The following is a 72089-nucleotide window of genomic DNA, read 5'->3' as shown; positions in this document are numbered from 1 at the left end:
AAAAAATGATATGTTGCTATAAACTTGTTTTATGGCAAAAAATGACATGTTGCTACAAATTTTCTTTTGTGGTGAAAAGTGATATGTTGCCACAAATTTTGTTGTAGAAAAATTATTTATTATTGCTATAAAATTAAGTTTTATGGTTAAAAATAATTGCTCATAGATTTATAGCAACAAACTTGCAACAATAATTTTTTATAGAAAAAAATATTCTATTACAAAAAAATTCTCTTTTAACCATAAATTAATTTATGGAAAAACCCCTTATTTGTTGTAGTGTTCCTACACTATTCATAGTTGTTGAAATTCCTTCATAATTGTGGATGGTTACTATTTGAGTCACATTATGAATCTCCACTTGGATCATGGTGCAAATCTCTATTTGTGGATTTATCATTGCTTATATTTGGTTGGGCTTGAAGCAATCGGGCTTGAGGCATGAAAAGGGCATCAAATTAAAGCATAAATTTAAGGTTCTACAAGACTCATCATATGAGGACCATCAAATTTGAGATTAAGAGCTGAGTACTAGCAACAAAACTGCTAGTACTCAGGTTAAAAATATTTTTGTCAAAATCAATCCCAAACCCTAAATAAGTATAAACCCCAAGAATTATAAAAGTTAGAATCCATACCTTGCATGGAGTTCAAATTTTGTTTGATGTGTTTTTGCTTAGACTCTACAAGCTAGAGTCATCAACCATGAAATAGACAAATTGTGAAATTTATATTCAATATTGCTTATGATATCTTCAGACTTGATAGTGATACTAACATATTAAATTTAAACTATTTAGAGTTTTAACAATTCAGTTATATTTAAAATTTTTACTCACAAGATGAGGAGATAGGGTAAAAGAATAATAGTATGTATATTTGATGATATTAATGGAATAGTAATAATTTGCAAATAGAGCTTGTCAAATGAAAACTATATGTCAGGAAGAATTGAATTCTATTCATATATGAGACTGTAAATTGTAAAATAATTCAAAAATTATTTGATACATTAGAGGATAAATTATAAAATAATTTTACATGGTTAACAAATGATATTTTGAATTGAAGATGTTTGTATGAAAAAAACAATTTAACACTCCCCTCAAATTTACAAGTTTTTTTCTAAATTGTTATTGTGCTATACCTTATGGTATCTTGACTCCAACTATAAAGTCTCCAACCAAAATTTGTCGGTTCAATAAACTACTAGGCAGCAAACAAGGGTGGAACGTGAACATAGAGAAACATAGATTTGATCTAGCTACTACATTGAGACTATTGCTTGGCATTAAAGACATGACCATATGTAGAAGAGAAAAGAAAAAGAAAAGACACATGACTTTGGCACCCTCTATGGGGAAGATGCAACCATGTCAAATATATAATTATACTCTTAATTGCAGGCCTTAGTGTGAAAAGATCCATATGAACACTTCACAACTAAAACAAAGGCAAATATATATAGACTTAAAAGATATGAAACGACACTCAAATTTTTGTCCACCATACAAGTAAAAAGGATTAGTATCCCCTACCTTTAACATCAACCAATAATTTTTATATTTATATATTATTTAGAATGTATACTAAAATTTTAATAAAAGTATCTACAAATATAGAGATAGAACCGTAATCAAACAAAATTTTACATGTTTATAAACATAATGTTTCCCAGGGATGCCCATTGTTTGATTGATCCAATTCCGACTATTTTATAAACCAAAGCAATACAGCCACTTTAGTTAAACTTAAAAGAGGAAATTGATTGATTGGTTTTAGTTCCGACCAAACAAATGCATGCATGTAGGTAAAACTAGTGATCCATACATGCATGCATAATGAGTGGTCCATAACCATTAAAGGCTAGACTTATCTATAGAATGAGCCATCCATAACACCCAGAGACTAGACTTATCTAGATACAACGAGGTGCACATAAATGCAATCCATAGAATGAGTGATCCATAGCACCTAGAGGCTAGACTTATCTATAGAATGAGCCATCCATAACACCCAGAGACTTGACTTATCTATATACATCAAGGTGCACATAAATGCAGTCCATAGAATGAATGAGTGATCCATAGCACTGAGAGGCTAGACTTATCTATAGAACAAGGTACATAGGAACTCATTACGACTAGGTACATATAAATTATTTTATTTCATTTTTAGATGCATCTTTATTTTTAAAAATAGATACTTCCATATTAAAAATCAATTTTTTTTTAAAAAAAAATAGATTTATCTTATATTCTTGAAAATCACTTTCAAATTTTAAATTTTGAAATAATAAAAAAAATTTATTTCTTAATTTTTTAATCAAATTTTAAAAATCATTACATTTTCAATATAAATCTTTAAAAAATGGATGCAAACGGATACTAATTTATCACTTTTATTCTTTTTTAATTTTAACATAATAATAATTGGATTACGTGGTATTAAGCAATTGATAAGACTTATCTAAATATTTTATTAAATATAATTAATTAATAGATATTAATCACATCAACCCCACATTTTCGTTGTAAGGTCGACCACATGTATGAGGACACCCGCTCTACTCAGGAGTCAGAACACACGCTTGGTTTAGTTTATTTTTGCTTCTAAATATTCACCGCCCAACCATACACTTCATTTTTGTTACCGCCAACATGAAAGATCCACCAATAATTCAAACTTAAATTCGGGGGGCCCAAAATTATTTTATCGCTTAGGACTGATATTGAAATCAATTAAAAGCGACTTTAATGCTTGAAAGCACATTCCTGCCAAAAAAGTACATATTTGATAAATTATTAAACATTTCTTTAAAATCTAAAGAATCACTTAAAAATAATTTTGAACAATTATTTAAGTGATAATTCTTTCAAAAATCATTTATTTTATTTTATAATACACGATAAAAAATATTATCATAACAATTTTTTATTTATATTTAAATATTAAGGTGTAGTTTGAAAACTATTCCTGAAAACAATTTTTTAATTCAAAAACACATATTTGATAAACTTTTGATAAAAAATAATTTTTTGAGAATTTCTTTAAAAATAAGTTGTTTTTTAGAATAGATTTTAGATATTTTTAATTGCTTTGTAGAATGCTCGTGGCAATAATTCATAATATTAAAAATATTTTTGAAAATATTTGTATTATACATAAACAAGATGGGAAAATTTCATTTTTCATATTTGAGTTTCGAAATATAATTTTATTTTTGAAAAAAATTTAGAACTATTTCTAAAAATCATTCTTAAAAATTATAGTAATGTTTGATAACTGTTTTTTTTTAAATAGTTTTAAAAAATGATTTTTGAAAACCATTTTTTAATGATTTGTAGAATAAAAGTTTGTTTGGAACTATAAATGTTTTTAACTTATTTTTAATATTTTTGAATATATTTTTAAAATAGAGCTCTATTTTTAATTATTTTATATATTTATATAATTATTTTTTAAAATAACTGTCAAAAAATAAATGAAAACAACTAATACATCTTATTTATTTTTTATTCTTAAGTAGGCGGGTGACAGGCTGTCAATGGGTGGGATCAAGATAGTTTGAAAATGACATGACATGTGATTGTAAAGTTTCACCTCTTTCATCACAGTTTTCAACTCAAAATTTATTGGTCTGATTTTTGGGAGAATATTGCATTACATCACCTTGGGCAAAAGGTCCTTCAAATATCCATTATTGATTACAAGATATAGGATATGTGTGGAATAGACAAAAACACCCCTTTAACTTCTACCCATTATTTTTGTTTTTATACCCCTCTTTTTTATGCCACTTTTATAAAATTCTCCCTTATTTAATTATTTTTTATTATTTTTTAAACTCTTTGAAAAATAATTGAAAATTTGGCATTATTTTTTATTTTTAAATTATAAATAAACAAAAATTATATTAATGATTTAAAAACTAGTTTAAAAAATACTTTTGAAAAAAATATATTAATTTAAATGAATAAAAATTATATTTTATATTTTAGCATAAAAATGTTTCTAGCATAAAAAGTGTTTTTGAAATAAATAAATAAATAAATATTTTTCAAAATTTTGGAAACACTTTTAAAAAATTAAAAAAATCATTTATAATATTAAAAAAAATCACTTATAATATTTTTTAAAGAAATATTTAATAAGTTATTCTTGTAAAAACACTTCTATAAAAACATTTCAAATTAAAATATTATCAAACACACTCTAATACACTTTTGGAAAACCAATAAAAAATATTTTTAATATTTGATTTTAACATAAAAAAATGTAATAGAAAAATAAATACAATTAAAATTTATTAAAAACTAATATATTTTAGAATTATTTAATTGTTATATAAAAAGTTAAAATTCAATTACACATGTGTGAAATAATATATAAAAATAATTATTATTTTTTATTTATTCCTATTTTTACTCTTTATTTCTTTCCTTTAAAATTTTCACGAATAGAAAAAACCTAAAAATTAATAAACTTTAAAAAATTTAATAAAACGTAACAAGTATAAAATGGTGTCCTCATAATTTTCTATAGATTGTGTCACTTAAGGATTTCTAAAAAATTTGTTAACTTATCTATTTAGTAGTTTATTTATTTAATATGAAAATTACTTACAAAAGTACAACAAACATTTATGATGTTTACGATAAGATAATCATTTTTCAGAGTAAAATAAAGTATATAATTATATCTTAGCTTAATTATATAATTAAATTTTAATTTTAATTATATGATATTACGTTTTAATTTTAATTATATCTTAGCTTATTCCTACGCAGGGATAGATGATATTACGTTTAAATTTTAATTTAAATTAATGACATTAGTTTGTCCTTAAGTGATAAAACAAAGTAGAGTTGAACCTGGTAATTCAAGACATTGGATGGGAACCATTCCCCTAAGTGATTACATGTCACAAACAAAAACTAGAAAAATGATTCTCTTAAAATTTTATAATAATAAATATGTAAATAATATGAATAAAATAATGTAATTTTTTTAAATTATAGAATTAGGATATACAACCTCTAATACATAGTCAAAATTAAATAATAATTTTTTATTTTCACATTTACATATTATATAAATTTTATTTAATAAATTATAAATATTAATATATTTATAATTATGTGTGATTTAATTTAATAATATAAAAATAAATTTATTAATTTAAATTTGTTTATATATTATATAAATTTTAGCTTCCTATAATTATTTTTAGCTTTAATAATATATAAATTAAATGGATAACTGTTTGGTTTGATTGAAAAAAACTGATTTATTCTCTCATCCTCACTGTACCTTAATGTCGGATGCTGGGGTCAGAGTTTTCACCATGGAGGGGTTGCCTCGTTTCGGGGTTATCTTGTTGAATTTCCGTTGAATCGTATATAACTGATTGTCTAAGTTTCGGGTTTAGCCCATGATTGGCATAAGGGTCTATTCCTAGGACTCTTTCTCGTGGGAATATTCATGTGGAGATTCCAATCATTCCATTGGGTGGATGAGAAAAGGAGACAGCCTCACATTGGATTTTGTCGTATTGAAACTATTCAAACTCGAAAACTTCCACGTGTGTTTTGAGGGTCTGGAAATTCATCAGGCGGTCGACACAAAAGGAGAGTTGACACGTGGATCGTTTATGAGAGTGGATTTCCATTTCTTTAATTTTATAATTAATTGTGGGTGACTTGGCGGATAGAGCTGCCAACCACCATCAGAATTTGGTGAAGTAATTATTAAGGAAATGAGACCTCAATTATAGGAAACACCAAGCTCAGGTCACATGGTTGATGGGAGTAGCGTGAGTGTGAATAGTTTCAATACGACAAAATCCAATGTGAGGATGTCTCCTTTTCTCATCCACCCAATGGAATGATTGGAATCTCCACACGAATATTCCCACTTAGACCTCATAAATCTTTGTCCCATATTTCAACTTGGCCTCCTATTTCTTTATCCACGAGGGACCACTATAATTCCAGGCTATTTCCTAAAAACTTAATATTTATTATTTAATCACTTTACCTAACTTTAAATTAATCTATACTTAAAATATTGGTTTAAATTTTTTTTTTCTTAATTTTTACTTTTAAGTATTAAAATTTTTTTATAAAATTAATTTAAAATTTATTTTAAATCATTAAATTAATATTTTTATTTTCATAAATTATAATCAAAATAAATTATAACCTATACTTAATATCTGCACTATAAAAGCCCACTTGAAGTGGACAAAGAAAAAAAAGAGATGACATTTCAAAAATTATATTTTTTTAAAGGCATAAAATATTTTCAGAAACGGTTCTTTTCGTTATTATTATTTTTTAATTGGATTAGGTCTGGTCAACCTACTTGAATACCCAAACTTATTTCCAATTAAAAATATAATAAATAAAATGACAACTTTTAAAATATATATAAATATACAATATTTTTATTAAAAAATTAAGTTAAAAAACCATTTTTTTTATAATTAAGGTCATAAACAGAATTTTATTCTTTAAAACAATTAAAATTTTAAAAACATTATCAAAGAGTACTAATCTTTCATCTTGAAGTCCAGGGATTGACAATTATTAGCATAACCATCAAAATATGAAAGAAAGTCTCCCATGGCCTGCTTGGTACATTACACGTCTTCTTTATTTTTAAGAATAGAAACTTCCATATTAAAAATAAAGTTTCTTATAAAAAAAATAAAAATAAAAAGAAAGAAAGAAAACTAGATTTATCTTATATTCTTAAAAATCACTTTGAAATTTTAAAATTTGAAATAATAAAAAATTATTTCTTAATTTTTTTAATCATATTTTAAAAATCATTACATTTTCAATATAAATCTTTACAAAATGGATGCAAACAAATACTAATTTTTCACTTTTATTATTTTTTACTTGTTTTTAATATATTTTTAAAATAGAACTTTATTTTTAGTCATTTTATATGCTTGTATGATTATTTTTTTAAACAATTGTCCAAAAATAAATGAAAACAATAGAAAACAATTACAAGATGTTATCCAAAAATATTTTATTTTTTATTCTTAAGAAGGTAAAATAGAAAATAATTTTTAATTATCAAATGTATTTTTTTGTTGTTTTTTTTTTTATAATAGAAAATTGTTTTTGAAAACAATTATCAAATAAATGTTATATTTAACATTTGTTTTTGAAAATATTGTCAAAATAACAATGTATTTGAGATTGATTTAAGAAAGTATTTCTAATTTTTTCATGTTAGAAAAATGAAATTATTCAAATACTAAAAATATTATAAACACTTTCTAAAATTACTACCATATTCAAATCATATATTTAATAGTGATTATCATAAAAGTACTTTTAATTTATAGTGTTTTTATCGGTAACACTTTTACAAGATTAGTGAAAGTGATTTTGATAGTATTTTTTATAATACATCATATAACATAAAAACGTTTTTAATATTAATAAATTATTAAGAAAAACATAAAAATTCATTGTAAAAGGGATAAATTATGATAAACCGATACTTTTTCCAAAAAAAAAATAGATAGACATTTATGATAAAATGATATATAAATATTTATATGATTAGAAAAATAAAAATATAATAATTTTGATTACTACAAGAAAATTTTGAAAATTACTTACAAAAAGTACAAAAAACATTTATTATAAGATAATAATTATTCAAAGCAAAAAAAGTATATATAAAAAAAAATAGAACCGGCTCGACATAAAGCTCTCAGCAAGTATACAACTAGGCTCGAAACAGTAAAGATTCCTTGTCCTTGACCTGAATAAAAAAAATAAAATAGAAAAAGGAAGTAAGACGAACAACCATTCAAAATGGGAGGCAACAGGCTGTCAATAGGTGGTGGGATCAAGATAGTTTGAAAATGACATGACATGTGATTGTAAAGTTTCACCTCTTTCTTCCTAGTTTTCAACTCAAAATTGAAGTAGACGGAAAACAATTCAAAATAGGAGGCGACAGGCTGTCAATGGGTCTGATTTTTTTTTGGAGAATTGTGCATTATATCGCACTTGATAATTGATAAAAAGTACTCCAAATAAAAAGGATTTGAGGTAGGAATGGACAAAAATATCCCTGACTTAAACCCATTATTTTTATACCATCATTCTTCACACCCACTTTTATAAAATTCTCTTTTATTTAATTTTTTTTTATTTTTCAATATTTTTTTAAACTCTTTTTAAAATAATTAAAAAATCGACATTATTTTCTATTTTTAAATTATAAATAAACAAAAATTATATTAATAATTCAAAAACTATTTTAAAAAATACTTTTGAAAAAAATATTAATTTAAATGAATAAAAATTATCTTTTAAATTTTATAAGTAAATAATTTAATGATTAAAATACTATTTAAAATAAATATATTTACTACTTTTTTTTCTTTTATACTAAAAAATATTTTAAAATTTATTTATTTTTACTATTATAGAATAAAAAGTTTATTTTATTTTTAATCTTCTTCCTTTCTTATTTTAATAATTTTTAAAATATAGACTTTTGGTAATAAGCTATATGAAATGTTGTAAATTTGTTTATTAATGAATTTTTTTAGCGATTTGAATTAATTGAAAATTTATTAAAATAAGAAAAAGAAAAAGAGAGAAAGAGGATGGATGGTGAGTTTTAATTTTAAATATCCAACTAAAATATTTTCATATTTATAAATAGATTATTTATAATTTATTTTCTTTGATTCTTTATCTTAAATTTCATCTCAACTTGTTTTTTTCTTATATTTTCATGTTTTATATTATATCCCTATTTAAGGTGATTTTCATCTAATTTGTACTCCATTATATTCTCTTTTTTATTTTAATGTGTTTCTAAACCTCTTTATGTAACAAAAGATTTTGTCATTTTTCATTTATAAAACTTTATACAAAAGATATCATGTATGAGGAAAAAAATAAGAGAAATTTATGATATAATTACATGCACATATTTTAATATGATACATTTGTTTGACTTGATGACATTGTATTTTAATAATTTAAACAATGCCAAGTTCACATTTATTTTAGATTTAAAAGAGTATTATAATATTTTTCAAATTATTAAATTATAATACATTTAAAATTTAAAATTATCACCAGATGATCATGCTACAAAATAATATATTAAGACAATCTCTGTATTATTCATAAAATAGAGAAAATATTCAAATAATTATCCATAACCTGAAATATATTTATATAAAAATTAGCTTTTACGTGTGTGTATATATGTATATATATTAGATAAAAAAAGAATAATAACATTTTTTAAGGTGTTTAAAAAATATTTATTATATATTTTGTAAGTTTGAAAAAAAAATTATGAGGTATTTAAAAAATATTTATTAAAAAATATAATAATAATAATTTTTAATTATTGATTTTCAATATTTAATTTACTAGGTGTGGTTTTTGGGAGAAAAATAATTAGTGGAAATATTAGCACGTTTGTGGTTAGGAAATAATTTACATGGTCCCACCATGGGAGACAGGTAAGGTGAATGAAGAGAGAGAATGAGAGAGAAGTAGGAAGCCGGTCGGAGAAAGATCAGAGTTGACACGTGGATTGCTTTATGAGAATGAATTTCCATCTCTTTAATTTTATAATTAATTGTGGGTGACTTGGCTTTTAGAGCTGGCAGCCACCATCAGAATTTGGTGAAATAATTATTGAGTCACCTCAATTATAGGAAACACCATGCTCAGGCCTAGGGGTCTCCAAAAAGCCCGCGGTCCGCTTTAGGCCCGGCCCGGCCCGACGGGCTAAAGCCCGGCCTAAGCCCGCTGGGCCCAAGCCCGGCCCGAGCCCGTTTATGGGCGGGCCGGGCCGCGGGCCTAAATTTAGGCCCGGCCCGTAGCCTTGGCCCGTAGGCCCGCCCTTAGGCCCGCCTTTAATTTTTTTAAAAAAAATAATATACTATATTTTTATATATATATAATTAACTCATTTAATAAGCACAAAAGAAATGTAGCTCAGTTGGTTAGAGCCTTGAAATTTAAGCTTGAGGGGAGGGGTTCGAATCCCCCCCTCTTCCTTCCTTTATTTAAAAGCCATTTTGGCTTATTTAAAAAAGCCCGCGGCCCGGCCCGTCGGCCCGGCCCGCCCAGCCCGCCAGCCCGCTAGCCCGCGGGCTCATAGGCCGGGCCGCGGGCCTAGCATTTTAGCTCGGCCCGGCCCGGCCCGGCCGTTGGAGACCCTTACTCAGGCCACATGGTTGATGGGAGTAGCGTGAGCTTGAATAGTTTCAAAACGACAAAATCCAATGTGAGGTTGTCTCCTTTTCTCATCCACCCAATGGAATGATTGGAATCTCCCCACGAATATTCCCACTTAGACCTCATAAGTCTTTGTCCCATATTTCAACTTGGCCTATTTCTTTATCCACGAGGGACCACTACAATTCCAGGCTATTTCCTAAAAACTTAATATTTATTATTTAATCACTTAACCTAATTTTAAATTAATCTATATTTAAAATATTAACTTAAAACTTTTTTTTTTTCTTAATTTTTACTTTAAAGTATTAAAGTTTTTTTTTATAAAATTAACTTAAAATTTATCTTAAATTTTCAAATTAATATTTTTATCTTCATAAATTATAATTATAATAAAAAAAGTCAAATAACAATAAAGGTCATAAAATATTAGAATTGATCGTGATGATAACTATAATAAATAAAATTTTAAAAATAAAATAAAGATATAGACTTAAAAATAAATTAATCATTTTTATTTATTATTTAAATTTATTTTTTTATTTTAAGTTATATTATTAAATTAATTTATTAAATATGCTTAATTTACTTAATAATTTAAATTAAATTATTAAATAAGTCATTAAACTAATTGTGGACCCCGCATTTCGGCTCAATGCGTTTCCCACTCGATGGCAAGCTCGATTTTAATTTGAAATTCAAATTGATCTTTATTGATTAAGAAAAATTGACTTGGAGTCGCCACTTATTTTTGTTTTATTTTTATTTTTAAAGGGTAAACAAAATAAGAAAGAAAAACCCTAAGTGTGACTCCTTGTTTTGGAAAATGTGGTTTGTGAAAAAACCGGATCAGGTTCGGGGGTCAGGTTACTTATTGGGAAGGTACGGTAGAGACTGTAGCACCCCTCTAAGTCCCTAAAGTCGGGTCTCTACTAATAAAGTGAAACTGACGTGGCAATCGAATAAGAAAGTCAATGGATACTCACATCAATCATGCATATATGAGAATCAGAACATGTATAGTGAATGATCAGAATGAGTGAATGCGTACCTGGGCAGCAAACAACAACGCGCTATCAAGAAACGGGATTAGTGCACAATTAATGAATACAAAACATAGCTCATACATATCGGAGTGCAAAGCGAAGCTCAAGCAAAATACAGTAAGCACGATAATTGACAGTCAAAAGGGGTCAAACATAGGGCCCCCAACAAAGCTCGATTTATTGTTCATGAGCTAATCCCACAAATCCCGTGTTTTGGAATTATGAAGGAATCACTATTGCTTATGTAAAGTCAAGAAGATCAGAAGATTATTTAGGAACTGAAATGTGATTAAAAACTATTCGAGTGAAAACTGGATTATTGGAGCTTATTTGAAAATTGGAGTATTTGGAATTAAATTTTGAAGATTAGAGCTCCGGTGATTAAATCGAAATTTGTTAAAGAAAATGAGAAACGAACTTTAGGAAATTGAACTGCTAGAATATAGATTTTTGATAATAATAATAATAAGATTTTTGAATAATAGTAATAAGAAATGAACTTCAGGAAATTGAACGGCTAGAGTATAGATTTTTAATAATGATAATAATAATAAGAAACGAACTTTAGGAAATTAAATTACAAGGATATAGATTTTTAATAATAATAATAATAATAATAATGAAAATAATAACAAGGAGGTTTCGAAATAATAATAATAATAATAATGATAACAAGATTTTGAAAGTTGAATTAATAATAATAATAACAACAACAATAATAATAATAATAATAATAAGATTTTTGAATAATAATAATAATAATAATAATAAGGTTTTGAAAGTTGAATTAATAATAATAATAATAATGAGAATTTTGAAAAGTTTGGATTGATGATGATAAGAATAATAGTAAATAAGTGATGAAAGTGTGAATTAATAACAATGATAATAATAAGGTTTTTGAAAGTTTGGATTAATGATAGATGAGTGATGAAAGTTGAGTTAATAATAATAATAATAATAAGATTATGGAAGTTTGGATTAATGATAATAATAAATGGGTTTTGAAAGTTGAGTTAATAATAATAATAATAATGAGATTTTTGAAAAGTTTGGATTAATGATAATAATAAATTTGAAAGTTGAGTTAATAATAATAATAATAATGAGATTTTTGAAAAGTTTGGATTGATGATGATAAGAATAATAGTAAATAGGTGATGAAAGTGTGAATTAATAACAATGATAATAATAAGGTTTTTGAAAGTTTGGATTAATGATGATAATAATAATAGTAATAAATAGATGTTGATAGTGTGAATTAATAATAATGATAATGATGAGATTTTGGAGGTTTGGATTAATGATAATAATAAACAATAATAAATAGATTTTGAAAGTTGAATTAATGGTAATAATAATGATGAGATTTTTGAAAGTTTGGATTAATGGTGATAATAATAATAATAAATAGATGTTGAAAGTGTGAATTGATAATAATGATAATAATAATAATAATGACAAGAATAATGATAATAACAATAGTAATACTAGCAACAATGATAACAATAATAATAACAATAATAACAATGATAATAAAAATTGATAATAATGATAATAACAATGATAATAATAATTAATAATAATAATAATAATAACAATAACAATGATGATAAATATAAATTGATAATAATGATAATAACAATGATAATAATAATTAATAATAATAATAATAATAATAACAATGATGATAAATATAATGATAATAATAATTAATAATAATAGTAACAATAATAATAACAATAATAATAATAATAATAATAGCAATGATAATAATAATTAATAATAATAATAATAGAAATGGGCTCAAGACAAAGGCCCCATCTTCAGCATAGGCTTGGGCCTGGGCTCCAAATTCAAACCCAAGCCCAAAGCCTTCATAAGCAAACCCAATGCAAACACCCATCACAAATCTGGGCCTAGTGCCTCCAACTCAAGCCTGAGCCCCAAAGCCAAAACCAAACACAAAACTGGGCCTAGCCTTAGCCCAAGCCCAAAAACCAAGACTTCACCTTCTTCCTAGCTTCCCTCCCCCCCCCCCCCTGGCGTCTGGCTGCTGCACCTTCGTCACCTCCCCGCGGCGGCAGCGGCGACGGTGCTCGGGGCCACGGATTCTCCAGGCTTGGTGGACAGCTCCTGGGCCTCGGGAGGATCTCGCCCTTCCAGGCGAAGACGGCGGCGCTGCCGCGGGCTATGGCAGCGGTGGCGCTGCCGCGGGCAATGGCAGTGGCGGCGCTGTCGCGGGCAATGGCAGCGGCGGCGTAGTCCCGGAGCGATGGCAGCGGCGGCGTGGTCCCGGAGCAAGAGCAGATGTGCGCGTAACCGGAGCGGGTGATGGCGGCTAGCGGCGAGCAAGCGGCTGGTGAGACGAGCAAGCGCCTCGCCGGCGCGGTGCGCACAACAAAGAGATGCGGGGAGGGGCAGCAGGCTTGCTTGGACTCCATGTGTGCAGAAGAGCGACTTTGGGTGTCCTTGTGGAGTCGGGTACGACGATTAGAGGGAGAAAGAGGTGATGAGGAAGATAGGTGAGGGTGACGGCCATGCATGGGACGTGGGTGAGGCAGGGACGAGCATGAGGTTCGGAGAGAAAGGTGCCAAAGCAATAATCAACAAGCCCAATGACAGAGAAGAATAGATTCACAACATGAACTGAGTAAAAATAGCAAAAAAGAAAGACCCAAAATTGAGGAGATGGCCATACCTGAGCCCTCCAACTGAAAGTGATGTCCTCTGCTTCCTTTTCTTTCTTGATCCTCTTTTCCCTCTTCCTTTTCTCCTCTTCTTTTTCTTTGGCTTCCCCCGCAAGCCTCTCTGCTGCCTCTCCCATCAGCCGCACTTCTCTGCCCGAGCCAACTTCCCATCAGCCGCCTGAGAAAAAAAAAAGAAAAAAGCAAAGAAACTCCTCCCTGCTTCGCAGCCTCAGGGGGGGTCTACACTAATTTATCAAACACTCATTCCAACATCAATTATTATATTGTGAGATAATGTCTGAGCACGATAAAAACCCACTTGAAGTGAACAAAGAAAAAAGGGGAGATGGCGTTTTTTAAAAGTAAGTTAAAAAAAACTATTTTTGGTCATAAATAGAATTTTATTCTTTAAAACAATTAAAAAAAATTTAATCAAATTTAAAAAATCATTACATTTTCAATATAAATCTTTAAAAAATGGATGCAAACAAATACTAATTTTTCACTTTTATTCTTTTTTAATTTTAACATAATAATAATTTGATTACTTCGCATTAAGCAATTGATAAGACTTATCTAAATATTTTATTAAATCTAATTAATTAATAGATATTAATCGCATCAACCCCATATTTTCGTTGTAAGGTCAGCCACATGTATGAGGACACCCGTTCTACTTGAAACACACACCTGGTTTAGTTTATTTTTGCTTCTAAATATTCACCGCCCAACCATTCACTTCATTTTTGTTACCACCCACATGAAAGATCTACCAATAATTCAAATTTAAATTCGGGGGGCCCAAAATTATTTTATCGCTTCGGACTGATATTAAAAGCGGCTTTAATGCTTGAAAGCACATTCCTGTAAAAAAAGTACATATTTGATAAATTATTAAACATTGCTTTAAAATCTAAAGAATCACTTAAAAATAATTTTGAACAATCATTTAAGTGATAATTCTTTCAAAAATCATTTTTTATTTTATTTTATAATACATGATAAAAAAATATTATCATAACATTTTTTTTTATTTATATTTAAATATTAAGGTGTTGTTTGAAAACTATTCCTGAAAACAATTTTTTAATTCAAAAACACATATTTGATAAACTTTTGATAAAAAATAATTTTTTGAAAATTTCTTTAAAAATAAGTTGTTTTTTAGAATAGAATTTAGATATTTTTAATTGTTTTGTAGAATGCTCATGGCAACAATTCATAATATTAAAAATATTTTTGAAAACCTTTGTATTATACGTTACTACATAGTACCTTCATAAACAAGATGGGAAAATTTTCATTTTTCATATTTGAGTTTTGAAATATGATTTTATTTTTGAAAATAATTTAGAACTATTTCTAAAAATCATTCTTAAAAATTATAGTCATGTTTGATAACTGTTTTTTAAAAATAGTTTTAAAAAATAATTTTTAAAAACTATTTTCTAATGACTTGTAGAATAAAAGTTTGTTTGAAACTATAAATGTTTTTATCTTGTTTTTAATATTTTTGAATATATTTTTAAAATAGAGCTTTATTTTTAATTATTTTATATACTTGTATAATTATTTTTTAAAACAACTGTAAAAAAATAAATGAAAACAATTAAGAGATGTTATTTGAAAACATCTTATTTTTTATTCTTAAGAAGAGAAAACAAAAAATAGTTTTTAGCTATCAAAGATATTTTTTTATTTTGAATAATAAAAAGTTGTTCTTGTAAACAATTATAAAATAAATCCTATATTTGACATGTTTTTTAAAATATTATAAATTAACGGTGTGTTTGATAATAATTTGACAAATATTTTTAACTTTTTTAATAAACAAAAGAAAAATAACACTTTTTTTAAAAATAACACTTTCTAAAACTACTATCCATCACATTAAATCATATGTTTGATAGTACTTTTAAAAAATTACTATCCATCGCATTAAATCATATGTTTGATAGGACTTTTAATCTATAATGTTTTTATACGTAAAACTTTTATGAAAATAGTGAAAGTGATTTTGATAGTATAATCACATAACATAAAAACGCTTTTAATTTTAATAAATTACAAAAACATAAAAATTCATTATAAAAGGGAAAAATGATAATAAATCAATATTTTTTTGAAAAAAAAATACATAGACATTTATGGTAAAATGATATATGAATATTTGTATTATTAGAAAAATAAAAAATAATAATTTTGATTACTATAAGAAAATTTTGAAAATGACTTACAAAAAGTACAACAAACATTTATCATATGATAATAATTTTTCAAAACAAAATAAAGTATATAATTACGTCTTAGCTTAATTTATCTAAGAAACTTCACTTACAAGTTACAAAAAGCAAACAAGAAAACAATTTTTTTTCTTTTACTGAATCGTCCTTCCAGAGCCAGACATAAAGCTGCGAGCAAGTATACAACCGGGCTGGAAACAGTAAAGATTCCTTGTCCTTACCAAAGCCAAAATAAAAAAATAGAAAAAGGAAAGTAGGCGGGTGATAGGCTGTCAATGGGCGGGATCAAGATAGTTTGAAAATGACATTACAACTTTTTGTACATACACGTGATTGTAAAGTTTCACTTCTTTCGTCCCAGTTTTCAACTCAAAATTTATCGGTCTGATTTTTGGGAGAATATTGCATTACAATTTACAACACCTTGGGCAAAAGGTCCTTCAAATATCCATTATTGATTACAAGGATATAGGTGTGGACCCCGCATTTCGGCTCATGCATTTCCCACTCGATGGCGAGCTCGATTTTAATTTGAAAAATTGATCTTTATTGATTAAGAAAAATTGACTTGGAGTCGCCACTTATTTTTGTTTTATTTCTAAAGGGTAAACAAAATAAGAAAGAAAAACCCTAAATGTGACTCCTTGTTTTGGAAAAGGTGGTCTGTGAAAAACCGAATCGGGTTCGGGGGTCAGGTTACTTATCAGGAAGGTACGGTAAAGACCATAGCACCCCTCTAAGTCCCTAAGTCGGGTCTCTACTAATAAAATTGAAGCAATCATGGCAATGAATGAGTAAATCAATGAACACTCAGGATAAATCACGCACATGTGAGAATCGAGACATGCATAGACAACGATTAGAGGGGAAATGGGTACATACCTGGGCAACGAACCACCATGCACTATCATAAAAATAGGGTCAGTGTATAATAAAGAACACAAAACATACCGCATGCATCACCAAATAGAAATTAAAATTGTTTAAGGGAAAACTGGATTTTTGAAATTTATTTGAAAATTGGAGTTTTAGAGATTATTTGAAAATTAGATTTTTAGAAATTAAATATAAGAATGAGAATTTTAGTAATTAAATTTGAAAGGAATTGGGATTTCAGAGAACTAAATTTGGGAATCGGAATTTTGAAAAATTATTTAAATACGGAATTTTAATAAACAAATAAGTGAATAAACAAATGAGTGAAATAATAATAATGATGAAATAATAAAGATTAGGTAAATAATTGCGAAAAATAGAATTTTAGAGATGGGAGATCGAATTTAGAGATTGAGATTTTGAGAAATTATTTGGAGATGAGATTTTTAAATATATGAATAAGTGAATAAATAAATGAACGAGATAATAACAATAACGAAAATAATCATTAAACAGCTGAATGTGAATAGTGGAATTTTTGAGATTGAAAATTAAATTCGGAAAACGGAATTTTGAAAAATTTGAACTTTAATTATTGGAATTTGTAAAATAAATGAACGAAATAATAATAATAATAATAATGAGAATAATATTTAAATGAATGAACGTGAATAATGAAAATTTTTTTAGAACTTAAAATATTGGAGTTTTGGAAAATTGAATGTTAGATTTGAAGTTTCGTAAAATAAATTTAAAAATCACATTTTACGAGATTATTTTGGAAATGATACGTGTATATATATATTCTTAAATAAAATAATAAATAAATAAATAAATAGACAAATAAAAAATAAATGAATAAAATAGATAAAATAAATCAATAAATGAATGAATTTGCAAAAAAAATGAAAATCTTAACATGTAAAGTGGAATTAAGAAGATGGCACGTGGGAGAAAAGAGAAAAAATAATAATAAGCCACCTTGAAGCCTGCTGGAACCATGCCACCAATGAAGAATAAAAAATAATATAAAAAACTATATCTTTGACTTTTATCCACCAATTTGTTTAAGCAATGCCATCAGTGGAAAACATTCAGCAAATACTTGCTCTTGTTAGATAATAAACTCCAAGCCTCTGAAACAAACTTAAATGTACCATCTGCACCAGTGGACTTGTTTTTATTAGGATAAAGCATAAGAGCCAGCTCCCTGCATTGTTTCTTCACAGTTCCCTCATCGGCCAAGGGGATTACGCTAAGTATCCCATACCAATCCACTCCTTCACTCACTTTCTTCTCAGCTGAGATGTACACATCAAACATAGTTAACATTTGAGAAATACCCTCACACCCAGGATACAAATTTCTTTGCACCCAAAAGGTCTTTATCCCTGAACTTCCTCAGGGCAATATCTTTCGCTCAAGAGGCATCATCCTTATAGCACACCATAATACTCCTACATGTTTCCTCTATGCGTTTCTCTACAGCCTCTACCACTTGGTTGATGATTTCAAAAAGATGGGTCCCAGCATGCATGTGCACAAAATAAAGGCCCTTACTTTCAAAAGCTCTCAAACTGATTCACAAAATCATCAACTATGTCTCACAGTCCATGGTGTGGCAGCTTGTAGTGGATAAATTTGAGAGAGAAAATGGGTATGCTGAGCAAGAAATGAGTGTGGCGGGCGTCACGTGACCATGCATGGCAAATGGGCTTAGTGGGTATGGAAAATGGGTGTGATTGGTGGGTTTGAAAGGCATGTGACGTTTGGTCATTTCAGATGCTGGAGCAGATTTAATGGGTGGCAATACAGATGGAGGGTGCAAAGCAGGCTCATTCATCTGAAGTGATGGGCTTAGTGGGATGGTTTGATGGATGTAGGGGATGACGATGGGTATGAAGAAGTGAATAGAAGTGGCCATGCATGGCCATGCGAAGGTGGTGGGGATAGGTTTGAATGAGTTTTCAGAAAATGAGCATGTGCATGGGAGGTTATGAAAGATGGGTGAGGGTGAACGGCATGAGGAGATGGATTAAGCACATGGAAGATGCTTGAGGTGGCCATGCAAAGCCTTGTACACGGGATTTCCAGTTCATGGGAAACGGCAAGGGTGAAATAGAAGGGGTTATATGGCAAAGAGGGAGACTGCAACTGGGAGCAATTTCCAACTCCAATCATGCATAGATCACGCTCATCCCTGTTAGCAAGTTTTTCACCGGCCATCAGAGGAGAGGGAAAGTGAAGGAGCTTCGATGGTTGCTTGGTTACAAATGTAGCCTGCCCCCAGACCCAATAAAGTGAAGTTCTTGGGCAGTCTTGTTTTATTCGGAGTGCCCGAAAACCCAGCGCTAAACTGAAACTGCAGCTTGGGGACCTTGCCCCTGTGAATACCCGGTTACGACGCCCTTTGGCCGCCTGATGCGATTCATGGGACGCTGGGTCTTGGGTTCAAAAATAGTCAACATGTCTGGCAGTCCCATGCAAGAGTTGACATCCAAAAAACACTAGTGGAAATACCGAGGACCTCATTTCAAATGGCTCGCCTTATCTTCATAATATATAATCTGCTCCACGTATGGATCGATTGCTATGAACCCACGCCATCACTGCCAAACCGAGGTTCGCAAGTTGCTGCCTTGACGCACCTGTTACAGCCGACATGGTGCTCCATGTGGTCAAACGCCTGAATCAGCCTTCGTCATAGTTGAGATATCAAATAATCTCCACTACCGGTGCAATCTATAACGTTGTGGATCTCTGGCTTTCTCGCCTTAAGTAACTGGTGCACCGTCCCGATTGGTGACTGTTGCTACAAAGCATTTGTTGTGCTGTAAGGGTCCCATAACATGACGACTGCATACTCCATCCTCATCCGGGCTCTCCCTTCTGCATCTCTCAACATTTAATGAATGTGGTTCACACATCTTACAGGTATCCAGAAATTTTCGTTTGTATGAGAATTGAGCTTCTTATGGGACTCTCCCATAAATATCCCAACCAAAATGATCAACCCAGCTGAGATATCCAACACTTTGAACAGTCCAGAAACAAAGGAAAACATCGAAAACAGAGTACAAATAGAGCACAAAAGAATGAAATAAAATGAACCAGTAGACAGCCACGTTTCATATTACAATCAATGTGCCTAAACGTTGGTGAGTGACCCGGGCATGATTTAGACATTTTAGGAAAGCTGCAACAGAGACAGTTCATACCCAAAACAAAACTCCAGAAAATGTGACAAGGACAAACGATAACAAAATCCCAGCAACCAAGAGATCAACAACAAATTATACTAAAAAACAGCAATAATAGAGAAGGAAAATGAAGAGAACCAAAATAAAGAAATCCATGTTGGCCATACCTGAACTTCTTCCGCCGTGCTTACTCGGCTCCCTCCTCTATAAGCTCACCCCCCCTCTCTCTGGATTTTTCCACCTTTTTCCTGTCCCTCCCTCTTTCATCCCCCTATTGGTGTCTTCTTCAGCAAGCCAACCCTCCAGTTCCTGTTCACCAGTTAGCAGCCTGGCTTCTCTGACCACTAGCAAGGCTGGCGTCTCTGACCCCTAGCACGGCTGGCGTCTCTGCCCCTCTCCATCTGCACGTCTCATGCAGACGACATCCAAACTCAGCTGGGGGTCCCCTACCCCTCCAACAAGATAATGAAAATTCAAAAAAAAAACAAACCCCCCCGGGTCCTCACCATTAAAAGGGGGTCTACAAATATGCCCCTCTTCGGTAGAGCTCATGAGTGTAAGGAATGTGAACACTGGAGTGAAAAGCAAGTGTGAGTAATGAGTGGGATGAAATGAGCTCTATCGAAGAACAAAGGAGACCCCCAAAAGGACACCCAATGAAACACGGACTTACTCAGGTCAATAGATGAACATAAAGGTTCTAATCCTAAAAGAAAAGATGTCCCAAAATGACTCTAAGGTTGCACCAAGGATCCACACTCTCTCTAAGATGTCTCCAAAAGTGACCCAAGAGATCAATGTCAAAGATGAGTAACAGTCGAACCATCCTGGAGTACGAGATGAATATGCGATAAGCACCGGGTAACGAAGTGAGGAAAGCCGAGGACGAATGCAAAACCCTGAAGGTAAGATGCGCAATGCCAGTGAATAGGAATGCTAGGAGCTACGACTCTGAATGACAAGACTGACTCTAAACGCTAAACTAGAAAATAAAGCTTTGGAAGCCAAACCAAAAAGCTAACTCTAAACTGCTAAACTGAGAAAATAACAGCTCTGGAAGCCAAAAAAAAAAAAAACTAACTCTAAACGCTAAACTGGGAAAATAAAAGCTTTGGAAGCCAAACCAAAAAGCTAACTCTAAATGCTACCCTGAGAAAATAACAGCTCTGGAAGCCAAAAAAAAAAAAAAAAAACTAACTCTAAATGCTAAACTAGAAGGCCCATAGGTGAAGACCTACGGTGGTGATATGGTAAAAATGCCCGTAGATGCCAATCCATGGTGGTGATAATCTCGAAAGCCTAAAGATGAAAATCCATGGTGGTGAAATAACTGAAATGCCCATAGATGAAAATCTATGGTGGTGAAAATCCCGAAAGCCCAAAGATGAAAATCCATGATGGTGAAATAAACTGAAATGCACATAGATGAAAATCTATGGTGGTGAAATAACTGAAATGCCCATAGATGCCTGATCTATGGTGGTGAAAACTGATCAAAGCCCATAGATGTCTGATCTATGGTGGTGAATAACTGAAACAAAGCCCACAGACGAAAGTCTATGGTGGTGAAAACTGATCAAAGCCCATAGATGTCTGATATATGGTGATGATAAACCTGAAATGCCCATAGATGAAAGTCTATGGTGGTGATAACTGAAACAAAGGCTCATGGATGAAAATCCATGACGGTGATAATAACTGAAAAGCCCATAGATGAAAATCTATGGTGGTGATAATAACTGAAAAGCCCATAGATAGCTGATCCATGGTGGTGATAAACCCGAAAGCCCAAGGATGAAAATCCATGGTGGTGAAATAACTGAAATGCCCATAGATGAAAATCTATGGTGGTGATAATAACTGAAAAGCCCATAGATGAAAATCTATGGTGGTGAATTTGAAATGCCCATAGATGAAAATCTATGGTGGTGATATGACTGAAACAAAGGGCTCATAGATGAAAATCTATGATGGTGAAATAACTGAAATGCCCATAGATGAAAATCTATGGTGGTGATAACTAAAACAAAGGCTCATGGATGAAAATCCATGATGGTGAATCTGAAATGCCCATAGATGTCTGATCTATGGTGGTGAAAATCTGAAAAGCCCATAGATGAAAATCTATGGTGGTGAAAACTGATCAAAGCCCAAGGATGAAAATCCCTGGTGGTGAAATAACTGAAACGCCCATAGATAGCTAATATATGATGGTGATAATAACTGAAAAGCCCATAGATGAAAATCTATGGTGGTGAATTTGAAGTGCCCATAGATGAAAATCTATGGTGGTGATATGACTGAAACAAAGGGCTCATAGATGAAAATCTATGATGGTGAAATAACTGAAATGCTCATAGATGAAAATCTATGGTGGTGATAACTAAAACAAAGGCTCATGGATGAAAATCCATGGTGGTGAAATACCTGAAACGCCCATAGATAGCTAATCTATGGTGGTGATAATAACTGAAAAGCCCATAGATGAAAATCTATGGTGGTGATATGACTGAAACAAATGGCTCATAGATGAAAATCTATGATGGTGAAATAACTGAAATGCTCATAGATGAAAATCTATGGTGGTGATAACTAAAACAAAGGCTCATAGATGAAAATCCATGATAGTGAATCTGAAATGCCCATAGATGTCTGATCTATGGTGGTGAAAATCTGAAAAGCCCATAGATGAAAATCTATGGTGGTGAAAACTGATCAAAGCCCAAGGATGAAAATCCATGGTGGTGAAAACTGATCAAAGCCCATAGATGTCTGATCTATGGTGATGATAAACCTGAAATGCCCATAAATGAAGATCTATGGGGGTGAAAATCCCGAAAGCCCAAGGATGAAAATCCATGGTGGTGAAATAACTGAAATGCCCATAGATGAAAATCTATGGTGGTGAAATAATCGAAATGCCCATAGATGTCTGATCTATGGTGGTGAATCTGAAACAAATGCTCATAGATGAAAATCTATGATGGTGATAATATGAAAAAGCCCATAGATGAAAATCTATGGTGGTGAGTCTGAAACAAATGCTCATAGATGAAAATCTATGATGGTGATAATCTGAAAAAGCCCATAGATGAAAATCTATGGTGGTGAAATAACTGAAATGCCCATAGATGAAAATCTATGATGGTGACAAATCTGAAAGCCCAAGGATGAAAATCCATGGTGGTGATATAATTGAAAGAAAGGAGATGCCCTAAAAAAGATGACAATAGGGGGATGCCCTAAACAAGACGGTGGTAGGGGGATGCCCTAGGCGATAACTCATAAAGATCGACAAATGGGTCTGACAACCATGAAATCAACATGAGACACGGTAAACCCAAATAGAGGGGGGTATGCCCCAGTAGAAAAGCGCTAAAGGGGGTATGCCCCAATATGACGACTCACAAAGGTCAAGAGATATAATGAGCAGCGAGAAAGTCTGCAAAAGAGAATCGATGAACTCAAGGACGGGGGTATGCCCCAGTGTGACAACTCACAAAGCTCAAGAAATAGAATGAGCAGCGAGAAAAGTCTGCAAAACATCTGAGGATGGGGTTATGCCCCTAGTGAAAAATAGTAACCAAGATAAGACACAGAATGTCACCAAACAAGACACTCTAGGATATGCTCAATGATGATGCAATGAAAAAACACATACATAGCCTCAATGAACAAATGCTAAAACAAGTCCAAGCATCACTGAAATCATACTGACAAAGCAAAACTAAAATAATGGATCAAACAAATGCTGACCAAGACTCTAAACCTGAAATATAAACAAATCAAGATACGATGTCAACTATCAACATAAGAATATCATCACAAATATATCAACAATCTAACAGGCCCTACCATCACGGAAGATGTTGAACCTAATGTCCAAAGGCATGTGAAAACTCAACCAGAAAGCTCGAGACTGGTCTGTATCTTCCTCCGATCAAGAGAAAAGGATAATAGTCAAGTAAGATGATGAAATATGTAGGCTCAAAAGATGTAAGGCTCTGATAAGATGGGTGCAAGTATAACGGTGTCCAATGTAGGATGGATGGGTGTGTAACAAAGATAAGTGAATGTCCAAACCCAACTAGGTATGCTGAGAAGACTGAACCCAGGATGCCAACAACTCTATAATCCATCGAGAGCAGCGATCATAAACAAGAAGTGGAGTCTCAATGTCAAAATCAGCAAGGTGGCTATGCCCCAGTATGAATGCATCATCTCAGAATGGGTAAGCTCTCAATGCAGAATGATCTCCGGAAAGTAAGTGTCTGGTATAAACTGTCATCTCACCAAAATCATCACCAAGACGAGTGGGCTATGCCCCAGTGTAAGCATCTCCAAATCAAACATCCATGAGAAGAGTACAACCAATCATACATCATCTGATCAAAATGAACATCTGCTCATCAAAGCCATCGTGGTAATGTGAAGAGAGTAGCTGACCTCCCCCAAAGAAAGAACATGTCCCAATGTGAACTGATATCTCTAATATCAACCGCCAATGAAAGGGTTATGCCCCAGTATAGGGCAAACCCTGAAATGACTAAACTCCGCTGCATGCTCTCATAAGTGTCCGTGTCCTGATCCAATCATCTCAAAAATATGTCAACAATGATGAGAAGGCTATGCTCCTGTGATCACATCAAATATATCACCCAATCATATCTCGTACTCCAATGTGAAATGAATCTAATCGCCTCCAAGGAACAACTATGCCTAAAAACCATCATGGACCGAAAGGGGTATGCCCCTGTGTAAAGTACACCAGATGAAACGCGCCAATCATGTCTCACGCTCCAATGTGAAAAAGGACATCTGATATCCTCCAAGGAACATGGCTCAAAAATCCGTCATCGACTGAGAAGAGTATGCCTCGACATAATGGTCATCCAATAGAAAAAGAACTCTCTGAGATGGTTATGCCCCAGTGTAGGGTCCTACCATAACTCCTGGTCCATCACAATCAAAATGCTCTCGAATCAATCCCAAGTATCGCTCACATAAGAGCTATCAAACACAATGCATGATGAGTCAAAAGAACCATATGAGCCCAGATCACCCGTCATCGAATGCGCGATCCAAGTCATCCACGTGTACAACTGAAACAGACCCATAAATCAAAGGGGCGTCTCTCGGAAGGAAAGCATGATGACATCGAAGCGTCGCGAGGTGCAGGCCTAACTGGGTAACTCCCGAGAGACTCCACGGAGGAAACATAGTGTCAAAGTGTATCTCGTAAGTGGGGATGAGCGTGCAACTCCATGAAGATCCATAAATCTCAATCGAAAAGGAAATATGCCCCAGTATGGGCATCGAACGTATGGCAGGTCAGAGATCGGGCGACATGAAATCATCTATCATCGATTATGCGACATAAGTGAAGATCTATAAATCACATCTGAAATGGAAAATATGCCCCAGTATAACATCAAGTGCGCGACAGGTTCGAAGGAAAAATGTCATGAAATCATCTATCGTCGCACATGTAACACTAGTCATCCGAATCCATAACTGAATCGTGCACATATATCCAAGATGTCCTCCCAGATGGAGAGGCATGATGACATCCAAGCATCGAGAAGTGCGGAACTAGCTGGATGGATCTCGGAGGCTCTGTAAGGTAACGATCATGTCCATGTCTTAGTGAGCATCCAGTAAGTGATAATGAACGTGCAAATCTGTGAGGATCCATAAACCTCCAAATGGAATGGGATATGTCGCAATGTGGCACCAGAGGTACGATAGGTCAAAAAAATCAGGTGACACCAAGTCAATCATCGTCAAACTCATGATCCCGGTAATCCGAACACAACTGAATCAGTCCTACACATCAAAGAGGCGACTCCCAGAAGAAGAAGCATGACGATATCTAAATATCAACCAGATCTCAATCACCCGTCCAAGTAGAGGCTGCCGAAGACGACATCTGATCCCATGGCCTCAGGGTGGTCTTAAGACACGGGACGTAACGTAGGCCAAGGTGATAGGGTGATAGAAACGAAAGAAAACTAGGCGCAAATACCCCATGATCAGAACTCATGCCCTCATATATGAAATGCAACATGTATAGTGAACCCCATGAGCCATGGACCCGAGGATGCCTAACGTGAATGTGATATCGATAAGGAGACAAATGAAGCAAAATGAACTGATAGTGATATGTGTAATGATGATGTGAAGTGAGCATCGAACCCGAGAGGGGTCGCTATAAGGAGAGAATAAGACGTGAAGGGAATGAGATGAATCACAAGCAACGATAAAAACGACAGCGAAACAATGAATATGTGAAGAAAGGTGGCGATCGACTCAAATCAAACATGAAGTGAAGTCACATCAATAATGAATGTAATGATGGAAAGGAAAATGACTCGGAATCCTTAGGAGAAGGTCACTCATCTCTCTCACAAATAGATATGACGAAGCAATACAAATAACATGGGATCTCAGAGAGCTCACATACGAACTCCCAATAACGAACATACTCGATAAAAATGATCACAAACATCTATATACATACTCAATGATCGAGAACACTATGCACATACACACATGTGCTAATAATAATAATAATGATTTTTTTTTTCTTTTTTTTTACTTTTTTTTTTTTTTTTTTTTACATATATACAAATACGCGCCCTGAATGTGAATAAATAAACCCCAAAGATGATATCAATAACAAATGGACACACCCCCAAGTGCTAAGGTAACAAACAAACTCTCTCTAACAAGATGACCTTCTCAAACTAAGGATCTCTAAACCAGTGTCCGCGAGATAGATGGTGGAAATGATGTGACTATCCTCCATGTGATGAACTGAAGGGGATTACCACCCAGGGTGGAGAGAATATGAGACAAACAAATAGTAGATTAGATAAGGAAGAAGAGACGAATAACATAACCAATAAGATGAGACGAAAATACAGAGGTGCAGTGATAGGAAAAGATAATGAGAAAAACATGCCCATAGGTCCAAAGCTCATGAAACTACCAAACAATGCATGCATACATTAAAGGGCCCCTATCCCGGTGTGAAAATGTGAGCAAGGCGATAAGAAAGAAAGGCTATAATGCGCATGCGAGGCTCAATGGGCTAGCAACAGACTATGTATCACAAAGGAATAACAAGGTAATGGCTAACCAAAATGACAGCCACCCATCCTGCGACCATGGTCTCAAACATAGTACTTCTTCAGCTGATCTACATTAGTCGGCTCTAAGAATCGGTTTCCATCTAAATCCATCAACCATGCAACGCCTTCTGGGGTCAGCTTCCTGATGAAATAAGGTCCGCTCCAATTGGGTCTGAACTTCCCTCTAGGATCATGTATCAACTGTACTCCAAATGCTCCATAATAATCTCAAAGATGATCCTCTCAAAGCAAAGTAAACAGTGATCCCATCAGGCGCGACTACCCATCACGAGCCAACTCTCATCATACAAGACCAATCTCTATACTCACGGCGAAATAAGTGACAGTCTCACCAAGCAATCGACCAATCCACATATCGTAAACCACCCAAAGATCACAAGCTAACCCTCGCCATGCCAGATCAACCTTGGGCTCAAACTCCTCACACTCTACCTGGTCGAATCAGAGAAGGGATGTGCAAAGCTAGAGAAACCGAGGATGAAAATGTCATATAAGGGTCTCAAGGGTGATGTTGTGCAAAGCTCATAATGGATGGATGCAGGTCAAAACAAAAGCAAGGTGTGGGAAGTGAGCAAGGTACTGCTCTGATCATAAGAAGATGTGTCACAGTCTCGAACTCCCTAAGTCAAATCTCTGATCCTAGGCTAATAGGCTTAATATCCTCCATGATAGGTCAAGCCTCAAGACCATAATGTGCAAGTGAAGAGATGCCTCAAGTAAAAAAATACAACACATCATATCACAAAACACAAACACATGTCCATAAAGGAAAATGCATCCTATGGGATAATCCGATGAGTACATCATGCAAAAGAAGGATAACAAAGACAATACTCGAGAATCGAGTTATAGTCTCTAAATGTCAAAAGTAAAACAAGACCAAACAAAACAAAACAAAACAAAAACAGTGACTGGTCCGATCATCACATCTCTGGCCACAGAAGGAACAAAAACTGAGCACCACTGTACCGAGGTAAGCCAATCATAAGTCAATCGCCCAAATCAATAAGATCAGGGACTGCTGGTGGAGGGGCGTCTGCATGTGTGGCCTGAGCTGAGGTAGGAATAGAAGACATATCGGACTGAGGATGCCCAAACATCCTAGAATCAATAATGTCCTGTATGGCATGTCGTAGAGCAGTGCAACAATCAGTGTGATGTCCTGCTGACTGATGGTACGTACAATACAAGTCGAGTCGAAACTGTGGAGGCACAGGATCTGGAAGTGCCCTAGGAGCCAGAGGAGCCAAAAATCCCATGGCCTGGAACGTCTCAAAAACTCTGCTCAGGGGTGTGCTCAAATCTGAAAAGCGTCTCTGACACCGTCGACGAGGGTGAAGTCGCTCCTGAGGAACTGTAATAACTGGAGGGCCCTGAAGCCAGGATGGAGGTCGTGTCGGCATAGCCAATGAAATGGATGAGGAATGCTGCTGAAACACTGAATGTGGGCGAGGCCATGGATGTGAGGCACCCAAAGTAGCAAGCATCGATGGAGTCAAATGTGGCAATGAAGACATAGCTACTCCTGGAGCTCCTCTCGATGATGATGGATGCTCTGACAAAGTAAGCTCAATCCTCTCAACCCTCCGCGTCAAATCCACCATCATCTCATAAAGAGCAGTAAGAGTAATGGGTGTGATCTCGTCCGACATGGTGAACCTCAGTTGAAGAAGTCTAGTCTCAAGGTGCTCTGTATCATAATCATCATACCATCAATCTCTGCTCGGGGACCAGTCACGACACTAAAACCGTCCAAGACTCTAAAACAAACACAATACAAGAGACAAAAACAAAGCAACACACGATGCTACCCAAAATAACAACACATAAAATGCATGATAAGAAACAATGATAATAATAAAAAGAAGATAGAAACGCATACCCAAGAAAACAACAATACCACTAAGCGAAATGAGAGTACATCATACAAAATAAGACACTAAGGTCTACTCTCGAAACACAAGGTACGAACACGAATTACTAACTATAAAACAAGACTCAAATAAAGAGCAAAAGAGAACAAAAACTCAAACGACCAACTAAAAAGGTAGTCCCAAAATACACCAACAAGGTATCAAAGTGTCCTGTGAATATCAGTGCCCTGGGTGTCCAAAACGTGATGGTATAAGCCCGAAGGAGGAGAGACCGCATGCATGGAATAAACCGGAAAGGAATCAGCAGTCATATCTGGACCAAGATCAGCATCTGTGGTCGATATGGGAAGGCTAACTGCACCACTGTCAATAAGATCCTGTATGGTATGACGTAGAGAAGCACAATAATCAGTACGGTGGCCTGCCATCTGGTGAAATGCACAGAACTCGTGAGCACGAAAACGTGGAGGTAAGATACTCGGGGGTGGCCTAGAGGCCAATGGTGCTAAAAAACCAGTAGCTCTAAGTCGCTCAAAAGCTCTATCCAAAGGCATCCCCAAATTAGTATAAGTCCTCTGATGTCGCCGATGGGGAAGAGACTGCTCATGTCGTGGGATACTAGTCTGTGGACGCTGAAACTGCAATGAAGGTCGCACCGTGACAATATGAGGATGCACAAAAGGGTACTGCTGAACTGAATGAGGATGATGATGCTGTAAAGGCAGGAAATCACTCCTGGGTATCTGCAATGATCTCGCATAGGAATGATAACCAGGTCGTCGATGCTGAAAATCCGCAGAACATACGTCTCCATAGCTCTCAGATGATCCACCAACTCTCTTCCCCTCAGTATTTGAGGAAGGAATAATATCCGACCATAATCCTCTAGATATGCTATCGTCTACATCAATCAAAGCCTGAACCAATGATCTGAAATCCCGGAATGGGACTCCTGTCAAATGCCGAGCAAACCTAGGGTGCAAACTCCTCAAAAACATGCTCATCTGATCTCTCTCGGTAGGTCGCTCAATCATCTCCACAACCTTCTCCCTCCAACGAGAGATAAAAGAAGAAACAAACTCATCTGATCCCTGTCTAAGAAACTCAAGCTCTCTACGTGTAACGCTCGTATCACCATTGAAGGAATACTGTCTTAGAAACTCCTGTGCTAAGTCCTCCCAAGTTCTCCGACGAGATGTCTCTAATGAAGCGTACCATCTCTGCGTCATGCCACTCAATGACAACGGGAACAAAGTGAGCAACTGTGCCTCATCTAGACCAAGGGCTCTCATAACTGTGCTATAAAGTCTGAGATGAATACGAGGACATCCAACACCCGTATATCTCTCTATATCAGGCATCCTAAAACCGACTGGCAAAGTGGCCACTGGCACATCGTCAAGGTCATCCCATGAAATCATCTCATCAGGATCTCTCATCTGTCTAATCCTCTGCTCGAGTCTGTCCATACGGGAACGAGGATCCTCAATAATGGTAACTGGTGTGACAATGGGTGAAATGACAGCAGCCTGATCATATGAAGTAGCAAGCGAAGTCTGTGTAGCTGGCATCTGAATAGGTAGAACAGGTGGCGTCACTATATCAGATGGCGTGTCCTCGAGCACTACATGCCTACTCTGCTGAGTATCCATCCTCTAACTCAAACTGGTCAATGCCTCCAGAATCAAAACCACAGAAGCAATAAGCTAACCAATCGAAACTGACTGTGAGCCCGTCTATAGCAGCTCAGCAATACGAATCAACCTCCCACTCAACCCAGGGCACTGAACCAAGACTGGGACTACAGATAGACCCCTACAAAAGAACCCAAGCAAAACGACTCAAACACGACTCATACAACGACACGGGATGCAACGAACAAATGACCAGTGCATGACACAACACAACCCAATACATGACAGGGTGCGATACACAATCGCATGGTGACAATCAAAATTTGGATATACGATAGAAACTCTAGAGTCACATGAGTGTCCAGTGTGAGACAACTACAAATATGACTAAAGAATTTCTATCGATGATCCAGGAAGTGATAGAGGTGCGAAGAAAATGAATGGGGTGTGAAGAACAACACTATCACGAGATCGATACTCAATCTATAACAAAATATCCTTGATTCAACCTTCAACTCGAGCTCCATAAGGGAAGAAAATGATAAGGTGATCAAGGCGAATCTCCCGAAAAATGTGTGAATATGAAAATGTGTCTTTCACCTTTCTAGTAATGAAAATATGAGCATCAAGTTGAAAATCGAACCAAGGATCAAACAAAGAATGAGGTACTGAGCCCGTGATAGGTGGACAGTGTAAAAAGGTGATCATGAACGTGTCCCAAAGTATCGAGTAAGTGACAACAAAGTGAAAGGGTGTGTCGAGCCAAGAAATGAGAATGAAAACCCTAGAGAGAAAACATGCTAAACTCATCAAGTGAAAAACACAAACTAAGGCGACAAGACTAAAGGTGATCCAATCGTACTCAAACTCATATCGATCTCCAAGCACTCTCAACTGGAGACTAAAAAGAGGGAATGCCAAATCCGAAGTGTAACCACAGAGGCTCTGAAAGCCCTCAGATGCACCCACGTGTAGGGAGGGAGTCCTAATCGAAGGATCTACAGCTCAACCTACGAGGTGAAGGTGGCTCTAAATGGATATGGGTGGACTTTAAAGATCCATAGCAGAAGCGATCGTACCCTCCGGCGGTACGCAACCTTCTGCACGTCTCCGAAGAGACGAGACGCTTCCATGCAAGGTGGTCATCACCTCCACACATTCACTACCCCGACATCCCAAGGGGTTTCCTATGGTGAAACCTCTCAAACTCTCAACGCTCAATGGTCAACTAAAGTGCACAGTGAATGGTGTGGGTGCATCCGAAAACCCTAAGAATCTAAAGCAAAAGAGGAAACACACTGGTCGCACGACTATCCATGAAACCTAGCTCGGGGCTATACAGGTCTTCAATGATCGGACTCCAATCGACATCAAAGTGTCGCTCTCCTCCAGAATGCTCCCATACATCGATATAGCCCGTCGCTAGACCCTACTCCTAATCTCTGGCTCGGTCAGGGAGCAAACACACAAAAGGCCTCACTTGCAATAGTGAGAGCCGAGATGAAAGGAATGACCGAAACCAAGAGAATAGGAGGTAAGGGGATAAATGTGCTACCCACAGAGACAAGCGGCATGCAATCACACAGAAAAATGGCAGTCATGCAACATACAATCAGTCGGTGCTCAGATATATCACCATGTACACACAAAATAAGCGAGAATATGAAAATCAAGACAAATAGTGAAATAAACATCATGCTCAAAGACGATCAAGATAATATACAAGCAAATGAATCAACATGTCCAATCAAATGATATACAGTGGTGAGTGTATGCATGTGAGGTGACCAAAACAATCATGGCAAAATCAGAATCAATACGCTAAGCAATGCAATAAGATCAATCATCAATAATCCAACATGTCAAAAACTCAAATGAATACGACCTCTAAGCATGCATCAAGAAATCCCCAATGTACAATCAAGATATGAGCATCCACTAATCGTCCAATCAAATGCCACGTTTACTTCACTTTAAGTTCGAGTTTGACCCTCTAACTATCCCCAGTGGAGTCGCCATTTTGTGGACCCCGCATTTCGGCTCATGCGTTTCCCACTCGATGGCGAGCTCGATTTTAATTTGAAAATTTGATCTTTATTGATTAAGAAAAATTGACTTGGAGTCGCCACTTATTTTTGTTTTATTTCTAAAGGGTAAACAAAATAAGAAAGAAAAACCCTAAGTGTGACTCCTTGTTTTGGAAAAGGTGGTCTGTGAAAAACCGGATCGGGTTCGGGGGTCAGGTTACTTATCAGGAAGGTACTGTAAAGACCATAGCACCCCTCTAAGTCCCTAAGTCAGGTCTCTACTAATAAAATTGAAGCAATCATGGCAATGAATGAGTAAATCAATGAACACTCAGGATAAATCACGCACATGTGAGAATCGAGACATGCATAGACAACGATTAGAGGGGAAATGGGTACATACCTGGGCAACGAACCACCATGCACTATCATAAAAATAGGGTCAGTGTATAATAAAGAACACAAAACATACCGCATGCATCACCAAATAGAAATTAAAATTGTTTAAGGGAAAACTGGATTTTTGAAATTTATTTGAAAATTGGAGTTTTAGAGATTATTTGAAAATTAGATTTTTAGAAATTAAATATAAGAATGAGAATTTTAGTAATTAAATTTGAAAGGAATTGGGATTTCAGAGAACTAAATTTGGGAATCGGAATTTTGAAAAATTATTTAAATACGGAATTTTAATAAACAAATAAGTGAATAAATAAATGAGTGAAATAATAATAATGATGAAATAATAAAGATTAGGTAAATAATTGCGAAAAATAGAATTTTAGAGATGGGAGATCGAATTTAGAGATTGAGATTTTGAGAAATTATTTGGAGATGAGATTTTTAAATATATGAATAAGTGAATAAATAAATGAACGAGATAATAACAATAACGAAAATAATCATTAAACAGCTGAATGTGAATAGTGGAATTTTTGAGATTGAAAATTAAATTCGGAAAACGGAATTTTGAAAAATTTGAACTTTAATTATTGGAATTTGTAAAATAAATGAACGAAATAATAATAATAATAATAATGAGAATAATATTTAAATGAATGAACGTGAATAATGAAAATTTTTTTAGAACTTAAAATATTGGAGTTTTGGAAAATTGAATGTTAGATTTGAAGTTTCGTAAAATAAATTTAAAAATCACATTTTATGAGATTATTTTGGAAATGATACGTGTATATATATATTCTTAAATAAAATAATAAATAAATAAATAAATAGACAAATAAAAAATAAATGAATAAAATAGATAAAATAAATCAATAAATGAATGAATTTGCAAAAAAAATGAAAATCTTAACATGTAAAGTGGAATTAAGAAGATGGCACGTGGGAGAAAAGAGAAAAAATAATAATAAGCCACCTTGAAGCCTGCTGGAACCATGCCACCAATGAAGAATAAAAAATAATATAAAAAACTATATCTTTGACTTTTATCCACCAATTTGTTTAAGCAATGCCATCAGTGGGAAACATTCAGCAAATACTTGCTCTTGTTAGATAATAAACTCCAAGCCTCTGAAACAAACTTAAATGTACCATCTGCACCAGTGGACTTGTTTTTATTAGGATAAAGCATAAGAGCCAGCTCCCTGCATTGTTTCTTCACAGTTCCCTCATCGGCCAAAGGGATTACGCCAAGTATCCCATACCAATCCACTCCTCCACTCACTTTCTTCTCAGCTGAGATGTACACATCAAACATAGTTAACATTTGAGAAATACCCTCACACCCAGGATACAAATTTCTTTGCACCCAAAAGGTCTTTATCCCTGAACTTCCTCAGGGCAATATCTTTCGCTCAAGAGGCATCATCCTTATAGCACACCATAATACTCCTACATGTTTCCTCTATGCGTTTCTCTACAGCCTCTACCACATGGTTGATGATTTCAAAAAGATGGGTCCCAGCATGCATGTGCACAAAATAAAGGCCCTTACTTTCAAAAGCTCTCAAACTGATTCACAAAATCATCAACTATGTCTCACAGTCCATGGTGTGGCAGCTTGTAGTGGATAAATTTGAGAGAGAAAATGGGTATGCTGAGCAAGAAATGAGTGTGGCGGGCGTCACGTGACCATGCATGGCAAATGGGCTTAGTGGGTATGGAAAATGGGTGTGATTGGTGGGTTTGAAAGGCATGTGACGTTTGGTCATTTCAGATGCTGGAGCAGATTTAATGGGTGGCAATACAGATGGAGGGTGCAAAGCAGGCTCATTCATCTGAAGTGATGGGCTTAGTGGGATGGTTTGATGGATGTAGGGGATGACGATGGGTATGAAGAAGTGAATAGAAGTGGCCATGCATGGCCATGCGAAGGTGGTAGGGATAGGTTTGAAAGAGTTTTCAGAAAATGAGCATGTGCATGGGAGGTTATGAAAGATGGGTGAGGGTGAACGGCATGAGGAGATGGATTAAGCACATGGAAGATGCTTGAGGTGGCCATGCAAAGCCCTGTACACGGGATTTCCAGTTCATGGGAAACGACAAGGGTGAAATAGAAGGGGTTATATGGCAAAGAGGGAGACTGCAACTGGGAGCAATTTCCAACTCCAATCATGCATAGATCACGCTCATCCCTGTTAGCAAGTTTTTCACCGGCCATCAGAGGAGAGGGAAAGTGAAGGAGCTTCGATGGTTGTTTGGTTACAAATGTAGCCTGCCCCCAGACCCAATAAAGTGAAGTTCTTGGGCAGTCTTGTTTTATTCGGAGTGCCCGAAAACCCAGCGCTAAACTGAAACTGCAGCTTGGGGACCTTGCCCCTGTGAATACCCGGTTACGACGCCCTTTGGCCGCCTGATGCGATTCATGGGACGCTGGGTCTTGGGTTCAAAAATAGTTAACATGTCTGGCAGTCCCATGCAAGAGTTGACATCCAAAAAACACTAGTGGAAATACCGAGGACCTCATTTCAAATGGCTCGCCTTATCTTCATAATATATAATCTGCTCCACGTATGGATCGATTGCTATGAACCCACGCCATCACTGCCAAACCGAGGTTCGCAAGTTGCTGCCTTGACGCACCTGTTACAGCCGACATGGTGCTCCATGTGGTCAAACGCCTGAATCAGCCTTCGTCATAGTTGAGATATCAAATAATCTCCACTACCGGTGCAATCAATAACGTTGTGGATCTCTGGCTTTCTCGCCTTAAGTAACTGGTGCACCGTCCCGATTGGTGACTGTTGCTACAAAGCATTTGTTGTGCTGTAAGGGTCCCATAACATGACGACTGCATCCTCCATCCTCATCCGGGCTCTCCCTTCTGCATCTCTCAACATTTAATGAATGTGGTTCACACATCTTACAGGTATCCAGAAATTTTCGTTTGTATGAGAATTGAGCTTCTTATGGGACTCTCCCATAAATATCCCAACCAAAATGATCAACCCAGCTGAGATATCCAACACTTTGAACAGTCCAGAAACAAAGGAAAACATCGAAAACAGAGTACAAATAGAGCACAAAAGAATGAAATAAAATGAACCAGTAGACAGCCACGTTTCATATTACAATCAATGTGCCTAAACGTTGGTGAGTGACCCGGGCATGATTTAGACATTTTAGGAAAGCTGCAACAGAGACAGTTCATACCCAAAACAAAACTCCAGAAAATGTGACAAGGACAAACGATAACAAAATCCCAGCAACCAAGAGATCAACAACAAATTATACTAAAAAACAGCAATAATAGAGAAGGAAAATGAAGAGAACCAAAATAAAGAAATCCATGTTGGCCATACCTGAACTTCTTCCGCCGTGCTTACTCGGCTCCCTCCTCTATAAGCTCACCCCCCCTCTCTCCGGATTTTTCCACCTTTTTCCTGTCCCTCCCTCTTTCATCCCCCTATTGGTGTCTTCTTCAGCAAGCCAACCCTCCAGTTCCTGTTCACCAGTTAGCAGCCTGGCTTCTCTGACCACTAGCAAGGCTGGCGTCTCTGACCCCTAGCACGGCTGGCGTCTCTGCCCCTCTCCATCTGCACGTCTCATGCAGACGACATCCAAACTCAGCTGGGGTCCCCTACCCCTCCAACAAGATAATGAAAATTCAAAAAAAAAACAAACCCCCCCGGGTCCTCACCACTAAAAGGGGGTCTACAATAGGGTATGATTGGAATAGACAAAAACACCCCTTTAACTTCTACCCATCATTTTTGTTTTTATACCCCTCTTTTTGTATGCCACTTTTATAAAATTCTCCCTTATTTAATTATTTATTATTATTTTTTAAACTCTTTGAAAAATAATTGAAAATTTGGAATTATTTTTTATTTTTAAATTGTAAATAAACAAAAATTATATTAGTGATTTAAAAACTATTTTAAAAAATACTTTTGAAAAAATATATTAATTTAAATGAATAAAAATTATATTTTATATTTTAGCATAAAAATGTTTCTTAGCATAAAAAGTGTTTTTGAAATAAATAAATAAATAAATATTTTTCAAAATTTTGGAAACACTTTTAAAAAATTAAAAAAATCATTTATAATATTAAAAAAAACACTTATAATATTTTTTAAAGAAATATTTAATAAGTGTTTCTTGTAAAAACACTTCTATAAAAACATTTCGAATTAAAATATTATCAAACACACTCTAATACACTTTTGGAAAACCAATAAATTATTTTTAATATTTGATTTTAACATAAAAAAATGTAATAGAAAAATAAATACAATTAAAATTTATTAAAAACTAATATATTTTAGAATTATTTAATTGTTATATAAAAAGTTAAAATTCAATTACACATGTGTGAAATAATATATAAAAATAATTTATTATTTATTATTTATTCCTATTTTTACTCTTTGTTTCTTTCCTTTAAAATTTCAGGAATAGAAAAAACCTAAAATTTAATAAACTTTAAAAAATTTAATAAAACGTAACAAGTATGAAATGGTGTCCTCATAATTTTCTATAGATTGTGTCACTTAAGGATTTCTAAAAAAATTTGTTAACTTATCTATTTAGTAGTTTATTTATTTAATATGAAAATTACTTACAAAAAGTACAACAAACATTTATGATGTTTATGATAAGATAATAATTTGGGAGAATTACCCTTAAGGGTAGGCTGGGGAAAAAATGATCAATGAGGGTGGGTAAATTTGATAATTATTGTAAAGGATAGGGTAAAATTATGATAATTCCTCTAAAGGCCTTATTTTGTTTAAATGCCAATACTACCCTTAATAAATGAAAAGCAAGTAAAGTGAAAAGCAACAGAAAATAAAAAAGAGTTTATTCTCCCTTTCTTTAACCTACCTAGAGCCGAGTTGTAGAAGAAAAAGGGGAAAGGAAAAAGGTGTGCACTTCAGGTCATTCTCTGCAACCGATACACAAAACTTGTTTTTTTTTTTGTGAATCTAGCAAGAAATCCATTAAAGGTCAGTTTTTTTTTTTTAATACAAAAAAAACGTCAGTTTATGGAAAAATAAATAAATAATTTAAAAATCGGATTGAATGAAGGAAAAGTTAATAATTTTAACAATGTAGTTGTAAGATATTAGATCTGAAATATTGAATGAGGTTTTGAGAAAGAAATTACATTTTTTTTTAAATGTTATTTAAATTTATTATTTTGAATTTTTTTATATTATTTAGGTCATATTGAAGATGTGTTTTTATTTTTAATTTATTTTCTGGGTGGGTTGTTTGATATGATTATTATTGATTTCCATTGAAAAGGTTTGCACTTTAGTTTTGTTGTTAAGACTTTTTGACATGATTGAAGAAAAAATGTTCTCAGTTGTTTCATGCTTGTTTGGGACCACTTTGTTTGTGTGTTTATAAACATATTTGGATTGTCATTGAAAACTGAAATCCCCTTTGTACGAGACCACTTTGTCTTTTATTATGAATTTGTTAAAGAGTTAAGATCACTATATTTTTGTTATAAATTTGTTACCTTTTTGTATAAGTATTATTTTGGTATGATGAGTCGAATGCCTAGTAGTTTGAAGGTTGTATAAAAGAACCATTATTTCAGTTATAAAGTATAAGTACAATACAAATGCAATATAGTTACAATGAAAAAATATTAACATTATGATACATTACAATATACCAAAATGACAAAATATTGAATTATTTTTTACTGAATTGACATTTCTAGGCTATCATGTTGTATTCCTATCATAAAGCATCCTTGCAAGCCAAAATTATAAAAAAAAACAACAACAAAAATACACTATTGTAATTTCAATACATGAAGTTGTTGATGATAATCCAATGATGGATAAAAAAAAATCTATAAAATAAATTTTTTTTATATAAAAATATAGAGGTATAATAAAAATATAGTACAATTACAATACAAATACAATAACATTACGATACATTACGATAAGGTAAAATTTTGAAAATGTCAAATTTCTTATGAAACTGGGCAATTATGGGTTCTTTGGCATATCCCTAACATGTATAATATACAACAAATATTGTTATTTATTATATAAATTATGTCTCTCAATTGATTATAATTTTCATTTGTTTATTTTGTATTCGTTGTAAAATTTTCATTGATTGTAATATTGTGAAATAGTTGTTGATGATAATCCAATGATGGATAAAAAAAATCTATAAAATTAATTTTTTTTATATAAAAATATAGAGGTATAATTAAAATACAGTACAATTACAATACAAATACAATAACATTGCGATACATTACGATAAGGTAAAATTTTGAAAATGTCAAATTTCTTATGAAACTGGGCAATTATGGGTTCTTTGGCATATCCCTAACATGTATAATATACAACAAATATTGTTATTTATTATATAAATTATGTCTCTCAATTGATTATAATTTTCATTTGTTTATTTTGTATTCGTTGTAAAATTTTCATTGATTGTAATATTGTGAAATAGTTGTTGATGATAATCCAATGATGGATAAAAAAAAATACATAAAATTAATTTTTTTATATAAAAATATAGAGGTATAATAAAAATATAGTACAATTACAATACAAATACAATAACATTACGATACATTACAATAAGGTAAAATTTTGAAAACGTCAAATTTCTTATGAAACTGGGCAATTATGGGTTCTTTAGCATATCCCTAACATGTATAATATACAACAAATATTGTTATTTATTATATAAAATATGTCTCTCAATTGATTATAATTTTCATTTGTTTATTTTGTATTCGTTGTAAAATTTTCATTGATTGTAATATTGTGAAATAGATTGATTTGATTGTCAGTGAAAGAAGACGTACTTCTGAATTGGTAAATGGACTTGGAAAATTCCATTTATGGCTACCTTCATGAAGGAGGGGAGATTGTACCTAAGGAGGATAAACAAATACAATACAAGGGTGGACAACAAAAAGGCATGTACATTGGACAAAGGATGTCATATGCTGAATTTGTTTCAAAGGCATGTGAACGGTTGGATATTAATTCAAATGGATATACATTTCATTACACCCTTGAGTTTGATCCATCTACACTTCAACAGTTGGATGATGATGAGGACATGCATATGATGTTATCCCATAGTTATGATTATGCTCGTATTTATGTATTAAAACGGACTCGAAGAGTAGAAGTTGAAGGAGGTATAGTCAATGTGCAAAATGATTATTAGTAAGTGATATATCTTGTATTAGTTGTCATTAATTCCATGATGCAAAGTGCTTTTAATATTAATTAACTGAGTGTGCTATAATATGCAGTCACAATAGTACGGAGGAAACACACAATTCAGTTGCATCATGTCAAGCAAACAATGAGTCTAATTTAGGACTTTCTCAAGGCTTCATGTCCAGATGTGCAGAAACTGAAGTTATGCCACATGATTTAAGTCTTTGTCCTCAACCTATTATTGGGAGTGGGCATAGTTTTCCTAATGTAGATGAATTTAGAAATGCATTATATACGATGTCATTAGTTGGTAGATTTCAATACAAATTCAAAAAGAACTCTCCAAAGCGAATATCTGTGTGTTGTTTAGTGGATGGGTGCCCTTGGAGAATAACTGCTAATTCAGTAGGCACAACCAAAATTTTGAAGGTTAACATCTTCATTGATGTACACAATCATTGTGCAGATGTTGAGTGTTCAAGCCAACCTTCAATGCGGGGAAGGAGAGGTGCTTGTGTCATAGAGCAAGTAATAAGGGCAACCCCTCAATATTTGCCCCGTCAAATTTGCAAAGACTTCAGGAGTCGGTATGGTGTTTCATTGAGTTATAAGCAAGCTTGGACATACAAAGAAATGGCAAAAGAGAGAATATATGGTCTTCCAGAAAACTCATATATGTTGTTGCCATGGTTATGTCAGAGATTGGTAGACATTAATCCAGGGACGATTGCTGAATATAGCAGACAAGATGGGCATTTTTGGCAATTGTTCATTGCACATTCTTTTTCAATTCAAGGGTTTTTAATGGGTTGTCGACCTGTTATTGCAATTGACTCAACTCATTTGAGTGGACCATATAGGGGCTCTTTATTTTCTGCAACAGCTTACGATGCTGATGATGGCATGTTCCCAATTGCATTTGGTGTTGTAAGTTCAGAAAACTATGAGGATTGGCTATGATTTTTGCAGAAATTGAAGGGCATACTTCAAGATAAAGAGGTAGTCATAATATCAAATAGGCATCAAGCAATCCTTCGTAGTGTTTCTCAACTTTTTGGAGTAGAAAATCATGCATATTGTTATCGTCATGTGAAGGAGAATTTTAGTAGCTATGTGACGAAAGATAGTATGAAGGGAAAAAAATGTAAAATGGATGCATTGTTGCTACTTGATAATGTTGCGTATGCTAGGTTGGATGATGATTATGTTGTAGCCATGGAAAAATTAAAGACATATAACAGTGACCTAGCGAAGTGGGTTGAAGAGAACAGTCCACAACATTGGGCAATGTCAAAGTTTGCCAAAAAAACGATGGGATAAGATGACAACTAATCTTGCTGAATCATTCAATGTTTGGCTGAAGGAGGAACGTCATTACACAATTTTCAACTTAGTAATGACACATATGGATAAGTTTGCTCATCTAGCATGTGATCATATGAGTTCTACAGAAAATTGGAAAGCTACAATTGGCCCAAAGACCGAGGAAAAGTTGTTGGAAAACATTATAAAGAGTGGGTCATTGCCTGTATATCCCTATGTTGGTGGTGTGTTTAAGGTATTCAATATGAAAGTATATGTAGACGTGAATTTGAGAGAGCGTACATGTACTTGTAAGGCTTGGCAAATGGCCGGAATACCTCGTGAGCATGCATGTGCAGCAATACGCCAGATGAAACAAGATGTTTATGAATATGTTGACTCATATTTCAAGCTTCCAATGCAAGAGTTGATATATTCTGGACACTTCAATTCAATTCCAAATCACAACATGCCTATAGTTGATGCTGATGGATGTGTTCGTGATGCTCAAGGTCGCTTATATCCTTCCCTTAAACCTCCATGCTCAAAACGACCACCTGGAAGGCCTCGACACCGTCGAATAGAGTTTCAATTTAGTTCAAAAAGGCTTATCTTCTGTTCACGATGTCAAGTTGCAGGCCATAATCGAGCTTCATGCAAAAATCCATTACCCGCTCCATGATTCTAGTGTTATGCTTGTTTGGTGACATGCTACTTTTTATCTTATTTTGATTGTGATGATATGTGTGGTTTATGAAATTAGAATCTGTAAGAATTTGTTTTGGAACTTACTTATTTACTTGATTGTCATGACAAAGATGTTTGTATTACATATGCCACTATTTTAGACTTATGATCTTATCATTATTTAGGGTGGTTTGTAACCATGTTTTTAATGTTATTTTGAAGATCATTATTGACTTTGTACATGTTCATTACATTTGTTTAACTTGTTTTCCATTGAAATACAGGTTACATCATGGCATCTTCAAGTGCTTCATTTAGAAATATAAGAGGTAATACTAGAAATGGTGAATATCTACTTTATCATAACTGTATGTGTAAATGTTCACCCAGACAGAGGGCGGCTGTTAGAATCTCTGAATCAAAGGATAACCCAAATAGGTTATATTATTGTTGTCAATATGCAAATACTAGAGATGACTGTCATTTCTTTAAATGGGCATTCCCGGAAGGAAATGGTGATGACAACACCTACCAAGAACCAGAAGACGTTGTTCAAAGAAGAATGTATAGCGTGGATGAAGATTTTAAACATATTTTAACAAGAATTGAGTTCATGCAGAAAGTAATTGTAGTAGGACTACTTTTATTTTTTGTTCTATGTTTGAAAATTGCTTAATCATACACTTACTTCATGTCTATTAAGTTTTGGATTATATATGTAATGCTTAATTGTATTGTACTTTGATGTATTTGTATTTGGAGTTATTTGTAATAGGTTATTTATCTCCATTATGTGGACTTGTATTAGATTTTTAATTATAATAGTTCACAGTTTTGCCTACATTTTTAATTACATTTACAACATAAATTCACTAACATTACGATAAAAAAACACTAACTGTATGATAAATTACAACATAAACTAACAATGCAATCTTTTGACTAAATAAAGTCCAATTTTTTGGGTTGATTACCAATTTCTTATATATAATGGTTCAATATTTTTTTATTTTTTTTTGTAACCTCAAATTAGTTTGGGAAATGATGAGTTGACAGTGCAATGCCTACAGTTATCAATGTATTGCTGTGAACTCCACTTTGTCCGGCTCTCGTGGAGCCATTTTTATTGTTGATTTGTCAGTTCATTGATGGGTATAGCTAGAACTAATTTATGGGCTTAATTTTTGGGAACAAGCATAGTATAAAAATGCAGGTGCATAGGTATAATTTTGGGACTGCTGGGGAAAGAAAAGATAGAGATCTCCGAAAAAAGGGATAAGATTTTGTTTTGATTTTATAAAACAGTTTTTAAAAGTAATTTTTGAAAAATCATTATGTTTTATAAAATAAAAATCACTTTGAAACTTAAAATATTTTAAACTTATTTTCTATATTTTTAAATGGATTTTAAAAATAACTTTTATATATAATGATTTACTTTTAATTATTCTTTATATTTATACCATTATTTTTCAAGAATATATATTTTTTCTTTTTAAGAACAAAAAAAAACCTTTTTTTAGTTATTTGAAATTTATTTTTAAAAAACATAAAATTATTTTTTAAAATAGTTATCAAACAAAGTTTAAGACCTTATTTGATATTTATTTTTGAAAATAATTTTTAAAAACAATTTTTTATAATAATTTTTGGAAAACTATTATCTATTATTTTATAAAACAAATATTTGTTTGTTTCTTTGTTTTTGAATGTATTTTAAAAATAATTTGTATATGTTATGTTTTATTTTTGATTTTTTTTTATATTTGTATAATTATTTTTTAAAACAATTATGAGAAGAGTAAGTAAAAATTAATTAAAAAATATTTTTTAAAAATACTTTATTTTTTCCTTTTAATTTTTTTTCTATTATCTTAATTTCAGATATATATATTTTCAAGAGAATAAAAATTAGTTTAAAAAATATTAACCAAACTGAGCTTAAATTATTTTTCCTCTACTAAGATAATTAAAAGACCCATCAAAACAAGTGAGTAATGGGTATTTTGGATCGTCCAACTTATTATTAGAAGATTTATTTAGAAAGATTTATGGTGACACTAGTATCTCTTCTCTTTAGTACAACAACATGGGTTCTATTATAAGCTTCAGCAAGGATATTCAAAAGTTGGTATAGATTTCTTTCAATCAATTTGTGTGTGCGTGTGAATAAATTGACAAATTAATTAGAGATATTAGTATTTGCTTGATTTTTAAGATTAGAACTTAATGGGCAGAGCAATAAATTGAAGGGGTAGTGCCTTCAGAAGTTGGAACAATCGTCTGGTGACAATGGCTGGTTCAATGGTCAAATTGAGGGTAAATTAGTCTAATAAAAATATAAGGCCTTCAGAAGAATTATCAAATTTACCCACCCTCATTGGTCATTTTTTTCCCCAGCCTACCCTTGAGGGTAATTCTCCCTAATAATTTTTCAGAGCAAAATAAAGTATATAATTATATCTTAGCTTAATTTGTCTAAGAAACTTCACTGGCAAAAAGCAAACAAGAAAACTTTTTTTTTTAATTAAACTGAAGCGTCATTCCAGCAAGACATAAAACTCTAGCATACAACCAGGCTGGAAACAATAAAGCTTCCTTGTCATTGACCAAAGGTAAAATAAAAAATAGAAAAAGAAGAGTAATTTAAAATAGGAGGTGACAGGCTTTCACTGGGTGGGACCATGATAGTTTGAAAGTGACATGAAATTTTTTTATACATATATGCGATTGTAAAGTTCCTTCAAAGTTACCTCTTTCATCCCAGTTTCTAGAGTTTTGGGGGCAAAATAGCCTTTTATCTTTTATGTAAAAAAAAAATATAACCTTTACCCCTTTTATAAAACTTATGTTGAAATTAGTCTTTCACATATAAGCAATATTATAATTTTTTTTTATCAAAATTTAAATTGAAGCCTGAGTTGACCACTGAGACTTTATTTTTTAACTGAAATTTTAATTATCAATTAAGACTTTATTTTTTAATTAAAACCCCAATTGATAATTGAGGTTTCAGTTATTTTTTTTATTTTAAAATTTAATTAAAAATATTAAATTATAAATTATCATTAAAATAAAAATATATATTTTAATAATAATAATTTATATATTTAAACTTAAATATTTAATATTACTTCAATAAAAATAAATTGATAAATATAATAATAAATAAATATTTTATTTATCAATAAATTAATAATCTTAAAATAATAAAGTTATATGAAATCTAAATAAGATATAAAATTATATAATTTATTATTTAAGATATTTAATTTATTGTATTTTTAAGATATTAATTTATTTGTATTTTGACAATTTTATCTTTATTAACATAATAGTATATTCTTAAGTTTCTATATATAGATTTTTTTAATTATTTTAAAGCATATATTTATAGTTTAACGTAAGAAAAGACTATTATTTTGTAAACACAATATATATGACTTGAAGATACATTTTGAAATTAGTTAATGAAATTAATTAGAAAAAATCTACTACAAAATGTAATTTTTAGTAGTTTCATCAAAGTCACAAAAAATACCCATTAAACATTTATATAATGGAAAAAAAATGGCCCTTCCTAATATTACATGTAATATAACTTAAATTAATAAATCATATAATTTTATATTTTATTGATATGTCATGTAATTTTATTTTAAGATTATTAATTAATTGATAAATAAAATATTTATTTATTATATTTATCAAATTAGAAGTAATATTAGATCTTTAAGTTTAAATATATAAATTTTTATTATTAAAGTATATATTTTTTTAATTTCAATAATAATTTAAAATTTAATATTTTTAATTAAATTTTAAAGTAAAAAATAAAATAACTGAAGCCTCAATTGGCATATCTTATTTAGATTTCATATAACTTTATTATTTTAATATTATTAATTTATTGATAAATAAAATATTTATTTATTATTATATTTATCAATTTATCTTTATTAAAGTAATATTAGATATTTAAGTTTAAATATATAATTTATTATTATTAAAAAATATATTTTTAATTTCAATAATAATGTACAATTTAATATTTTTAATTAATTTTTTTTTTAAAATTATGACATGACTTCTACGTGGTAAGGGGCTAGTTTAAACATAAGTTTTGTCAAGGGCTAACACTTATTTTTTGGCTAAAACTTTTTTTTTTTTTTTACATAAAAGGGCTATTTAGCCCTAAAACTCCGGTTTCTAAGTCAAAATTTAGTGATGCATTTTTTCTCTCCAACAATATATGATGTCAGGATGATGTCATTTTCTCTCCAACAATGCCTATCGGATAGGACTCTCTCCCTCCCTCAATATTCATAAACTAATACGGTTTAAAAAATACTAATAAAAAAAATACTATTTCCATATTTAATTTTACTATAAAAATATAATATAAAATTAAATATAATTAAAATTTATTTAAAACTCATATATTTTAAAATTATTTAATTTTTATATAAAAAATTAAATTTCAGTTAGATAGATGTGGATTAATATATACAAATAATTTATTAATAATTTTTTATTTTTTATTTTTTTTACTTTTACTCTTTATTTTTTCCTTTAAATTTTTCATCAACAAAAAATAACCTAAAAATTAATAAACTTCAAAAAATTTAATAAAATTTGACAAGTATAAAACGGTGTCTTCATGATTTCCTATACACTGTCACTTAAGAATTTTTTAAAAATTCATTAACTTATCTATTTAACAGTTTATTTATTTAATAAACTAATCCAATTGGATCAAAAAATTTCCTATTTAAATAAGATTATTAATTTATTGAGCATTTATCTATTAAGGTTTTGTTATATTTATTTGAAGATTTATTTTTCTTTCTTATTTAATTTATAAATAATAAAAATTTGAAAATGTTTAATTTTTAATTAATTTTTATTTTATTTGATTTTTTTCCCATACTTAGATGATAGACTAAATAATACAATTTTGACTAATTATGGATCTTGAAATATTAAAATAAATTATGAGAAAAAGACAACAATATAAAAAAAAAAATGGTAGAAGAGGAAAAATGGTAGACAACAATTTTGACCTTATCTCACTGTGTTTTTGCTTACTTCTTTTTAGACAAACTATGAAAAGATTAAAAATGTATAAATATTTATATAATCTTTCTTATATAGAATTTTCTTTTATACTTTTCATGTAATGAGAACATTTTTTTTTTTATATATTTTATAATTTTTACCTTTTGGTTTTATATTATTTTTCAACTTTTTCATGATGCCAATAAACCCTTAAACCAATGATACTTTGGTTAAAGATACCAATTTATTATTAGAAACTGCAATTGTATATCAAAATAATACGAATAAGTTAACAAGGATGCGAATCAGTAATCAAAGGCAGGTTTGAAGACACAATTGATAACCTGGCTTGGGTTTCAGTTTCAATTTTGAATAATTGAGAGGCCTTGTTTGAGCATTGTCTCCTGACTCTACATTTTCATCCTCATTCTCGCCAGGGATTTTCATTTTCATTTTGCTGGTGAGAGCTTTCTTCACATTTCATTGCTGAAATCTTTCATTTCCTTGTTTCCTTTCTCACATCATCAGCCTTAACAGCTCTGCTTCTGTTCTTCAAGTTGAATCCAATAACATCCATATGCTTTTTCTGTCGATTCCCCTCCATAGAACTTTGTCACATCGTTTGCAACTCTCTTCACCCTCATACTCATTCTGATCACCACTATTCATTTTCACTCTCATTTTGCCCATATGTCTATGTCGCTCTGCTCCTTTGCTTGCTAAACCTTTCAATTTCCTTGATTTCTGTTTTTGTGACACCGATTCCCGTAGCTAGCAGCCTGTTGTTAGTTTACTGCTGCTGTTTTTTTTGGTTTTCTGTCATCGATCTGATCGTGTTCCAAAAGAGAAGAAAGGAGTAGCAAGTAGAAAATGGTAGAAATTGTTGTTTCGGTTGCAGAAAAAGTTTCAGAGTACCTGGTTGGTCCAGTTGTACGTCAGCTGGGTTATCTGTTTAACTACAGTACCAACATTGAGGATCTCTCTCAAAAGGTTGAGAAGCTGAGGGGTGCCAGGGCTAGGCTGCAGCACTCTGTGGATGAAGCTATTAGGAATGGACATAAAATCGAGGATGATGTTTGCAAGTGGATGACACGTGCTGATGGGTTCATACAAAAGGATTGCAAATTCCTTGAAGATGAGGAGGCGCGGAAGAGTTGTTTCAATGGGTTGTGTCCTAATTTGAAGTCCCGGTACCAGCTAAGCAGGGAAGCAAGTAAGAAGGCAGGGGTTTCTGTTCAAATCCTTGGAGATGGCCAATTTGAGAAGGTAGCATATCGTGCCCCTCTGCAAGGGATAAGGTGCAGACCTTCCGAAGCTTTAGAATCAAGAATGTTGACTTTGAATGAAGTCATGGAGGCCTTAAGGGATGCCAAGATCAACAAGATCGGGGTATGGGGGTTGGGCGGTGTTGGGAAGACCACGCTGGTGAAACAAGTGGCTGAACAAGCTGCTCAAGAGAAGTTATTCGACAAGGTGGTCACGGCAGCTGTGTTAGAGACTCCAGACTTAAAAAAAATTCAAGGGGAACTTGCAGACCTTCTAGGTATGAAATTTGAGGAGGAGAGTGAACAGGGAAGAGCAGCTCGACTATATCAGAGGATGAACGAGGAGAAGACCATCCTCATCATCTTGGATGATATTTGGGCGAAACTTGACTTGGAGAAAATAGGAATTCCTTCTCCAGATCACCACAAAGGATGCAAATTAGTGCTAACTTCTAGAAATGAACACATCTTGTCCAATGAGATGGATACTCAAAAGGATTTTCGAGTTCAACCTTTGCAAGAAGATGAAACATGGATTTTATTTAAGAACACAGCTGGTTCCATTGAAAATCCAGAGTTGCAACCTATAGCTGTTGATGTAGCAAAAGAATGCGCGGGTTTGCCACTTGCAATAGTAACTGTGGCAACGGCATTGAAAGGCGAGAAGAGTGTGTCCATTTGGGAGGATGCCCGGCTACAACTGAAATCGCAAACCTCGACTAACGTAACAGGACTGACAACAAATGTATACTCAAGTCTGAAGTTGAGCTACGAACACTTGAAGGGAGTTGAAGTGAAGTCATTTTTCTTGCTTTGTGGTTTAATTTCTCAAAATTATATTCATATATGGGACTTGTTGAAATATGGCGTGGGTCTGCGATTATTTCAAGGAACTAATACATTGGAAGAGGCGAAAAATAGAATAGATACATTGGTTGGCAACCTCAAATCCTCAAATTTGTTACTAGAAACTGGCCATAATGCAGTTGTTAGAATGCATGATCTTGTTCGGAGTACTGCCAGAAAAATTGCATCCGATCAACATCATGTGTTTACACTCCAGAATACTACTGTAAGAGTGGAAGGATGGCCAAGGATAGATGAACTCCAGAAGGTCACCTGGGTAAGTCTGCATGACTGTGATATTCATGAACTTCCAGAAGGGCTGGTATGTCCAAAACTTGAACTTTTTGGATGTTATGATGTAAACACCAATTCGGCAGTGCAAATCCCAAACAAATTTTTTGAAGAGATGAAGCAACTCAAAGTAATACATTTATCTCGAATGCAACTTCCATCTCTGCCCTTATCACTTCACTGCCTTACAAATCTTCGAACATTGTGTTTGGATGGATGCAAGGTGGGAGACATTGTTATAATTGCAAAGCTAAAGAAATTAGAAATTCTTAGCCTTAAGGATTCTGATATGGAACAGTTGCCCAGAGAAATAGCACAGTTGACTCATCTAAGGCCGTTAGATTTGAGCGGTTCTTCGAAACTGAAAGTAATTCCATCAGATGTCATATCAAGCTTGTCCCAATTAGAGAATTTGTGTATGGCAAATAGCTTTACTCAATGGGAGGGGGAAGGAAAGAGTAATGCTTGCCTCGCTGAGTTGAAGCATTTGTCTCATTTAACCTCTTTGGACATACAAATACGAGATGCCAAGTTGCTGCCAAAAGACATAGTCTTTGATAACTTGGTGAGATATAGAATATTTGTAGGTGATGTCTGGCGCTGGAGAGAAAATTTTGAAACTAATAAAACATTGAAGCTCAACAAGTTCGATACAAGCCTCCATCTGGTGCATGGTATCATCAAGTTGTTGAAGAGAACCGAAGATCTACACTTGCGTGAATTGTGTGGTGGTACTAATGTTCTTTCCAAATTAGATGGGGAGGGTTTTTTAAAATTAAAGCATCTCAATGTCGAAAGCAGTCCAGAGATTCAATATATTGTGAACTCGATGGATCTGACTCCATCACATGGTGCCTTTCCTGTTATGGAGACCTTGTCTCTCAATCACCTGATTAACTTGCAAGAAGTATGCCGTGGCCAATTTCCAGCAGGGTCCTTTGGTTGCTTGAGAAAAGTGGAAGTGAAAGATTGCGATGGCTTGAAATTTCTCTTCTCGTTGTCTGTGGCTAGAGGCCTTTCCCAACTTGAAGAAATAAAAGTAACTAGATGCAAGAGTATGGTTGAGATGGTTTCCCAAGGAAGGAAAGAAATAAAAGAAGATGCTGTTAATGTGACTTTGTTCCCTGAATTGAGATACTTGACGTTAGAGGACTTACCCAAGCTCAGTAATTTCTGCTTTGAGGAGAACCCGGTGCTTCCGAAGCCTGCAAGCACAATTGTTGGTCCTAGTACACCACCTCCCAACCAACCGGTATGTCAAACCTTGATAATCCTTTCTATCTAGTCAATGCATTTTTAATCACTTCAATTCAAATACTTGGAGACTAGCCCCTCATTAATTGATTTGAGTCAGCAAGAATCCCCTCATTTAAATCGATCCCAAAACCCATCTGATGAGACTTTACCAGCAAAGATAAAACGTCACCAATCAAAACAGAGCATTGACTGAATACAATTAATAGATTGGTTTTTTAATTTGACAAACATATTATCATCATGCTTTTATTTTCACTCTATGTTAATATCTGTAATACATCTATGTTGTATTCAACGCTCTCAGAGGTTCTCATGTTACAGGAGATTAGGGATGGCCAACTTCTGCTTTCCTTGGGCGGCAACCTCCGGTCTCTCAAGTTGAAGAATTGCAAGTCACTATTGAAGCTATTCCCACCCAGTTTGTTACAGAATTTGGAAGAACTAATAGTGGAAAACTGTGGTCAGCTGGAACACGTATTTGATCTTGAAGAGCTAAATGTTGATGATGGGCATGTTGAGCTCCTCTCTAAATTAGAAGAACTGTTTTTGATTGGTTTACCAAAGTTGAGGCATATATGCAACTGCGGCAGCTCCAGAAATCATTTCCCTTCTTCTATGGCTGCTGCTCCTGTAGGCAATATCATCTTCCCTAAATTATTCCGTATTTCACAGGGATCTTTGCCCACCCTCACAAGCTTCGTCTCCCCTGGATATCATTCCCTTCAAAGGCTTCACCATGCAGACCTTGATACCCCCTTCCCGGTGCTCTTTGATGAAAGGGTCAGTTTATCTCTCAAATCCTTCTCTTTTTAATTCTTATGATTTTAATTTTCCTTTTAACATTGTTATCAATCAAATTATTGGAGGAAAATAAAGAAAATTTAGGTTGAGCTGGTTCTTGTTTCTCTTTTTTTATTTTCATTTTTCACCTAAATTTAACTTAACGGTTAATAATAGAGTTTAATATAATTAAATGTTTGATTTATTTGTTTTTATTCAGGTTTGAATGGTGGACGTTGAATGTAGTTTGTATATATTAAAATATTTATAAAATTAATTATGATATTTCTTCTTACTCTAATTTGAAAAAATAATATTCAAATATCCTAAAATATTTGAATTATTAATATTATAAAAGTTTTATAATAATTAATTATATAATCATTATAAAAATTTGTATTGGAATAATAAAAATGATTTCTAATTATACTTAATTAGTAAAAAAATGCTAGAAAATTTTCTAAGTTAACACTTCTATACAGTGTACATATCTTTGCATAATGGTTTTATAATTGAAGTATATGTTTGATTATTGAAATTAATTCACTAACTTTTATATTTTTAATTTGGGAAAGAATATCAAATTCCATTTTTTGATTTACAAAATTCATTGAATTATTTACTCTAATGAATATTTAGATGAATGTAAATTATGTTTTAGGTTTTTTTTTAATTAAGAAATATATATTAGAATTAGTGGTAGTTTATTTTTATTTTGTTGTGTGATAAATGTATAGAATTTTATGGATTTATTTTTTATTAATTTATTATCTAGATAAAGGAATTTTTTATAGACAAATAAAAAGTATTTAAGTAGTATTTTTTTATAATAAGTTTTTGTAATTTATAATGAATTCATTCTCATCCAAATTACACGAGATTGTGGTGGTTTAAATTTTTTTTTTAAGACAATTAGATAAGAATCAATCAAAATATTTAAGGCTTAAAGTAATTTGCGTTAACAATTAAATAAAAAAATGGGGAAAAAAAACCCAAACAGACGACTCTTTTGGAACATTTCAAATGTATGAGAGTTGTATTAAAATGAATTTTTCATTCTTGACTGATTTTTCCTTTACAAATTCTTATAGTTTTAGACAATGAAATTCAACTTGTTTAAGCATGCACATTTTCCTCCACCCTTCTTTAAGATTTAGTTTATTGTGTTTTCCTACACATGGATTATTTTCTTTTTTCAGTTAGTCAAAATATATAAATAACAAAATGGTGGGATGAACTCTGCAGGTTGCATTTCCTAGCTTGAATTCCTTAGCGATCTGGGGACTGGATAATGTGAAAAAAATATGGCCCAACCAAATTCCTCAAGATTCGTTCTCCAAACTAGAAGATGTGAGAGTAGTATCATGTGGACAATTGTTGAATATTTTTCCATCTTGTATGCTGAAAAGGTTACAGAGTCTACAGACGCTGATGGTAGACTATTGTAGTTCATTAGAAGCGGTTTTTGATGTGGAAGGGACAAATGTGAATGTGGATCTTGAAGAGCTAAATGTTGATGATGGGCATGTTGAGCTCCTCCCTAAATTAGAAGAACTGACGTTGATTGGTCTACCAAAGTTGAGGCATATATGCAACTGTGGCAGCTCCAGAAATCATTTCCCTTCTTCCATGGCTTCTGCTCCTGTAGGCAATATCATATTCCCTAAATTAAGCGATATTACACTGGAATCTTTGCCCAACCTCACAAGCTTCGTCTCCCCTGTATATCATTCCCTCCAAAGGCTTCACCATGCAGACCTTGATACCCCCTTCCCTGTGCTCTTTGATGAAAGGGTCAGTTTATCTCTTAGAATCCTCCTCTTTTTAATTCTTATGATTTTAATTTTCCTTTTAACATTGTTATCAATCAAATTATTGGCGGAAAATAAAGAAAATTTAGATTGAGCTGGTTCTTGTTTCTCTTTTTTTATTTTCATTTTTCACCTAAATTTAACTTAACGGTTAATAATAGAGTTTAATATAATTAAATGTTTAATTTATTTGTTTTTATTCAGGTTTGAATGGTGGACGCTGAATGTAGTTTGTATATATTAAAATATTTATAAAATTAATTATGATATTTCTTCTGACTCTAATTTGAAAAAATAATATTCAAATATCCTAAAATTTTTGAATTATTTATATTATAAAAGTTTTATAATAATTAATTATATAATTATTATGAAAATTTGTATTGGAATAATAAAAATAATTTCTAATTTTACTTTATTAGTAAAAAATTGCTAGAAAATTTTCTAAGTTAGCACTTCTATACAATGTACATATCTTTGCATAATAGTTTTATAATTGAAGTATATGTTTGATTATTGAAATTAATTCACTAACTTTTATATTTTTAATTTGGGAAAGAATATCAAATTCTATTTTTTGATTTACAAAATTTATTGAATTATTTACTCTAATGAATATTTAGATGAATGTTAATTATGTTTTGGGTTTTTTTTTAATTAAGAAATATATATTAGAATTAGTGGTAGTTTATTTTTATTTTGTTGTGTGATAAATGTATAGAATTTTATGGATTTATTTTTTATTAATTTATTATCTAGATAAAGGAATTTTTTATAGACAAATGAAAAGTATTTAAGTAGTATTTTTTTTTAATGATAAGTTTTTGTAATTTATAATGAATTCATTCTCATCCAAATTACACGAGATTGTGGTGGTTTAATTTTTTTTAAGACAATTAGATAAGAATCAATTAAAATATTTAAGGCTTCAAGTAATTTGTTTTAATAATTAAATAAAAAATGGGAAAAAAAAACCCAAACAAACGACTCTTTTGGAACATTTCAAATGTATGAGAGTTGTGTTAAAATGAATTCCATGGAAACTGTGCTATTTCTTGACTAATTTTTTCCTTACAAATTCTTATAGTTTTGGACAATGAAATTCAACTTGTTTAAGCATGTATATTTTCCTCCACCCTTCTTTAAGATGTAGTTTATTGTGTTTTCCTACACATGGATTATTTACTTTTTTTAGTTAGTCAAAATATATAAATAACAAAATGGTGGGATGAACTTTGCAGGTTGCATTTCCTAGCTTGAATTCCTTAACGATCTGGGGACTGGATAATGTGAAAAAAATATGGCCCAACCAAATTCCTCAAGATTCCTTCTCCAAACTAGAATTTGTGAGAGTATTATCATGTGGACAATTGTTGAATATTTTTCCATCTTGTATGCTGAAAAGGTTACAGAGTCTAGAGAGACTGTCCGTACGTGCTTGTAGTTCATTAGAAGCGGTTTTTGATGTGGAAAGGACAAATGTGAATGTGAATGTGGATCGTGGTTCATTAGGGAATACGTTTGTATTCCCTAAAATAACTTCTCTCTCTCTCCTCAATCTACCTCAACTCAGGAGTTTCTACCCGGGGGCACATACTTCACAGTGGCCATTGTTGAAACAACTGAGAGTGGGGGATTGTCATAAACTCAATGTATTTGCATTCGAAACTCCAACATTCCAACAAAGACATGGTGAGGGAAATCTTGATATGCCCCTTTTCTTGCTCCCACATGTAAGTTTCCTAATTTTACGTTATCACGTTTCCTTAAATTTTACATTAAATAACTTGACGCATGAAAAGGTGGATGCAGAACCCAAAACTGATTATTGGCCCCTACTTAATCCACAACTTCCTTTAGAGAGCATCCTTGATTTCCATTTTTCCTCCCTGTATATGGTTCAAACCAATATTGCAATTTATTGTAAATTTTATTGGTTTCCAAAAATTATTTAATCTATAACCAGCCAACTTACAGTAAACAATTGTGAACCACCTTTCCAATCCATTTTTATTCAAGTGACTTACACCTGCCATCATCATACTTCTCAGATGTTAAATGACAGCATAAAATTAGAAATCTGGAGGTGGATGTCTAGTGCATCTTCTGTAAACAGCATAAAAAATTATATTAATTTTGCCATGTTCTTTACTTAGAATAGAGAAATAAAACAACACTTCTTTGTAGATATGCGTATCTTATTTATGTATTAGTTATAATTGACTGAACAAATTTGTTTTATTCCAACCATTTCCCAGGTTGCATTCCCAAATTTGGAGGAATTAGAATTGGGTCTCAACAGAGATACAGAAATACGGCCAGAGCAATTTCCAGTGGATTCCTTTCCCAGACTAAGAGTTCTGGATGTATATGACTATAGAGATATTTTGGTTGTGATTCCTTCCTTTATGCTTCAAAGGTTACATAATCTGGAAGTACTTAAGGTAGGAAGATGTAGTTCAGTCGAAGAGGTATTCCAACTTGAAGGACTTGACGAGGAAAATCAAGCCAAGAGCCTTGGACGGTTAAGAGAAATAGAGTTGGATGATCTTCCTGGGCTGACACATTTGTGGAAGGAAAACTCCAAACTAGGCCTTGACTTGCAGGGTCTAGAGAGTCTTGTAGTACGGCACTGTGTCAGTTTGATAAATTTGGTACCATCCTCGATATCTTTCCAGAATCTAGCTACTCTAGATGTGCAGTCTTGTGGTAGTCTGAGAAGTTTGATATCACCCTCGGTAGCTAAAAGTCTGGTAAAACTCAAAACACTCAAAATACGTAGATCAAATATGATGGAAGAAGTAGTTGCCAACGAAGGAGGGGAAGCAACAGATGAGATTACTTTCTACAAATTACAACACATGGAGCTTCTGTATTTGCCAAACCTCACAAGCTTCAGTTCAGGTGGTTATATATTCTCATTCCCATCCTTGGAGCAGATGCTGGTGAAAGAATGCCCCAAGATGAAAATGTTCTCTTCAAGCCTCGTAACTACACTAAGGCTAGAAAGAATAAAAGTGGGATATGATGAGTGGCCTTGTCAGGATGATCTGAATACCACCATCCATAATTCGTTTATAAATGCACATGGTATGTACTGATGTGAGACTTTTTTAGATTTCTCAAGTGCAATTCATACTTGGACATTTATTATTATACCAATTAACAACCATTAAAATGAAATGTTTTGAACTATTTTCTGAAATATCTATCCTATCATCAAAGGAAATGATATTGCAGAATGTTTAGGTTCTAAAACTGCAAATGGTATAAATAAATATATATACCATTTGCAATCACTAATAATTGTAATCTCTTTATTTAACCTTATTAAATGCTCATAATGATTTATTTACGTTTTTTAGGTAATGTTGAGGCTGAGATTGTGGAATTGGGAGCTGGTTCAGCATTATGATTACATCATGTTTTGTTCTTGGGAATGTTACTCTTTGGCTGGATTGATTCCATGTTAATGCAATATGTATCACTCAATCTCAATCTATTTGGTTGTATTTTAGGTTTATATAGATTTGTTGGATTGTACGATGTTTTCCACATTGTTCATAATTATTGAAATTTCTTCATAATTATGGATGGTCACTATTTGAGTCGCATAATGAATCTCCACTTGAATCATAGTATAAATCTCTATTTATGGATTTATTATTGCTTATAGTTGGTTGGGCTCAAAGCAATTGGGCTTGAGGCAAAAAAAAAAAGGGTATAGAAACATTCATCAATGAGAACGGTTGCAATTGATCAAGTAAATCGGCTAGCAGAATCAATATTATTTCAATGTAATTGAAATTCAACAAACATAGAAACCACTAGTATGATTCCAAGTTTGCCAATATTACTAAAATAGTACTTGGTATAAAGTATGATACCATAGTACTTGGAAGTTTATTAACCGAAGAACAAGCTTTCTCAGCATGATTGGGAGTAAGATGAGTAACGCTTCCACCAATGCATCAATTATCATCCTGAACAACCATAAAAAAATGAGGGATATAATAAAACAAAGAATCAATACAAATATGAGAAAACACCCAACATTGTTTCTCCAACCAACTCTCTTTCTCACATGCTGCTAACCGTTTCTCAACTGTTTCAAGTATTTCTTTCCAAATAAAACCTTCCTCTTCAACCTAGGCAACTTGATGCTCAATTTATTCAAGGACAAAAAACCATGGACAACTCCTGCAACAAAAGGGATGTTACAAAAGCAATCAATAAATCATAAACATATCAGCAATATTAAACTTCTATATTATAAAAGTCTAATGGCAGACTCCATAGCATCAATTACATATTCCATTGCTCTATTTGCTTCTAGGACCACATTTGCCTTCCTACAAATCTCTTCTAGTTGTGAACTTTTCTTCAGAACAAGCCCTTTCATTTTCCTTGTTTTCAACTATTCCAGCCAAGAAACTTCTCCCTCAACCTGCACAATGAATTTACTTTTCCTTTACATCCTAGAACAAAATCCATCCCCATGTTGCATAATAAAAATATGTAACATAAGATCAAAATTATATAGAACTTCAAAGTTGATATTTTGCATCCATCAACCAAATGAGACCTAGAAATGCGTGTTTAGAAATTAGCATATGGAACTCAACCATTTGCAGAGTACCAAAACATTCTGTTCACCAAAAAGGTTAACCAATTCACAGGAATTTTCCAAATTCTGCTTGAAGTGACTCATCTATAGATGGATGGGTTGTAATGGCCAAGGATAAAGCAATATGTAATACAACAAGGTCCAATATGAATCCAGTCCCCCTCCACTCATATATCCCACCTTTATTCTTATAAGCTCCATAACTCGAGCAAGGAAGCAGGGCTAATAAAAAATAAATTAAAAGATAAGATGAAATAAAAGGATGAAATGCCATCAGGCTTTTTCTTGATCTATTAATGGGAATGGAATACATAGTACCCTGCATATTTAGAAGAGTCTTGTAAGGTTCCTTTTATTTTGCTTTTTTTTTTTTTTTTTTTCTTGACAACCCTCCATTTTTTCTAGCCAAATGTGAGATTGATCTTAATTATTATGTTTTATAATTATGTAGAGTTCCATTTCTCTACAATTAACAGTGTGATTGGGTCTTTTCAATTACTTTAGATGCCTCTTTAGCTGTAAGTCTAATTGCCATATCACCATGTTGCTTGTTCCATTCTTAAATCTGAAAATCTGATGCAAGTTTTTTCTATATTAATAAAATAATATTACATCCTATATTGACCATTAAAGGAGAGAAAAACTTCTAACCATATTTGGATTTTAGAGTAATTTTTCGAAGAGAAAACTGAAAAATAATGGGATTAACTTCTCAAGACAAACTTAATAAATCACACTGCTTATATGTTTCAACTTGTGTTTCGAGTTTGCTTTCACTCATAACTCACATCACACACCAAAAAACCCTCCCAAATTCTCTTTGATACTGCTAATGGCCTACACAAAACACATGTTGAACATGAGGAAGTGAGACTCTACCATCTTCTAATCTTTTTCAGGATCACTACCAAACAACCTCTGGGAGAAACAACCACATGTACATAGCCACATGCATACTAAGAAACCAAAACCTTAACCCAGACTATCACATTGCATCCAAGTTCTGTATGGCCTATCTCAAAAATCAAAACTCTAAACCTACCCATTTCCAAAAGAGAATAGAAAACACTAGCCCAAACTCCATATCTCTCGGTTTTGAAGGAAGAGAGTTGTTGCAGGGAAGGAGCAATCAGAATTACTGAAAACAAGAAATCTCCACTGAAGATGGCCTTGAAAGGAGGAGCTGGTTTATGATTTGATGAAACCAGACATGGTCATAGAACTGAAGTTTGAATTGGTTAACATCTGTGGACCAAAAGAAATGGGATTTAGTGGTGAAGGATGTGGCTGGAGCAGCTGAGGATGATGGCAGGAGAGATGTTGAGAGGGTTTAAAAAAAAGGGGCCATGAAAATAAAAAGTATCAAGCTATGATGTTTGAGAGCAGATATGGGCCTTTTATACTTAGGCACTTATTAAGAGCATCAATATTAGACCAAACCAAAGGTTATGCTTATTAAAGAGGGCCAAGATTGGGTCCTCTGTACAATTCATCCCCTTTTCTAAAGATCAAGATTGGAGCCTTAGTCATCAAGGATATAATTTTTGTAGTAGTGCATTCATTCATATTACAATGACAATCATTTTAAGCTACTAAAAATATTTCTGCTATGAAAAGCATAGCAATGGATAAAGTGCCCTGGTGCCTAACTAGCAAACACATGAGGGAAAGGATCATTATAAACGTTCATGGAAAGCAAATTTGGTGAATTGGTACATACCATGGAGCTGTATAAACAACTTTTGAATGGTGGTATTGAGGTCACCTTCCCAATGCCATTCATTATCTGCCATAGCTACTCTCTCTAGCCTTGGTGTGGTTGAGAAGCCTTGAGAGAAAACTTTCATCTTCGGGCATTCTTCCACTACTACATGGTCCAAGGATGGGAATGTTGAAAGTATAGCCTCCTGAACAGAAGCTTGTGAGGTTTGCTAAACAAACAAGGGCAATGTGTTCTAATTTGCAAAAAGCAATCTCATCTGTTGCTTCGCCTCCTCCTCCAGAAACTACTTCTTTCATCATATTTGATCCACCTACTTTGAGGTTTTTGAGTTGCACCAAACTTTTAGCTGTTGATGGTGGTTGCAAATTAACCAGACTGCCACAAGACCATACATCTAAAGTTGCTAGGTTCTGGAATGTCACTGAGCTTGGTACCAAACTTATCAAACGGTCACAGTTCCATACTTCAAGAGTTTCAAGATTTTGAAAACGAGGGCCTCGTTTGAAGTTTTCCTTCCACAAATGCGTCAGCTCAGGTAGGTCGTGCAGTTGTACTTCTCTTAACTTAGCAAGTGCCATGGCATGACTTTCCTCATCAACAAGTTCTTCAAGCTGTACAACCTCTTTGACTGAACCACATCTTCTCACATTGAGCTTTTCCAGATTATGTAACGTATGAAGCATAAAGGATGGAATTGCAACCAAATTATCTCCATATCTAAGTACATTCAGAACTCTAAGTTTGCAAATGGACTCCATTGGAAATTGCTCTTGCTGTATTTCTATGGCACTCTTCCTATCCAATGTCAATTCCTCCAAATTAGGTTATGCAACCTGATAAATCCCTCAAACAAAATAATTTAGTCTGTCAAATTACAACTATCATATAAATAAGGTGTTTGTATGTATAAAGAAGTGCATTTTTATTTCTCTAATTCAAACAAAAGGCATGGCAAAACAAATACAATATGTGATGTTGTTTATATATAAAAGTGACGATGGGCATGACGGGTAGCAATGTCTAAAAGATTGACTTAGTAAAAACAGTTTTATAAACCAAATAAAAGAAAAAACTCGCTTGGAAGTTAGTTTTTAAAATTGAGTGTTTTCTTCCCATGATTAACATGATCAAAATAAATAATGTATAGATTCATAAAACAAAATTTTTTAGACATAAATGTATACTTAATTAAAACATAAAAATTACATGCATCCATTTTTAAATAATTTCATCTTTTTTCAAAACAAATCATTATAGCGTAGATATGTCTATTTACATTCAATTTCAATATTCTTATTCACGCATGCAAATGATAAATTGACCAAAATTTCAGCCGCATTTTGCTTCATTTATACTATTTGACAAAAATTTTACCTGAAAAATATCTATATATAATTCATTGCAATTAATAAATAAGCATAAGAAAACAATGGCCCACATACAATAGCCTGGATTTCTATTAGCTTCAAGAAAAATAGCAAGACTCAGCAGCAACTATGGTTCAGATATGATTCAAACATTTCTTGATTTGCTTTCTATTTTCAATCAACACCAATTCAAATCATATCAAAGCCTCCACCCAGAGATTTAATACCACCACCTCTGGTTGTCGGTGAGAAAAAGGTAGTAAAGGACTACATCCACGCTTAAGCTGATGATAGTCTCACTTTTCTTGGATATTAACAAAACCCACATCATAAAACTCAACACTTCCTTTCCTCCCATTTCTTTTCTTAGCAAGCAAACACTAAAACTCAAGCAAAGCAAACAATAACAAATCAAGATATCACAGAAATGAAAGCATGTCTTGAGAAACAAAAACTATAATGCATTTTGACAGAAGTGGTAAAGAGTTCTAAGGTTGTAAGCTGTAAAAGTGATTGTGGACCTGCATTTTTCACGTGTGTCCCCACTCGATCGGCGAGACTTGCTTTTATTAGTGAAAAATTAATTTTTGGAAAAGTCGGAGTCGCCACTTATTTTATTTTATTTTAAAGAGAAAATAAAACAAGAAATAAAACCTTAAAAAAATGACTTCATAATTTTTGGAAAAAGCGTGTATTTAAAAAACCTGAGTCTAAGTTCGGAGATCAAGTTATTTATTGGGAAGGTACCTCTAGGAGGTAGCACCCCTCTAAGCCCTACAAAGGTCTCTATTAACTAAGTTGGGGGAGATGTGACAATTAATTGATTAATTGAGGATACCTAGGTAGACTAAGGTGATTACAAAAAATAACATGCCAGACAAGATCAAGTCACAATAAAGGGGAGTTAGGGTGCGTACCTGAACCACTTCTTAAACGCTATCATAAAACATCAATAGTTAGTTTAAATAGTATATCACCCAGTATGCGCTTTATAAAAAATAATCGCACAATGAAGCATATATATTAAAGCACGAAAGGATTATATTGAACATGGATATGATCTTCAATAGCATACATGTCCATAGAATTTTTGAAAGTGAGTGAGAGAGAGAGCGTACTTGAGTAGCAAGCTAAATGCCTTTATGGAAAACAAGGTTAGCCCAATAACAAATTCCAAATAATCTCCACAAAGAGAAAGCACAATCAATCAAACAAAATCCCATTTAAATCAATATTAGAGATGATGTCCGGAATGTTGGATCCCCCACCAAGATCCTAATTGATTTTGCATGAGTTGATTCTATAAATTCCATTGTTTGGAATTATGAAGTTTGTTCATGCTTACTGACAATCAAGAAAATAATAAAAAAATGTTGAAAAATAGAGAAAATTAGGAAGGTGCACGGTGAAAGGAAATTTGGCAGCAAAAGTTCATTGAAAATAAGGATTTTATTATCTAAAAAGAAGGTTTAGTGATGGATCTTTAAAGCCGGAATTATTCAGTTGAAAATGGATGTGAAAATTCGATTTAAAACTGAAAGTTCCCAATCAAAGAAACGAATGAAGGAGGAGATGGTACACCAAGGTGGCCATGCAAGAGTGGGACCTAGAAGTGTGACTGAAACTGTATTACTGATGCTGGTGGTGCTGCTGTTACTTCTCTTTGAAATTCTCCTGACAAGCATTTCGACTCTTTCTAGATTCACCAAACCGGAATAGTCTTCCCAAGACACCTATTCTGTGTTGTACCAGAAAGATATCTTCCAAAATCAAATGCTGCTGTAACACCTCTCATCAAAGCAAGATTGATGGCCCTAAATAAAGCTTCCTTCCTTTTATCAACTGAGACCTCTGCTAACCATGTTTCTAAATTCTGCCTCAACCATCTTACTCTGTGCATCTTCCTGCCTTGGCCTACCTGATATTTTATTCAGCACATTTGAGGTAATGCATGGGACAGGAAATGAGGATTCTCCTCTGCTCATAAATCTCAACAACCTTTTTCGCATTTCAGATCATTATTGAAGCACTTGTAGAACTTATGAGTATTTCCTGTGGATAATAGATGAACCGGATTCATCATATTTGCCCTTTTAAGGTTCACATCTATTGGACATTGTTGAGGAAATGGAGGGAATTGATCCACTTAACAACTTTTGTAGAATGGATGCTGGTAGAACTGACCCAAATATTGATAGACATTCCTTCATCTCCCATGCTAGCCAAAGTAAAAAAGAAGGCCTGGAAGTTTGTCAGCGGTTTCTGAACAGACACAAGATAAAAATATGTGATCAATCTTCGACAACTTAATCTTATGCTCCATGTAAAAATGCTGCAATCTCTTTCCCACATTAAAAATAAATATTTGCTTATCAAAGAAAAGCAAGACAGAAGACGAAGTATCCTGTGTAGTCATTCCAGTCCCCAACATGGCATATGGCATTGATAGGATTGAACTTTTGAATTTTCGACTGAAGGGTTTTGGGCGTTAGCTGGAAGTTATGAGGTGGCACACGTGGACGGGTAGTGGATGAAATAATGCTTGAGATTTCTTTGAACTTTCCATTTCAATAGTTGGAGAGAATGTGTCTTCGAATAACTCTTTTGCACTATAGATCAACTTGGCCAATGTTCTGTAAAGCTGAACATTTATCAATAACAGCATCGGACGCCTCTTAATGCTCCACTGCATTATCGAACAATCTGATTATCTCGGTTCTCGTCATTGGCCATATCCAATCCCTGAAAATTGGAGCTTTCGATCTCTACCATATCTACTAACATCGTGTACATGGAGTCCCAGCTATGTATGCCGCCTGTCAAATACCCTCCGAGTGAACCCATCTCGTAATCTCCTTGATCATACATGCCATTCAAGGGCAATGGGTCAAATCCACCAGCCAATATTGCCTTCTGCCTTGGTAGATTGCTTTATGTCTCAACAAGTTCTGTAGTGACTTCTGGAGCTAGTTCTGTTTTGGGTACATTGGGGAGCTTAGACTAGGCTCTTCACTTCATTTTCACACTTAATAATATCCTCGTAAGTTGCAGAGTTGGACAACCTGGATTAACGTCTCCTGGTTCTTTACAATTCACTAATTCTGGCCATTCATTGTCAAAATGCATTTCTTTATTATGGCATGGAGGAAGTGAAGTGGCAAAAAGTAAGAGGAGATTGGTAGTGGTGGGGCCCCATATGGCTGATCATCATATCCAACAATTGGAATCTGGGTACTGGTCTGATCGCTGCTGCTTTGGAATTCTGGTTGTCATCTCCATGGGCTGAATGCGGAGACTTGTCTTAAAAATTCGAATGAAATTCGATACTGCAGATGACTATAACGGTAAGCGAAATCAAACAGGAGGAGAACATTTGACAAGAGGTCTTGATGGGGTTCCGAGTCTTGGAGATGGAATTATTCTCACAGCGCGAACCTTGGCGAAGATCCCTGCTTCCATTTCATGTCCAAGTTTGTCCTGATACCTTCAAGAATAAGACTAAATTCTTCTGCAAACAGTGTTTCGAAGGGGTTATTCCCAGACTGTCCTTATGCAATTCAAGTCCTATGTCTGAAGGTCTGACCCTTTCACTAATTAGTTTCATGACAGACCTTTGATTAGAGATAACTGCTCCGATATCAGCACCTTGATGAGAAGAAGTGACTGCAGAATCTGGATCTGTTCGTTGACCTTGTCTCATATGAGAACTAGCTGACGTTCCGTATCTCGTGCCAGGCGTTGAAGGATGCGAACCAAGATGTAGGGATCAATAAGGTTCTTTTGCACTTCAGTCAATGTTTTAATGACAAACAGCACAAAGCTAATTGAGTTAGCAGAGTTGTCTTCATCCGATGTCTGAGGAGCTGTAACAGAAGCAATCTACTTATGTATCAAATCCTGATACAACATCTTTACATCTCAAGGTATATTGGCTGCTTCTAGAGGAAAAGCAACAAACACCATCTTCAACAGGGAGCATAATAACTTTCCGGCATCCAACATTTTGTACTTGAAACAGGGTTAAAGAATTCGAGAAATTTGATTGATGTTATTTCAGATGAATAAATGAGGCTTTTTCTCCAAAACCTTATTCATGACATACAAGCCTTGTACTAGAGCTGTTGATGGGTCCTTCAACTGAGATGGTTGAATGCTACTCAGCAGCTTCTCAAGATAATTGAATTTAACATTGGCATTTGGCCACACCTTTAAAGCTTGAGATAGTAGATCCAAAGCTTGTTTATACATAAGACTTGCTTCCTTGTCCTTGGGCTCTATGACCAAGGCTACCCTTATGAGAGAATTTATTATCGTCTCTTCCATTGCAGCATTTGACTTGAATTCTTCATCAGGCTGACAAGTGGGTCCCGGGGTTTCTATTTTAGGAATAGATAAGGCACCACCAAGAGACATGACACAAAAGGATTGAAGGCCAGGTTCAACCTTAACTCGTTTACTTGGGTGTTCAGAAAATGTAGATGCATCCACTTCCTCCAATACCAATTACTCCAGCAAGAACATGATCCTCATAAGCTATTGTTTGAGAATTGTATCCCATATTCATGACAGTATGATTAGATGAGTCCTCTGTTTGGCCTTAGGACTTCCAGAGCTTTCTCTTCATGCTCGGTCAACCTTTGGAGGTAACTAGAAATCACGGCTTCAATTCCCCACATGAGTTATCACCACTCCTTTAGCATCATCAGTGGACCCTGAGGCGAACTGCAGAAAACAAAGATCATCTGACTGTGTTTCAGATTGATCAGTAATATCTTCTTGAAGCAAATTTCTGGAACATTTGATCCAAGAATCTGTATGCAACCATGGAAGATCAGACCAGCGTTGAGGTTTTCTCATTTTTTTATAAAGATTTTCCATAGAATTTTTCAAGGAAAATAAATATTCCTTTGCTTCCTTAAATGGTTGTCCTCTAGATCCACGTTCCTTGTGGCCATAGTTGTGTTTTCCCATACATTCCTTCTCAAGTGACATAGGAATGCCAGCATCTATAATTGGTGAAGATGACAGTTCTACCTGAGAATCTAAGCCGTACTGAAAGACTTTTCTTTTCTTGCGAAATGTTTGACTCATGAATTTCCCAGTCACTGAAAATTCCATGAATAAGTCTCACGATTCACATATTTTACGCAAACGCTGCAAAATATATTCCGCACAACTAATTCCTGTATCTTTTGAAATAAGGTAATCAAGAAGAACTTGATGATCATAGTGTAACTTTGCAAGGAAAAGATGGAACAGATGTAAAGGGTTAAAAGGTGTGACACATGTAAGAGTACATCTTCCTTCATCTCCTGAAAAGCCCTCCTTTCTTGGCAAACCTGTTGCTCAGCACAAGAAGGTAAGCTAGACGTTAGCAAGAGCACCTCAAACAGGATATCTTCTTCACGCATAAATAGTTGAAGGAATGACAAGGCAAAGTCTATGCATTTTTCCCAATACATTTCGTGGTCCACAACTAAACACTTAAGAATATGTCCTTGAAGCCGCTCATAAAGCTCTGATAGACCTTTCTTTTGACTACAACATTCCAAATTTGAATTCAGGTCAAATGTCATGCATGAATTTGTAGTTGCATATGCACATTGCTCTCTGATTTCTTCTCTCAGGCTGATCAAACTGAAGGAACACCTTAGGAAAAGGAAAACAGCCTGTCTCTGTAAATGGAATAAAGACATGCTATATACTTCTCCATCAAGAATACTAAATAAAAATGGAGAGTCTTCAAGACAACCATTCTCATCAGGCTTGACTTGACATATTGGTTGGAGCAAAAGATCTTGAAAGTATTCATAGAGAACTTGCAGCCAAGAAGCAAGAATTGAACATAGCAGACGGATATGAAAACTGAACCTAATCATTAGCATCAACAACTTGTGTTTAAAGTACTGAGAGATGCACAAGCTGTTACAATTCCCTTGCTTGCCAAGGCACCAAGATAAAAACTTAGGAACAAGGTTGTTGATGTTACAAAGAACAGGATACTTACCTAGGAACCACCTGGGACTCCCAGAGAACCACTTTGCTCAACCAATGAACAGAAGAACTGAACAAGATTTCCTAGAAATACAACCCTTGACTCTGGTAGCTGAACATTCCTTAGACTAAAAGCGTCCGAGCATCTCTAAGTGTCACCATTCTGACCAACACAAACATCATTCAATGAATCCCAAGGCACATTTAACAAACAAGAACTGATAGAATCCAAGTATATTTTCCCAAGTTGATCATCATATTCTCGCTTCAAATATTTCAATATATTACGCAAAACTCGAATAATACAAGGCACTGCAGACCAATTTGCATTTTTTTCAGTCTGGGTTTTACAAAAACAACAAAACTTGACTTCTCAGTAGAAATTTCATTCCCAGCAATTTGGAGTGTTAAAGATGATGGAAGAAAGTTGCCAATTGTTACTTCAAAGCAAACACACAAAAAATGCACAAATCCCTCCCAATTGCTTTCAGAAACGACAACAAACTCAGAAATAACCACAAGAACCTTGCTTGCCAAATATTGAACATATTGACTCTCAGAGATGACCACAGGAACCATGCGTGGTGTTAATCCTCTAATAAGATGAATCCAGAATTTCTTCAGTTTTTTCTTTTCTTCTTTTTCAGTTGCAGAGAAACCAAAATCTCTCCTCAAGGTCGGTGATCCCTCTCCATATGATGATAAGATCAGCAGAGAATGGCAATCAAGTTGCTTCCATGAGAGTCATCAGTTGAAGCATGAACTCCCCTTTTCTAACAGAAACGAAAATCAAACTTCCAGAATTTCTCCCATTTTTCCAAGGTCGGTGGTGTGTGATGGATCCGAATTTCAATGATGCGTGTTCTAGATTTCTGCAGTTCACTACCATGCCTTGGAATCAACTATCTGATATTTGAGTGAGATTGTTGCACACTTCATCCCTCATATTGACACTTCCGTTATTCCTCAATGTACATCCAAATGCAATGACAAGGATTTGGATAGCATGCAGGAAAGGGATAGAGGAGAAATAAAAAAAATGAAGTAAAACTCGGATAAGGGAATAGCGGAAGATGTTGAGCAGTAAACATAAATAGCTCCACTTCAAATATTAATCCGTGGGCTAAGGACAGAGGGGACGATGTAGAATGGGATTTAAAAGAAAACAGAGCATGATCAAATTCAAGTATGGAGTCATGAATTTTAGAAGACATCAATGACACATAAAAGAATCAGAATCAAAATCAAAATAGGACAAATAAAAGAACGACCAATCTCAATAGAGCAATTTGTGGCCCTTAACGTTCACACCAAACAACAGTATATTAAATATTCAGAAACGAACACATGGAGAAATCGAACATGGGTAAGAATTCCGAGAATAACTAGAAACGTACCTGGAAGAACCTTGACTGCAATCACCCCTTTCCTGCTCTTGTGTGCTTTTCCACCCAGACCCTCAAAGAATCCTGGTTCCTCTTTCTTTTCCCATCCTCTTGTCACTCATTCCTCCTCAAGATCCTCCTCTCTCTTCCATTCCCCTCATCCCCTTAGAATCCTTCTTTTTTATGTATTTGTATCAGCCTCCCAAAAACTCAATCTGCTGAAGGAAATCCACTTTCCTTTCTTCTATTTCCCTTCCTTTTCGGAAATCAGAATGCTTCTCCCTTTCTATGTAGGATCTCCTCTTTCCATGGGTATGTAGCCACATTAATTCCTTTTTCCCTCCAAAAATATTTTTCTTACCTTCTTTGAGTGCACGTGCCTTAGTGAGAGTTGGTCAGCTGCCCCCAATTCCCTTGTCAAACAATAAAAATGAAAATAAAAAAAAATAAAAAAGAGTTAGCAATCTTGCAACATATAAAAAAATAAAGTAAAATAAAATAAATAAATAAAGTAAAACAAAATAATAAAATAAAATAAAATGGTCAATCCTATGCGGGCCATGCAAGTCATGCGACTATGTGAATCATGCAAGAAACGCTAAAAAATGTCTAATAGGCCAAGAGTGCCTAAGAGGGCCTAAGGTGGTGCCTAATGGGCCAAGGATACCTATACGGGCCTAACTAAGTCTAACCAAAAGTGCACCAAAGTCAAGCCTAATCTAAACTTGAAGGGCAGCCAAGGGTCACAATAAGGGGTCAAATAATCCCTCAACCAGAGTCTCCAAGGTGGCTCATAAAAGAAGGTAAGTAGTATGAGTAGCAATGGGCCACCAAGGAACTACTGTGGAGCACTAGAAGTGAACTTAAAAATATGTGCTAAAGGGACAAAATTGAGGGTCTACAGTGATGGACAACATTTGAAATTTTTACATGATTTTTTTACAAAAAGAAAATAGAAACAAAGACAAAAGATTAAACTGAAAATACTTCAAAGAATGGGATTTCGAGAAAATGGGAGTTGAAGGATGAGAACAAAAAATGATTAGAAAAGGAGAGTATGGGTTTGGAGGTGAAGAGATTCAAATTCAATCTTTTTTGGAGTGAAAGTGCTTTGAAAAAATAGAGAGAACACAAAAAAAAAAAAAATGTTTTCAGAAGTAAAAATATATCATTTTTCCTGCATTTTCTAGGAAACCAAACAGATGTGATGATGCATTTTGATGGAGACCCAACTCCCGATGCTCAACTCAAAAACCATTTGATGATGTATTGTTTTCTATAATTGAGATCTGTAAGGACCTTCACAAGAACTAGGCTGAAGAACAAGAGGTTCTGGTGTGTTCTTTTCTTCATGTTGTTCTTTTGTTCTTAGAACAATACCAAAAATAAGAAAAAAAAACAACTGAAAGGTGTTCTATGAAAACACCATGTTTTGGGGGGAGTTTCCAAAAAACTGTTTTCCAATCTTCTTCCTACCAAACTTGTTTTCCATCTAAAAGGGGTGTTTCTGTTTTTTAGAACAGTTAACAAACAGGGCCACATGAAGGTGTGTGCAATGATTGGACTTCAAAATAAAAAACGGGTTGCCTCAAGCCCTAGAATACTCAAGATTTACAGTTAAAGCTACGCCATTTCTATAGTAAAGGGTTCAAGCTTACTATTTTAGGGGGTCTTACTTAGTACCCAAAATGTAAAAATAAAAAAAGAAAAAAATAAGAAAAATCTGATCAGATGACTAAGTCTAACCTTACAATTTTGCAGTCCATTTCCTTCAGAACATTCAGAGCACTCATTTGACAATTCAAAGATTTGATATGAATTTTCTCAAAGAAATGAAACAATCATATTGATGTAACTGATGTTGTGTATACTAATTGTCCACATGACATGAACCAAATGGAAAATTTAATGAAACATGGCAAGTATGCAACTTGAGGTTAATTAAACCCAGAAATGTTGGAATTCATACCGTCTCAAATAAGGCAAGTGGTTGTTGAATTGTGATATCGACATTGCCCTCCAGATGTACTTCTTGGAATGTTGGAATTTTGTAAGCAAATGTCTTCACTCTATCACATTCACACACCTCCAGCTTTTTCAACAAAGGCCATTATAGTATGTGTCCCAGGATAGAAACTCTTGAATTGTTGCAGATTCATCAGTCTCAGAGAGGTCATTATAGGGAATACAAACCTAGGAGCTGTTTCCACTCCATCTTCCTTCACAACAAGTTCCTCTACTCCGCAAGATGATACCCGCAGGTCCTGAAGTTGCACAAGGTCTCTAACTAAAGAGGCTGGAAAAAGGTATTTTAGACTCTGACAATGACCAACCTCTAATAACTTTATGTTTTGAAATGTGAGAATTCCATAGGGATCCTTATTCCATATATGCTTAAGGCTTGGTAGAAAATATAAAACTAGTTTACTCAACAGAGTGGCTGTTACAGCTTCTTTAACATTTATCCACTCCATGTCATAAACCACTTTTAATGAACTACAGTTCACCACTTTTAATGAACTACAGTCCACCGCTCTTAGAAACTGTAGACTCTGTAACCTGTTCAGCATACTGGATGGAAAAATATAGCAGTTTTCCATAGGATGCTACCCTAATCTCTTTTAGTTGGGAAAAAGAATCTTCAAGAAGTTGGTTGTGCCATATCTTTTCCACATTATCCAGGCCTGAGATATTTAATAATTCCAAGCTAGGAAATGCTATCTGTAGAATTCATTTAACCATTCCATTAATGATACCTATATATTCCAAATGAATGACATAAAGACGATATAAAAAGCACAAGGTTGATATGAGACAAATAACCATGCTTGTGAATAGCTAGAACGGTGAAAGGACAAAAACACGTTAATGCTTTATGGTTTATGAAGCTGCTAGCAGTGCTACCTTTCCATTTGAATTCCACATGTCGAGTGATTGGTGTTGACAAGTACTAACCATATATTTAGAGATTTCCAGTCTTATTCTATATTAACTTTCATATCCTAGTTGACCCTTTATTTTAGGATTGATTATTTTAATTTCTATAAGCAAGGAGTGCTTATAGCTTGGTTTTGTAT

General features: G+C 33.6%; 2 protein-coding genes across 2 annotated transcripts; both read left to right on the top strand.

Annotated features, from left to right (window-relative positions):
* Positions 1 to 41940: 41940 nt before the first annotated feature.
* On the top strand, positions 41941 to 42603 carry LOC132255061 (uncharacterized). The gene has a single exon (XM_059742694.1). The coding sequence runs from the start codon at positions 41941 to 41943 to the stop codon at positions 42601 to 42603; it is 663 nt and encodes a 220-aa protein (XP_059598677.1).
* A 5338-nt stretch (positions 42604 to 47941) lies between these two features.
* On the top strand, positions 47942 to 57552 carry LOC104881504 (uncharacterized). The gene is made up of 6 exons (XM_010661936.3): positions 47942 to 51320; positions 51647 to 52105; positions 53351 to 53899; positions 55158 to 55649; positions 56175 to 57006; positions 57282 to 57552. The coding sequence occupies exons 1-6, from the start codon at positions 48537 to 48539 to the stop codon at positions 57329 to 57331; spliced, it is 5166 nt and encodes a 1721-aa protein (XP_010660238.2). The 5' UTR covers positions 47942 to 48536; the 3' UTR covers positions 57332 to 57552.
* Positions 57553 to 72089: the final 14537 nt, after the last annotated feature.

This window comes from Vitis vinifera, chromosome 14 (assembly GCF_030704535.1).
Source record: "Vitis vinifera cultivar Pinot Noir 40024 chromosome 14, ASM3070453v1".
Lineage (NCBI taxonomy): Eukaryota > Viridiplantae > Streptophyta > Magnoliopsida > Vitales > Vitaceae > Vitis > Vitis vinifera.
Note: the sequence above shows the minus strand (reverse complement) of the source record. Positions and strands in the feature narration are given on the sequence as shown.

What these genes read in the sequence shown, in the direction of transcription:
- LOC132255061 (XM_059742694.1), top strand. Translation starts at nt 41,941, where the DNA reads ATGACAACTAATCTTGCTGAATCATTCAATGTTTGGCTGAAGGAGGAA.
- LOC104881504 (XM_010661936.3), top strand. Translation starts at nt 48,537, where the DNA reads ATGGTAGAAATTGTTGTTTCGGTTGCAGAAAAAGTTTCAGAGTACCTG. An exon ending in CACCACCTCCCAACCAACCG is followed by an intron (nt 51,321 to 51,646) that starts GTATGTCAAACC and finishes CTCATGTTACAG; the next exon opens with GAGATTAGGGATGGCCAACT. An exon ending in CGGTGCTCTTTGATGAAAGG is followed by an intron (nt 52,106 to 53,350) that starts GTCAGTTTATCT and finishes TGAACTCTGCAG; the next exon opens with GTTGCATTTCCTAGCTTGAA.